Source organism: Periplaneta americana, chromosome 4, assembly GCF_040183065.1.
Source record: "Periplaneta americana isolate PAMFEO1 chromosome 4, P.americana_PAMFEO1_priV1, whole genome shotgun sequence".
Classification (NCBI taxonomy): domain Eukaryota; kingdom Metazoa; phylum Arthropoda; class Insecta; order Blattodea; family Blattidae; genus Periplaneta; species Periplaneta americana.
The window spans coordinates 132240259-132300492 of NC_091120.1; the positions used below are offsets into that span (position 1 = coordinate 132240259).

The 60234-nt window shown below is 35.2% G+C and overlaps 1 protein-coding gene across 1 annotated transcript; it reads right to left on the reverse strand.

Annotated features, from left to right (window-relative positions):
* Nucleotides 1-2030: 2030 nt before the first annotated feature.
* Nucleotides 2031-55892, reverse strand: LOC138698196 (flagellar attachment zone protein 1-like). The gene is made up of 2 exons (XM_069823973.1): nucleotides 55736-55892; nucleotides 2031-3571 (listed from the first exon to the last, which is right to left on the reverse strand). Exons 1-2 carry the CDS (start codon nucleotides 55784-55786, stop codon nucleotides 2621-2623), a joined length of 1002 nt encoding a protein of 333 aa, XP_069680074.1. The 5' UTR covers nucleotides 55787-55892; the 3' UTR covers nucleotides 2031-2620.
* Nucleotides 55893-60234: the final 4342 nt, after the last annotated feature.

A 60234-nucleotide genomic window follows, 5' to 3' on the forward strand; every position in this document is an offset into this window, starting at 1 on the left:
AACCAATTGCTTTCATAAATGTAAATACCAGTATTAGGCATTCACATTACTTTAAGTTTAATTTGATCAGTATGAGAAACATTTATTATCACTAAAAAGCAACCACCATCGCAAGCCTCCGCTGTGCCCGCGGCAGCGAAACACGAGCGCAGCGGGCTTCAGAGCTGCCTGAGATGACGTGACAGGGCATCGAGTTGACGACCACTGATCTACAGGATCAAAAAATTTCCATACAACATAGGGTCAAAACTTGATAGTTTTCCCAGAAAAAAAAAATATTTCTTCTCATTTCATTCGCGTTATACAGCTTATATCGTTAGTGTAATTACGAAAACAATTATATCAGTAGATATATTTAGCAAAGAGTTAATATTACTTTTTAAATACATACTTGTACATTCTATTACGTTTTCGTGAAATTAAATAAAATTGCATGCGTAAATTTGTTAATATTCTGGCGTGAGAGACGTGGCAACGTGTTGAGCAGGCAGTACTCTGCACAGACGTACCTACATGTCAGCTGAGTTCTCCCTGTCCATAGGTCTACTGCCGAGCGGATGGCAGTTCGGTACCGGGTATTCGATAAACAGCTTACAATGTCATTCACACATTCACAGGAATAGGTTGTCTTAATCGGCGAACTTTTGTCTAATATTAGAAACTAGGAGTCTCTTACCCCGTTTCGAAAATCACACAAACAGAAATTTCTTAAAAAATGGTAGGCCTACTGCTTTATGAAAGCGGAAGTGATTAAAATGTTGCATTTAAAAAAGTTCGTGTGATTTTGTGCAGTAAACCATTACTGTTTATTTTTTAGACATACAATTAAAAAAATGGACCAATATTGCCAATATTGTTAAATAAAATGGAAATTTAGCATAAAATTCCATTAACGAGATTGAAAGTTTGTATTTTCTGCTCGTTTTATGTAAACATTAGAACAGAACATCTGTTTTGTACCGGTATGTCTGTATCCGCTTGAGCTGTACTATGTACTTATAAACTCCCTCCTCCCCGTCCAGCAAAGCCTAATATTTTAAAGTTTAATAATTAGTTAAATATTGCAATTAGAAAACATTGTGAGGACATTTTTCTTCCCTATGACACGAACAATCACCAGTTAAAATAATGGCACTTATACCCCTTACACCCTGTATATTATAAAATTAGAACCTCACATTTGCCACTGGGTGGCTAAATTATTGTATGTCCATAATATATTTTTCATTGCATTTTAATATTGCACAAATTCCGGCCAAATGTTCATGTATACAAAAATATGTTCCTGAGAGATCCTGTATTCCAGAGAATATATGTGTATCATCAAAACCTCTTTACAGTTACATATGTAGTAATTTGCCCAAACCTGATATGAGAATTTACAAACTGCATACTGAATATATATTAATTTTCAACGTATGTGGATAAGTGTTAATCTTTTCATTTTATCAACAGATATTAAATCTACATGGTATTTTGTTGTTCATGACCTAATAACTACCCGTCATAGGCTTTTTCGTATTCACTTGACGGATGATGATCTCTGTCCAAATGGTAATCGTTCTGATATGATTGTGCATAGATTAGCAGAGTGTGCTATGGTACAGACTGTAGGAGAAAAGATGAAAGAATATTACACTACTTTAAACGTAGCATATTATCCTTGGTGAAATAAGTACTTATAAATAAGAAAAGATTTCAATATTTTTCCAAGGATAAGGAATAATGCGCTTTCTTGGATTTTTGCGCATTTTATTATTTTGTCTTACATTCGCATGGCGAGAAATAACTTTGGATTTTGTAGATTACTTACGGAAAGAAAAATGGAAAATAACGTTAAATGGAAAACTAAATAAAATTTTCGGATATTTTCTCAATTTTATAGAACTATTTGTCTGAAAGTTCAGGTTTTGTTATTTCAGGTACCATGCTTTTTTTAGTCCTAAATAATTTAAATTTTAAGGTTGTTCTTTTTTGTAAAAATGTATATTTTAAATACTTATTTTTGTGTTTATAATATGATATAATTGGCATCTTTCTTTTTGTGAAAAACAAAAAAACAGTACGTCATCGAAGTTTCCTTTAGTGTTACATGTTAAGTATATTACTTCTTGAGTTGACATATGACCATACATTGAGAGCTATGTAAATTCTAGTAAGTTTAATATTATTTATTTGTTTTTTATTTATTTACATTAGAACTTAATTAAATATTATGATGTAAATATTTTATTGTAGATCCAGAAGATTATATTATATTCTTTTTTGTAACAAGGATTGAATTAAAAAAGGCAAAAAAAAAATTAAAAAAAATAAATGTAGTCTTAAGATTCTAAATTTCAGGTAATTTTATATTAAAAAAAATTGTGTGTCCAGGCCTTCTTCAGACAATTAATATTGCAGATCGTTTGTGAAATTCTCTCTCGATCTCTCCTTTTACTGCTTTGTTTCCGTCACTTACATTGTGTTTGCTACTTTATTATTTTTGGGCGTCTTATTTTCGACGCTTAGTTTTATCTGATATTTCCGCTTCTTTTCTAGAAGTCAAATTCAATTTTTCCACATATCTCAACACTTATAGTTTCAATATCAATATTTACCAGTTTTTTTTAGTGTAGAATCAAGCTGTATATGATATAATCTTTCCTCTCTGTCTAACCGAATCCTGTATTACACGAGATGAATCTATGGCTTCCGACACTGCGGACTTGTACACTTGAGCCGCCTTGCTTGCAGCTTTGGACCGAGTTATTAGTTCTGTGAATTCTCCATTCTGGACTTGAGCAATGGTCTTCATATCCATGGCGGCCTGGTCGTAAACTTTAGCTACGACTATCTCATTCAGCGCCCTCACTCTCTTCTCTCTGCCCGTATTGTGCTCGTTGGTAGAACTGCTAATGAAGTCGTCGTATAATTTGAAAGCTTCCTTGGCCTTCAGCGCCAAATCATTCGCCTTCGTTTCGTACATTCTTGCCTTGTTCAGATGTTCACTGGCTTCTCTATCGTGTGCTTCCGAATCGGCTATTTCTTTCTCAGCCTTCTTCTGGGATTCAGTTCCATGTTTCCTTTGGATGACCGCTTCTTTCTGAATCTCTTCACTTCTTCTCAGAAGATTTGCAGCCCATGAGAAGTAATGTTTTGCTTCATTTTCATAACTCTGAGCTCTTGTTTGAGCTATGTGCGATCTGGATTTTGACATAGCATAATTCATGTATTCGTTTCTAGCTCTGTTAAGAAAATCCAGTTTTATGGTGTTGAGCTCCATGGCTTTCTCTCGTGATGATCTTGATTTTGAGAAGAATTCCGAAGCCTTTGTTTCATGTTGTTGTGCTTCTGTTTGGAGATCATCTGACGACTTCCTGTGGAACTTAGCCCTGCTAAGGAAGACCTCAGCTCGTCTGGAGAACTGATCGGCATAGTATTTGAACTTCTCAGCTTTCGCTGTCAGTATTTTATACAATATCTCGTTGTATTCCGCCTTGCCTTCGTACTCTTGGGCTACTGGGCTGTTAAGTGATGTCACAGACTTCTTTTCAGCCCCCGTCACCAGCTCTGGCAATCCCCATAGTACCTAAAACATTAAAAAAATTCATAATAGTTCATTTATTTAATATGTCCTAGAGGGAAAGAAGGTTTGAGGAAATTAATAACTTGTAAGATTAGATATAATAATTTATAACGTTTTTATTATATGTAGGCTTATATTCTACGTTAATATACAAGATTTTGACTGTAAGAATGGTGCTGATAGAAGACTGAACGGTAGTTCAGAGTTTCTGTGATTCAGTAGTTCGTTAACAATTTGAGATCATACACTTTCTTGGTGTCTGTGTTCAAAAGAAGATTTCATTTGTGTATTTGTCATAATTAGACATCGGATGTTTAGGAAAATGCCTATTTTATTTGAATGTTCATATTTAAAAACTTTTAGTAAATGTGCACGAATGATGGGAAATGAAGCATTCTGATAAAGTTTGATCTAGCCCTTTTTGCCTTGTTTGCCGTTTCTTGCTTTCATATCTACATATTTTGCCCTTTTCTTTATATGACTACTCACTCAAAATACTGCATTTATTTCTGCGTTGCAGTTCTTATAGTAGCCATAGATATGGGACACCCTGATGCAATGCAGTGTTGTTGTTTCGCTTACTCCGGAATCGACCAGCACTGCTACCTGACTCCAGTACTGACCTACTCCATTAATTCCTGGCTTAGTTGCCTCATGAGTCGTGACTTATTGGTGTCACCTGTGAGGTTCAAACCTGTCTTCGTACGGTTGACTGAACAACAACAAACAACAGTTATTAGTCGAATACATGAAGCTTTGGATTTCTATGCTGATAACCCGATTTCGAATCCCGGTGAGTCCAACTATAATTTGTGGTGGACAAAGACGGTGCTTGCTGGTAGGACTTTGCGGCTCTACCGACGTCTCATTATTGTTACATTAATCATCGTCACACTGATTTTGTCCAATAAACGTGACAGAGGTTTGTGCGTTAATCTCGAAAAGTTGCTTGTTCTTTATTGTAACACAAATTATGGACGTGAAGTTTGGATGAATAAGTACAAGTGAAACAAGTCCATAGAACAGAGAAACTACTTTTCCAGTGTACTTTGTTAAATTACTTATGGTCTTATGGATGTTTACTTTATGAATTGTGGGTGATTCAATATAATTTCAGTGCCTTTTTTTTGCCCCATTTTTGTTGTTTTGGAGCCTTTTCAGGCGCCTAAAATACCATTTTTAGTGGCTTAACTTCCGATGTCTAGTCATAATATAAACATGAATGGTGAAGAAGCTTTGGTCAACTAATAGCCTACCATGGCTTACAATTGAAATGAGGAAATTAGAATTTTTAAATAACAAAATCTGGTTTAATAAGATGTCTTTAAATGAAATATCGAAACCAAAATAAATTTCATATAAGGTAATTCCGGGAGAGATGCCCCACGGGGAGAGTCGCCCTACCCTCCTTTTCTCCTTATCTAAAAACCTCCTAGGAATCGACCTTGGGACCATTTGTTTAATTCGTATACCACCCTCGAAGGCAAGCAGTGCAAGCTTTGTGACGTTTTTTTGTGTGTGAAAAGTGAATAGGAAAAGGAAATTCTGTTTTTCGTAGGCTTCGTTATAATATTTATATTTTTTCAAAATTCGTAATTGGGATAATGGCTATGTATATGTTGCTTAATCCAATATATTTGACAAGTACATGCATTGTACTCCATTCTAAAAAAAATTAAGTAATTGTCCATTACGGTTACCCTTAAATACATAAGGCGTAATGGTCATGCTAAAGGGAGAGATGCCCCACCTGTTTGAGGGAGAGACGCCCCATGTACTTAAGAGTGATATTACGGTACATAACTAATTATTATTAGTGTCCTTCCTGAATTTATTGGAATTTTAATTGAATTATTATATTAGAATATAATTATTGTATATTAGAGGCCAATAATTTTAAAGGGTGACCAAAACTTGCTAGAGGATCACATATTTTCAAGAGGTGTCCAAAGTTGAAATCCATGAACATTTTAAGGAATACCGGTATTCTAAATTTGTTGCAGCGACATTTTCAATAGGTGCCCAAAGTTGAGGGCCTTCCAAATTTTAAGGGATGTCCAAAGTTGTGTTTGAAAGATATATTTCACGACCAAACGTTAGTCAATGCAATCCCAGAGATTTATTCGATCTTACTGTAACGTTTTTGGGAATTGGGAATTAATAAAGCATCGCATTGTTATAGAATTATTTAGAGAACAATCCACCGACTGAAACCTTGTGCAGTCTTCAAGAAACATCCAATGGCTGAAATTCTTCCTAGAGTGAAACCTTGAGTTACCTCTCAGGCAGTCAGAAGGATCATCCATCTCTCTGAAGAGGTCAAGGTATGTCGAGACAAGTAGTATTTTGACCTACTGGAAACAACTCTATGTGAAGGAAATTTGTAGGAAAGCCTCATAAAATAGAGGAAAGTGGCATCCAACTAAACAAATTTACAAGGAAAGGTGGTTGAGAAAAAGGGATCCAAAGATGTTCAAGTCCTAACTTCAAGCGAAAAAGGTTGAAATGATTATGTCATAACATGTTGCAATTCCGAGGGAACATTTCTTCCACCGGCAATGTTTGAGAGGAAAAATGGAAGTTTTTTGATGGATTTCTAGCAGAAACGGGGGTTTATATGAATCCAAAATCGTCCTATGTTCCATCAGAATTATTTATGAAGCGATTGAAGGAAAATTTTACTCCAAGAAAGAATCCTGGCAAGATTCTCTTAATTTTGGATGAACATTCAGCACATTTAGATAACATAAAATGCTAGAATGGGGATAATGAATCACAATTGTTTGCCTACCAACCTATGCAACTCAGGCACTTCAGTCTCTTCATCGCTAACATTTTAAGTCTCTCAAGCATTATTTCAAGAACAGAATCACAGCAATGGATAGCTTATAAAAAGCAAGCCTGACTATCCATCTAGAAAGCTGCGTTGGTAGTAATAGAGAGGTCATTTGGATTTCGAGCCAGAGGTTTCTATCCTTTCAATCCAGATGCAGTTCCTGAGCACCTCTTCAGTATTTATGATGCATCAATCAACAACACAGCTGTAAGAATTCCTTTCTGTGCCTCTTCAGGAAATCTCAAAGAAGAGAAAACTTTATCGGCTACAAGTTCTAATGATAACGGGATAAGAAGTTGTAATTTCGGCTCAAGTGCCACAATGGCAAATTCAGCGACAGCAACTCCTTTCAAATCCCTTCATGAAATAAACTATGTGCCAGCAATATTTTTTGCTGTGAAGAAAAGTAAGCGATCGATAGAACGCGTTACAGGTGGAGATAGAAATGGAAACACCATCTTTGAAAGCCTCCTAGTTCCAAAAAGCTCAAAGTCAAATTCTTCAAAATCTAGTAGATATAGAAGACACTTTTGGAGAAAATATGAAGAGAATGTCGCCAAATGAAATAAAGTAAATAGTTCCTACTTTGTTGAGTGCCTTGAACATTTTATCAAATGAAGGAAGTGTTTGATTGGATTCAGTGCCTTTCCTGCAAGAAGTTGCATAACATGTGGGCTAAGTGCCATATGTGTGGTCGCACTGAAAAATGAGCTGAGAAAATGAACTTATTGCAAAAATAAAATAAGCAACATTATTTAGAGTGTTATTTATCAAATTAATAGTTTAATTTTGGAATTACCACAACGGGGCATCTCTCCCCTATATGTGTGTATATTACAGTGATATCGTATCTGATTAATTTTTATTTTACCACTTATTGTGTGCGAATTATCGATTGTTTCATATTTTACATAAAACGTTAATGTATTTCACTTGCTATAACACATGAATAAAATATCTGCTTTGATTTGTTTAATTTTTAAACGATAAAAACTTTAAGTGCGGCAACTCTCCCGGAATTACCTTAGAGCTACTTACGTGTTCAAACAACTGTTGTATATAATAATTTTATCATTTTAATGACCGATTAAAAAAAATTCTGTTCTACGGCCTGTGTTGAAGTATCATATCTGAATGTCTGTAAAGTTGTTACAGATATCATTTTCAGGATTGTATGCTCTAGACGTGAGATGTTGCCTAACTTCTTGGATCTATTGTGACTAACAAAGAATACATTACCATGCATATAAAGTTGCCTCGTTTAATTATTAGGCAGCGGCATTCCTTTTAAGATTTGTAGGTCTTTATAGCATGCACCGATAATAAAATGAAAATGCGACGTTGTCACGTCTTGTTTGTTGCTGCTATATATTAATATAACATGGATGTGGGCTAGGCTTAATTGCTCAAAGCATGAGTTAATTTGAAGATTATTTATATTATTTAGATTATTTATTTTAAATTAATTATTTAAAGAACTGTAATATAATTAATTTTCACTGTGAACTAGAACAAGACACACTGCTAAAATTTGCAACTCTGGTTTATACACTCCGCGTGGAGTTATTGGAGCGGCCTTCAAAAGACTTGACGACGACAATGGACAGCGCGACATAATTAAAATTATTGAAACTACAAAGCTTCCGTCCTCTTTGACACCGCTAGCCTACTAATTGAACGTGGCTACTTTAGTAATCAGAGATTTAATAATTCCCATTGTTGTCTTACGTCTGTGCTAGTAACAGTAAAAGAAACACACATATGTTAATTGTTGCGAAAACGTAACACTAGGCAAATATGGGTTATATAGGAGACAGTTTATTAATTTTGTCTAAATGCACCACTGTAAAGGGGCAGTTTCTATTATGAAACATAATCAGACTTTCTATTAAAAAAAATAGGCTATAATATTCCAGCTGTAACTTCTATCGTAAATAAAGTTTCATAAAATTCTGATAGATAGGAGAGAAGTTATTAATTTTGTTTAAATGCACCTGTTATAAACGGGTAATTCTTCTTGTGTAAACATAATCATAGTTTGTACACAAAACATGTGTTACCTGTAAGGCATGTACAAAGTTTCATAACAATCTGTTGGACTGCAGAGAAGTTATTAATTTTGTCCAGCTAGTGATTTGCGTTCTGATTCAATGTGCGTTTGTTAAGCTTAGATAAAAATGTGTTAAATGTATTTTTAACCTGATATGAATTATTTTGCAGGCTTAAACACTCACAAGTGATTAAAAACTTCCTTATTCCATGATTCTTTTCTGCTGTTTAAGCCAAATATGGAACAGTTACCGTATGCCCCACCACTGAAAGAAAATTAATTACTGATAAATGCGCAAGAACGCGCAAACTTTAAAACAGGGATTCAACACTCTAAATGATGCTGTAGTAAATGGTAAAGGAATTGTTATAACCAGGGAACGGATTTATATGGACTAAAAATATATGAAATATGTAAATATATATGTAGTTATTTTTACCAAAATATGGAATTAAATATGGATTTTTACCAAAATATGGAATTAAATATGGACTTAAATTATAAAAAAATGACTATGTACGTTAAATATTGGTACATTTTAATCAAACTAAACAAAAAATATAATGGACGTACCTTATCTTCCAATGTAGTTTCAACAAAACACAATTTTTATTGTCTGTTACCATAACAATAGGTTACAAACATTTCTTTCAAGTGCTGAAAAGTGAATCTTCTTCTATTGTCTCTGAGGATAGATTTATACTGACTAAAAGAGCGTTCGACGTCACAAGAAGTAACTGGTACATAATTCAATTTCACAATGTCTGCTGGGGATAAGTCCAAGTTAATCTTCACTGTTGATTCACCACTCATCACAGCAACAACCTTTTGTAGTTCTTCATATCCAGGGTTTTTTGAAAGTACAGTGTCCACCTTAGCTCTTACTGCATCTGCAACTTTACCTCTACCACGATTCAGTTGTTCCACAGTACTATTTATAATTTCAAAACTTTCAGATAGTGAAAGGTGCCTATTTTGGAGACTTTTGAGCGTTTTTATGATGCATGAAAATGTATGCTGAATGTGAGCTAAGTCATTCTTCACACTTATGTCACAGGTAACTGTTTTCGCAGTATCAATTGAGACTGCATCTTCAGAGTCCAATGCAAGGAGAACATTGTTAATAGAGTCTATATGTTCGGCATAATATTCAACTGCTTCTAGCCATGTACCCCATCTAGTTAAAATTGGCTTTGGTGGCAATGGAATTTCAGGGTACATTTCTTTCAACACGTTAACTCTACTGGGAGCTTTGAGAAATACTTTTTTCACTGATGAAATCAACAAATCTACTTTAGGGAAATTGTCTCTGACCACTTCTGCCACACGATGAAATGCATGCGCCACACAAGTAAAATGAGTCAATTTAGGATATACAACAGATAATGCTTGTCCAGCTTTGACCATATAAGGGGCAGCATCGCTAATAAAGAATAACACATTATCGTACATAATACCCTTTGGCCACAGGATACCCATAGCTTCGTTGAACAGTTTAACTATAGTTTTGTTATTGCACTTTTCTAGAACATCACAATGTAAAAGAATTCGTTCAGAATATTGTTCACTTAACAAACCGATAACTACATTACCAACAAGTCTACCTTCTTTGTCGGGAGTCTCATCAATGGAAACCCAAATTGAACTATCTTTAATTTCATCTCTTATCTTCTGTATTGTCTCATCGTAGATGGATGGAGCATACGTCTTCCTAAGTGTTGACTCATCCGGGATTGTATGTTGAGTATATTTTTCAAGGAATTCCCTGAAGACCTTATTCTTTAGTTTGTAGAGAGGAATATCAGCAGAGATGAGAGAACGGCACAGGTCGATGTTAAACTCAGATCTTACATTCGATGTTGTTGGTTGTGTTAAAAACAATTGTCTCTGCTTGGAATTTAGTTGTTTGTTGGCCTGATGTTTACTAGTTGTAATGTGTTGTTGCACCAGGAACTTTTGTGTAGATGATACTGCACACTGACACAAATTACAAAATAATATTTTATTGTCAGTTGATAAACCATCTTCTTTAAATTCTGAAATGTAACTTGTTAGTTTTGATTTTAAATTGACTGAATGACGTACTTTTGGCATATTTACCGTCTTTATAGTATGATTTACAAAACTGAACCTATGTGTACTCTGACTGGCATTTAACTGTTGAGCTGCACAACTGAAGTCTGTTAAAAATTTTAAATTAAATTAATACAGTTTTGTAACTTACTTTCCCATTGTTGATAGGACTGCTAATTTTCAAATAACTCTGATGTTAAAGGGATTACTGAACATGTGTTTAAATCTCTATTGTTGAAATGTATTTTTAAAAGTTAATGGAATTTTGTTTTGTTTTATTGTTAAACCTAATATAATATGGACTGTTTTATATGAAATATGGAAAATATATGGAAATTAACGAAAATATGTACTAAACTCTAAAATATGGAAAAATATGGAAAATAAAAGTAGGATTTTTCAACCCTACACATTGTGAAACATAAAGATAATGCAAAATATAAATTATATTAGCTTTATAAGTAAATATGTATTTACATATAAATCCTTTCCCTGGTTATAACCGTACGTGACCGGATATACTAAAACTGACATTATATTTGGAGAACTTTAAAATTATATATATATATATATATATATATATATATATACATACATACATACATATATATATATATACATATATCATATATTTCAATTGTAATGTTTAAATCCTTCTGTAAGAAGAATAATACTTTACAAACTTGTAATTGAAGTTACATTAGTAAGATCGTACCTATCTGAACAGATTCCATGTCTCACAACACAACAAATCACTAACAATTGGCTCTTTTTCACCCACATAGCAAGCCTCTCTGTCTACGGCTGAACCGGAGCTAGAAGTATTTATAAGAACTCATTGTTCATAACCTTCTAAATATAGCCTGCCGCTGATAAAACACTAAAAGCTGTTTATCACAACGTTCTTCAAATGTTAAAGAACATGAATTCATATTCATTTATGCCTAATTAAACAAATCGAAATTTGATTTTTGTCCACCTAGATTGGGAAAATTGCACACTGTGCGGTGTACAAAATGCGACATTCTTCAGGTTTTGCTAAATTATTCATAATTTACATGTTATGAGTATTAATGTTCTAAAATGATATTCTCTAATTATGCCTGAATTTTACCGTGCCACAAACATAATTTCACATTTTAATAGAGCAAGTAAGTATTCTCCTGGTTTTTTTTTTCTTTACAATTTTAAATCTTGAAAAAAAAAAAAAACTATAAAGTGTATGTTCGGTAATGCAAACATAGCTGCTAAGTTGGCAGGAAATGAACAAAGAAATTCTATTTGAAATAAATTTAAACCTGGCAAATAATTGCATTGAGTCTTCAGATGTGTCAACCTGTAAATCCGCTTATTTCACCTGAAATTGTGGATTTGTTCTCATTATGTCCATGGTGGGGTGATTTACAAATAGCTTAAAATCGTGTCTTATTTCTAAAGTCGCGAAACCTATATTCTTAAAACTCTCTACTTAGACTTATCTATTTGAATGGCACACTTACAAGGAGAGGACACGCTCTATATATCACCGAATTAAATCAGATTTTGTGACATGAAAGTACAAGACACACTGTTTACAGTCATACCTGGTATGGGTGGATAATGACTCGTTTTGGAAATATTGGCTATTGTTTATGACATACTTCCGTTAGGTGCCTAATAGGGAAGCATTAGACTGTGTAAGGGCGTAGCTCATGTGGTTCTATGCTGAATTATCATCCAGGCAACCCGAGTTCGAATCCTAATGCCTTCTCATTTTTTAAAGCTTGATATTATTATTATTATTATTATTATTATTATTATTATTATTATTATTATTATTATTATTATTATTATTATTATTATTATTATTATTATTATTTTAATTCACTTTCAGTTGTCAGTTCCTATATTCAAAGCCATATTGAAATATGCGTGGCAGGGGCGGACGCAGGATTTTTTTTCGGGGAGGGATTTGAGGAGATAGTAAAAATGGAGTAAAGAAAAATAAGTTTATATACTCATAATTTATTTCCGAGTCACAAACATTTACAATTTGGTCCTACCCCAACCCAGGTCGATGACATTTAAGTGTGTTTAAATGCGACAGGCCTCATATCAGTCGATTTACTGGCATGTAAAAGAAGTCCTGAGGAAAAAAGTTCCGGCACACCGGCGACACTGATATAACCTCGGCAATTGCAAGCGTTGTTGAATAAACCATAATTTTTTTATTTTAACATTTGCAATGACTGCAATACAAAAACAATGACGGAATGACATTTACAGAAGAAGGCGACGAGGCCTCTTAGACATTTCATCAGTACTTCATGAGCTTTTACTGCTACATTTTTATGTATATACATCAAGGCCAGTCCATTTAGGCTGTAGTTACAGGCAACGTGCAGAAAAGTTTCAGCGCCTTGTGAGTGCAGGGAAAAATAATTTCATTGCACCTGTTCAAAGATGTTATAAAGACAGTAGGTATTAGGTGAAGATTTTTCTGATCAAGGAAATTTCTTCTCCACATCTTCATTTCATTGAAGAAAGACTCTGGTGATGCATCAACATCATTGGGCCCCTGATTTACTACAGCCTGAATAGCAGTTTCTAAATCTTCATCTGATGCTCGCACTATGTTTTTAGGCAGCAAAGTTTGTATGGACTTTAGGATTCCCTTATGATTTAAAAACCTGTCCTTGAGCTGACTAATGAAATAGTCTAAGAAGAGAAGGAAAATTACAAGCCTAAAATACTCTTCATGACTCTCTGTCTTGAAGTAAGAACTCTGTGTTTGTCTTCCTGCAGTTCTTGGAATTTAACATTTTAGCAAAGAGAATTTACGTGGAAAACTCTCTAATTCATATGTACATTCACAAATTAAAATTAATATTATTTTTGTTTCTTATTTCGTATTTTTCTCAAAATTTCGGGAGGGGATATATCCCCTTAATCCCCCCCCCCCTGCATCCGCCCCTGATGCGTGGTATGCTTCAAAATTGATAAACGGACGAGAAGTGTTTGTGAATGCGAAGGATATCTGTTTCGCAGCAGAAGTGCGGAAAAATGTGTGTGACTGTGGACAACCTTCTTTCATTTGCTGTGCATGGTGCAGGAAATATGTATGTTTTGTGTGTTTTTATAACATCATAATGAATCGGGTACAAAATGAAATGGAATAGCTGCTACAGAAATAGAACAGACGCCAGTGACACATCTTACCTTCCTACGTGAGCAGTATTTCACTGCCTATCCTTTACAATACAATGTTAGTTAATTAGTAATTTGTTTAAAACATGATGAAGCATTCAATACATTGAGAAATATGATATAGATATGTAAATAGATAACTGTGATCACAATATTAATCATTATTAAAAGAAAAAAAAATGTAGAACCAGTTTAGATTCGAACTCAGGTTGCCTGGATAACAACTTAGCATCCAACCATATGGGCTACGGTGTTACACAGGCTAATGCTTTCCTATTGAGCACCTAACGGAAGTATGTCACAAACAATAGCCAATATTTTCAAAACGAGGGGTCATTGGCCACCCATATCAGGTATGACTTTAAATAGTACGTCTTGTACTTTCATCTCACACAATCTTATTCCATTCGATGATATACAGAGCATGTCCTCTCCTTGTTAGACAAAGAAGTTTATGAAGTGCCATATAGTTTCGACATTACAAAATTGTAGAAATGTCTTTCCATTAAATTTGATTTCCACGCATCTATCACTAGTATCACGGGTCTCACGAAGTCATGCATATTTTATATTCTGATTATGTCATTGAATATGACAATTCAGACTGCAGTGTTTAAGTGTTCGCATTATATCAGGAATGCTAAATAACAAAACCAGTCTACTCTCTCCAGCTCAGGAATTTCGGTATCTTAAGCAAAATTCATATCTATTTTACTTTTAGATACTTAACAAATTATCGAAATTAGACACTACTGTGATCTATAACTGAATACTATAACTGTAGACGGTCTACACTAAATGAATTTGGAAAATTTTGTTTACGAGTTTAGTTGCTCAAATATAATAATTTTTATGTGATTATTAGGCCTACATTTTTACTACGTCATACTACTTTTGACAAATAAACCGGTATAAAAGGACGTATTTGAACCAATCATGGCTATTTATCGCTACAGTTTTATCTCTTCCCTATCATTTGTTCGTTTTTATCGCTTCACAAACTTTTTTTTTTTTATAATTCTGTAGCATTTGCTTTCTTGATTGCCAACATTTCAAAACTGAAAATTTTTTACGGTACTATAAAACATTTTTTGCGATCGTCATTTGGTTCTTGCATAGATATTCAAGTGAAAATGTCGGCTCCGTTGAAACGTTTTCGTGAAGCTAACATTATTTTTATTTATTTTTTTTATTTTAGTAGGTTATTTTACGGCGCTTTATCAACAGCTTAGGTTATTTAGCGTCTGAATGAGATGAAGGTGATAATGCCGGTGAAATGAGTCCGGGGTCCAGCACCGAAAGTTACCCAGCATTTGCTCATCTTGGGTTGAGGGAAAACCCTGGAAAAAACCTCAACCAGATAACTTGCCCCGACCGGGAATCGAACCCGGGCCACCTGGTTTCGCGGCCAGACGCGCTGTCCGTTACTTCACAGGTGTGGACGCTAACATTATTGAAATACAATTTTAATAAGTCAATTAATATCTATTTTATTGTATCTGAGTATTTCATTTCTTTTAATCTTTATATACTTTCTTCTGATATCACCTCCCTACAATTTATTTCTTTGTTTGCCAACATTTCAAACTGCACATTCTTTACGGTACTATAAAACATGCTTTGCAATCGTCATTTGTTTACTGTATAGATAGTTAACTGAAAATGGGGCTCCGTTGACACGTATTGGTGAAGTTAAATTTAGTGAAATAGAATTTTAGTAAGTCAATTAATATTTTATTGTATTAAAGTAATTTATTTCTTCTAATCTTTATGTACTTTTTTCTATTCGTGTAATAGTCAATTAAATCCCACTTGAGTTTTGACTTTCTCTAGATAAATCAACACCTCTAGTGAGAATACTGTTGATAAAAACTAAGTGTAATATGGCCCCAGAGTTGCATACAGCATATCACTCCTTGAGAAAGTATGCTTTTGAGGTTTTTTCCTTAAATTTTCATCTCTGTTGATCGAGTTCGAATCTGAACTGCTTACAGCAATAAAATTACTTATTTTAAATCTCATTAATTGATTAGTTATTAAATTACTGTTTAATATATTAATAATGTTATTCATCCTTCGAAGAGGTGGAAAAATTCAAATATCTTGGAGCAACAGTAACAAATATAAATGACACTCGGGAGAAAATTAAACGCAGACTAGGTTCTGACTGACTGACTGAGAGAGAATAAGGTTCTTAGAAAAATATTTGGGGCTAAGAGGGATGAAGTTACAGGAGAACGGAGAAAGTTACACAACGCAGAGCTGCACGCATTGTATACTTCACCTGACATAATTAGGAACATAAAATCCAGACGTTTGAGATGGGCAGGGCATGGAGCACGTATGGGCGAATCCAGAAGTGCATATAGAGTGTTAGTTGGGAGGCCGGAGGGAAAAAGACCTTTGGGGAGGCCGAGACGTAGATGGGAAGATAATATTAAAATGGATTTGAGGGAGGTGGGATATGATGGTAGAGACTGGATTAATCTTGCTCAGGATATGGACCAATGGTGGGCTTATGTGAGGGCGGCAATGAACCTCCGGGTTCCTTAAAAGCCAATAAGTAAGTAAGTATTCATTCTCTCGAAGTTTTAATATGAATGTATCCCGTAATTTAGAATATAATTACAAATTTCATTGCTAAGTTCATCTTCTGACAAGCAAACCTTCTGATAGGGGCTGATAAAAAAGTTATTTTTTTTTCTTCCACCATATTAATAACGTCAAAAGAAGTGCTTATACAAATTTGGGCACCCGACCGCAATTATGAAGCCGTCCAAAAAGTGATCTTCCCTTGGGCCGTTTATATAAAAAAAGTAGCCTACAATTGCATGAAAATATTTATTGGAACAGATACAGCAATTGTTGCGCTATTTGTCAACATATCTACCACTGGAACTGAGATATTTATCATACCATGGGATTAATTAATTTTTGTGTCGTAGAAGTCAGCCGCCTGAGATCGGAAGCAGCATTTGACTGCGTCTGCACCTCTCTCTGTCTATCCCAAGATGAAAAATTTCTCAATTCCGGTGGACAATATGTTGAAAAATAGCTCAACAATTGCTGTGTCTGTGCCAATAAATTTGTCAAGTGAAATTGTGTTTTTTTTCTGTTAACGGCCCCTGGCGAACTTATTTTTAAGGCCCTCGTAATTGCGGTCGAGAGGCCAAAATTTGTATAAGCACTTCTTTTGACATTATTGACATGGTGGAAGAAAAAATTTAACTTTTTTATCTGCCCCATCAGAACGTTTGCTTGTAAGTCTTAATTTTATCACCCATGTAATCATGATAATTCTTATATTCCTTCGTTTAGGCCTAATAAATCGCTGATTTATTATTCATTCGCTAATAAAGCAGTTTATACCGACATAAATTAACTCATTAATTACTACATTTAACCGCTATAAGAAAATTGAAAATTCTGTGACGCAGAAGTTGGCAAACGGTGTGTAGATTACGATGTATACTTGCACGTTTATGGATACAGTGTCTTTAATTAACTTGCGTGTAATACTCCTCTTGCTACTTCAAACGCGCGACCAATATATTGAATAATCTTCAAGTTGAGTAAGAATTCGTTTTACCGTGAAATTAAAATTCTCCTCGTGTGTCACAGAGCTTGGCAACGTAGGCAGCACGTATGAAAATTTTAAGCTGGTATGAAGTAAATAAGAAGCAATAATATGGATATAGCCCTGTGCCAGTAATGTAAACAACGAATTACTTGGTATCAATATACGAATAGGATTTATTATTATTATTATTATTATTATTATTATTATTATTATTATTATTATTATTATTATTCGTCGTATTCGCTCAGTGGCTAACGTATGCGCTTCCCATCTAATCGGTTCGTGCTTTTGTTCGTCGGCGAGACCGTTCCAAGGAATTTATCTCCCATCCAAGGAACTAGATGTTACGTGTCCCTCGTCACGTACTGGTTTGTGTTGTCTCAGCTATGTCTGTGCCGTACAGATAACATGACCAGGAAGGCTGTCAAGTGTTGGTGCACAGATGTAATTATATCCTTACCTACATGGCACTAAACTATGTCTTAAATAACCAACTATATACAGGCTCTTTCCGAGGTGGTGTTACAAACTTTCAGGGATGATGGCGAAAAGCACATGTATCAATTTGAGATAAGGAACCATGGTCCGAAAATAACTGAGTCGAAATTATAAGCAAAACTAGTTGTGTTGAAATAGAAATGTAATTTGGCACCACGTGCCCTCCTTCCCTTAACCTTTGGAACAGTCGTGGAAAGATGGTATGGGCCGGATGTCTCCTACGTGGGTACTTGTCCCAATACAATCTGTGAGCTTGTATACTGTTCCCATTGACTCATACGTATTCGAAAATCAGGTCTGCTTATTCCGCTCTCGTATACTCCTCCATTTCACTAGGACTGATCGACTGGACACTGCAACTTGTACACATACATTGCTGTCTACAGACGTGCATATCAGGACCGACCATGTCCGTTACACATTACGCTATCAGCATTGATTTAGTGTAGTTTCCTGTCCCCATCCCTCAGACAGCTCACTGAATGGAATACTGTAAGTAGACAACGTAAACAACGTCAGATGAATAGAGTATGTGTAAGATGTACAGATAAATACACATAAATAAGGTGTACAGAGGAATAAAATTATTTCATTACCACAGAACTATTTTTTCTTGTAATTTTCGACGTGGTCATTTCCGGACCAGGGTTCCTTATCTCAAATTGATACATGTGCCCTTCGCCATCATCCCTGAAAGTTTGTAACACCGTCTCGGAAACACTCAGTATATACAGGGTGTAAGGGGTATAAGTGCCGTCCTTTTCACAGTCATCGAGGACGGTCTACAGCAGTGGTCGTCAGCACTCGCTGAAATGTGCAATGGGTACGCGGTGCCGTCCCGTGTGCACTGTCGTGCAAACAGGGAGAGATAGAGAGCATACCCGCTAGCAGCTACGAGAGCACTATAGTGCACTGCGTTTTCCGCGGGTAAGAGAGGCTAGCCCCAGCGTGCTCTGTGCTGACGACCCCTGGTCAACAGAATCAAAAAATGTCCCTACAACATAGGGTCAAAACTTTATAGATTTCCCAGAAAAAATATTTCTTCTCTTATTTTATTCGCGTTATACTGCTTCTATCGTTAGCAAAATTACGAAAACAATTACATCAGTAGATATATCTAACAAAGAGTTAATATTAGTTTTAAAAATATGTGTGTTCTATTAAGTTTTCGTTAAGTTAAATGAAAAGACATGCTTAAATTTGTTAATATTCTGGCGTGACAGACGTGGCAACGTGTTGAGAGGCAGTACTCTGCACAGACGTAAGTACGAGTCAGCTGATTTCAAGCTGCCAAGCGGATGACAGTTCAGTAAAAATCCGTGGCGCTACAGCCCTGAAGGGCCAAGTCCGACCAGCCGGCTGCTGGCTTCACGTTCACATGCCGAAGCAGAGGTGGAGGTATCGTGTGGTTAGCACGATGATCCCCCAGCCGTTATAGCTGGTTTGCTGAAATGGATTTTCGCTACCTATCGTAGCTCCCCAAGTGCATCACGATGCTGGGTGGGCACCGGTCCCATACGCTGGCCGAAATTTCATGAGAAAATTTCTTCCCCCATGAGGACTCGAACGAGCGCGCATTCCGTAACGCCTTAGACCGCGACGCCACGGCGCGGGACTGACAATTCAGTACTGGGATTCAATAAACAACTTAAAATGTCATTCACAGTTTAGGAATATTGTATGTTATTAATTTATGGAGAAAGTCGTCGTAATTCAAGTGAGACTAGAAGGATGTACCGTCAACCTTTTCCTTAAAAGGAGGTTATCTAATCGGCGAACTTTTATAGCAGTTTCTCAACGATTTTAGAAACTAGGAGTCTCTTACTCCGTTTCGAAAATCACACAACCAGAAATTTGTTTAAAAATGATACTGCTTTACGGAAGCGGGAGAGATTAAAAATTTGTACATACATCTTGATTACAGAACAACAAAACAAAAGGCGCCAAGACCAGCAAAAACCAGTTCTGAAGAAGGCCATAACAGACCGAAACATGTTAACCAGGTACAATAGAATTTAACACGAGAAATACATATAGTACATATTCCGAAATTAAAATTTGCATTAGAAAAAATGATTTTGTGTAGAAAATCATTGTTTATTTTTAGACATACAATAAAAAATGCAGCAATATTGTTGCATAAAATGTAAATTTAACATAATGTTCTATTAATGAGATTGAAAGTTTGTATTTGCTGCTCGTTTTATGTAAACAACTGTATTATTATGGTCCGCTCCTGCATTAGAACAGAGCATCTGAACCGGTATGTCTGCACCCGTTTGAGCTGTACTGTGTACTTATAAATCCACCCCTCCCTATCCAGCAACGTTGCAAAACGTTACATACATACATACATACATACATACATACATACATACATACATACATACATACATACATACATACATACATACACACACACACACACATACATACATACATACATACATACATACATACATACATACATACATACATACATACATACATACATACATACATACATACATACAGAGTGTAACTGAAATATATGTCAAAACTTTAAGGGAGTATTTCTCTCATAGAGTGGATGAATAAATGTTATATAGAAATTTGGTCCGGAAACGCTTTATTTCCTTGCTACAGCCCTTTTTATATAACATTACTTACATTGATGGCGTATGCACATTATGAAATCAAAATAGCATACCACGTAGAAATATCGATGTTTGTGCCGGCATTGTTGGTGACGTTCTGGTGCAGGGCTGGGCACATTACGTGATTCTGAGAAATGAGCGCTGTGTGCTTTAAAGAGCTGTTCTTCCGACCACTGTGACGTATGCATACTGTACGTCATTCAGTGTCGGTGTAGTGGTGACTCTGCAATATGATGGCGAATTTTGAAGACGGAGCTTCCGCTCATACACTAAAGCTGCCCGCTTGTAATGTATCATGGGAGGAAGAGAGAGAGAGCAGTGGATTAGCAAAGTGTTTAATTTGTCATAAAACACTCCAACTAATTAAGAAGTTCAATATCCAGAAAACAACCACGTAGTTATTTTGGTTATTGAGCTTGAAATGGTTTTGTTCAATAGAATTTATTTATTTATTTAATTGACAGAAGTACGATTTTGTTACAATAGTTTATTCATGTAAAAGAAAAGTGTAAAAGAGTGTTTATTATTAATTTCCTTCCTTTCAGTCCTTTGTTACATATGTTTATATTATTAATACCGTAACATTATGTCTGATTGTAATCCTTTATGTTTATATTATTAATAGCCTATCGTTATGTACTGTGCGTATGGGTTATGTAAATAAGCCTAATGATTTGTGTGTGTGCATAGAGCGAAGTTCATTTCATTAAATTAATAAATGTTATAAAGTCTGTACTGTACAATGGATTGATGCAATATCCTTATAAACTATTATGTACTGACAGACTGAATGACTATGGCTCTTGTTATATTAATGTAGGGAAGGTAGCTGTAATGTGAGTCCGCCACTGCGTGAGCTTGCCTTGCGGAGCGACAGCTGCTCTGACCGGCTAAATGGAGCCGCTCTCATGCCCGGCCCTGTTCTGTTCATCTTCTTCCACCCAGGTCCAACGGAGAAAGATACAAAGACTTCTTAGAGTACACCTTACCTGTTCTGTTACACCATGTGCCGTTAGCAATACGACGAAACACGTACTTCATGTACGATGGAGCTTCTGTTCACTTCTGTGTCAATGTTCGTCGATTTCTAAATCAAAGGTTCATTGACAGACAGATAGGTACGACATGGAAATCAATATTGAAAAAAAAAAAAAACAAGTCATGGCATTTCGTAGGAAATACCCGATCGCAAGCAAAATTTGCTTTAACAACAAATTAATAGAAAGAGTAAATGAGTTTACGTATCTTGGCTATAATTTAACATTTCGATAGCTGAGAACCAGTCTGTTCTAAGTCCAACTTTCTATAAGAAAGAAGTCTGTGTTTCATTGTGCTCCAGTTCTTGTCTGCATATATGGATCGAACAAAATTTCTGATAGTCACTCAGCTTTTCCCTCATTAACGGAATATAACGTGTTTGATTACGTGTATTATACGCCGCTCTTCCACGCAACTAGAACACAACGCAACATGCTATAACGGTTTGCGACCACTCTCTTGACCTTCAAATCATGTGTGTAACCCTGTGTATTAGAGAGGGGGTTGCAGTTTCGGTACTGTGAGTTGTATGTTAGTGTGATGATGAATCGTGTGGGAGTGGTGTTTCGAAAAGTGTTGTATGGTATAGCAGTTTTGAACAATAACAAAAGTGATAAGACATTCAATTTAATTTGGATGCGTCTATAAGAATTATTATGTTTATGCACAGTTCTAATTCGAGTATTTGAGAGTATTTGCTTTTATTTTCACTATTTGAATTTCTAAAAATGAGATCTAATAATCCCGTTAATGTCATATAGGCCACATTCTAAAAAATCTAGTCGATTCAAAATACAGTGAACTACAGTCAGACGATATTGATGATCAATCTTTCGCTTTTAAACTATTTAAACTAATTCAGGATAAATATCAATATAGAGGTGCAGTTGTGATGTATCACTCATTAGACGTAGATAGTGCATCTGACAGTGAAAACAGTGATGTACTTGTGAATCCCGATGACACAGACGCACCTCCATCAAAAAGTGAGTATGAAATGTCATCTCCAGTTAAGGCACAGACAACCACTTTAACCGATGATATAATCAATAAATATCAAAAATTAATGATCACGTGGAAACACTGATCATCAGTTTTGCCAATTCAGCTGTTTTCCCGCTAAATCTAGCTTTTTTTGGATAACCATCTCGCGGGTAAAATTATATTATCCCGCTTAGCGGGAATACTAGCGATTTTTAATCTTTAAAGTTTCTGAAACTAAATTCATGTTAGCGTTATTGTTGTTTTTGCAAGTTTAATACCGGTCGATTCTAACAATTGGACAGTAGCGGCATTCTAATCAAACGTTAAAAATCGAACATCTGCTGCCGCCGTGCACTAGTACGTCACATGCTCAACAAAGACTGTAATGTATAGATTATAGACCACAGATCATACGGTCAGTGTTGCCAAGTCAGCGATTTTGTAGCTAAATCTGATGTTTTCAGGACTATGGTCAGCTACAGAATTTTACCGTCAGCGGCTAGCTATTTATTTGGCGTTTTTTTTATGATTCCGGCAAAGGGAGATGATATTTTAAAGTTTTCTTTCCTGTAAAAATGTTATAATTGTTTTTATACGTACTTGCGGACAACAATGTTAGTTAATCATAGACCAGAGTTTAGTATGGTATTATCACACTTTTTCATTGTACAAGTATAAAATATCAACGTTTTATGTTAACTCGATTTGGTGTAAATACGTCCATTTCCTGCCTCATCTATTGTTGTACAAATAAGGTATGCCGTATTCGTTAAACTCTTAATGTAATATATGCATTATTTTTGTAAATGAACTGATGTATTTAATCGTAAAGAATAGATATTATCATTCCAAATTATAGTTTATGTGACACAGACATAGGGTTAAAACATAAAACCAGACTCGTTATTGGCAGGCACGTCTCCAGCTCAGTGTGAAATCAGATTTCGAACCGACTGGTGTGATTGTGAATGTGATTATTTCCGAAGTGTCCAGTATATTCTTGATCTACTTTATTCACTTTTGAAGAAATATGCCGTGTAAAACTCCATACATAGAAAAGTTTAGAGATGTGTGGAAAAAAAACATGTGTTGAAAGATTGGGCGAAAGAAGTTACCGGTGATAGTTCGAAAGCTCCATGTAAATGGTGTAAGGTGATATTGAATGCAAAATATTCAGATTTAATTGGTCATGCTGATAGGGATAAACACAAAAGGAGTACCTAGCGGGGATTTTTTCTGTTGGTCGGCAACAGTTGCTGAGATAGAGTGGAATGGAAAAATGTTTCTAACACTACAAGCTTCTGGGCAGAGGTTAAGTGTTATTTCAGTTTCCAGAAGATTAGAAATATTCGATTTTTGTAAATTTTAAATCTCATTGTGGTTCATTCCATATTTTAGGTTGAAATTTTCAATAATGCATATGTGGTGACCATCCCTTTAAAGAGCTAGCTAAATTGACATTTTCTTTCCTTATACCATTGTTAGATTCAGAGCTTGAGAGGCTATTTAGCCAGATGAATCTTGTGAAAGATAAGCACAGGAACAGGATGGAATAATCCCGTGGTAAATGCAATTTTGATCATTCCAGCAGGACTGAAAAGACTTGAAAAATGTTGTTGCACTTACTGTATGTATTGCCCCAAAATGTACTTAAAGAAATAGGTAACTTAAGATAATAATAATAATAATAATAATAATAATAATAATAATAATAATAGTAGTAGTAGTAGTAGTAGTAGTAGTATTAGTAATAATAATAATTTAAAAACCGTATCTTATCAGAAGAATAGTTTCATAATAAACATGACACGAGTATGATTTCTTCTGTTAGGTACAATAGCTGCATATAAGTTGGATAATGAAAGAGAATCATCTCGTGAGTTGCAGGACTGTACAATACATCATCCCTCCTGTACGAGGATGAAGACGATTTTGCATAGAACATAGAGCCCCAAAGTAATACATATTTTCCATAATTTAGTGTATGTTCATATAAAATTCTCCAATTCCTAAAACGATACAGTTCATATTTCAAATTTGAAAGTGATGTGTTAAGAAAAATCTTGAGTTTTTTAACTACAATTTAGCGGTTTTTTAAGCTTGTGCAGCGGTAAATGGAATTATGAGTTGGCAACACTGCACACGGTTATAGACTGATTAAATTCAATTGCTTAAAGAATATGATTTGTGTAAGACGTGTACCGTGACAGTGTTAACTACTACTCGTTTTATAATTATACCGATACAATATCGTTAAATCTTTTTGTGTGATATTTATCCGTAGTTGAGATATGGGACCTCAATATCAGCAACGATTTCGTAAAGAGTGGTCACGTGAAGTGCAACTTAAAGACAAACACAATTGAATTCTGGAGTAAGTAGCCAGTTATAGGGACGCATCTGATATAAATCCTTTTCAAGAGTTGGTTGATCTTATCGTGTTTTCTTGATCTAATGCTGAAGTGGAGAGAATGTTTAGTATGATGAATTGATGAATGTCGTGAAGTCTACGAAAACGGATAGGAACAGAATTAATGAATGCAATTCTGACAATACGGGCAGGTCTGGGTCGTGTGAACAAGTGGAGGAAATATGTACCTTGGCTACGTACAGAAATGAAAGTGGTCACTCTAGGAATAACTTACTACACTGGGAACCTCACAGTTGTAGCATTACATTCCTACTTTATAGGATTCAGATGGAGATGATCCGGAGGAGCTTCCAATTTTAGTAAGTGATTTTTAAATTACATGTTTCTTATCAATATTAATTGCATGGATATAAAATTGAATGTCTTACATTGTGCCGAAATGAAAGCTTCATTGATCAGCTTCTGCGAAAGTTAAACTTGAGCACTATACCATTTATTATTATTATTATTATTATTATTATTATTATTATTATTATTATTATTGTTGTTGTTGTTGTTGTTGTTGTTGTTGTTGTTGTTGTTGTTGTTAACGTTACTTACGTGCCTGACACTATATTATGACCTTGCTAAAATACCTTGCAAATACCTGAAATTTATAGTATGGAGTACTGTAAATTAGATATAATTACTGGGAGAGCTATATGTCTACCCAACTCGCCCCAAATACATACCTTACTTATATAATAAAATCGATGTGCGTGAATGAAGAACACGGCCATATTTCGTGAATGTGACGTATTTGAGGGAGAAAATGGAGGGGTTCCAGTGTCGCCAACATTGCAACTACACACCTAGTCTAACCTAACCTAACCTCTCACGTAACAATACACACATAACCTAACCTGTCACATAATACATACCTAATCTAACCTGTCACATGTTACTACACACTTGTAGTAACATTCCTCAAGTTTAGTATCATTTCGTTTGCATATATTGCCATCCCTGCTGGATGCCGTGTCGGGTGCCATCTAGTGAAAGTAGATCGTGATGTCGGGGAGAAACTTTCATCATTACATTTAGTTCGTTCAGTTGTAAAATAACGAATGTGTTGCTGTAGTGATAATTCCATATATAACGTATAGTGCAATAAGAATTGAAATGTGTTGTGACTGTGATAGAAGTGTTCAAAATTGCTTTATAGCACCAAATTGGCAATGATAAAAAGTGTGCAACATTCGTTACATTGGCGGGTGGATACTCTACATTGACCTATGGTTAATATTATTATAAAATTTAATAATAATAAATACGCATTAAAATTTAGAGATTTCTGTTAGAAAATCGCGGATTTTCGAAAGCCATCTGGCGGGATTATATGGACAACTGTTGGCAACACTGCTGATCAGAAAATGAACTGACAAGCATATAATATTATTAACTGCAAAAAATTCAGATGCATCACTGGTTTTGTATATAAGGCAGTAGATTATTTTAAAAGGCCTCCTAAACATCATGTGTTGTCAACAATAAAAAAAAAAAAAAAATTATGGATGCATTTAAAACTTCGCGCTAGCGAGGCCTTTGGGTGCATGACTATAAACTAAAACAGTGGCCATTGATGTTCGCATGGTTCCTCACAAACATTTAGGCCTATTTATCGATTTAAGAAAAATCATCATATCACCGCACGTAAAATTACTAAATTTATTTCTCAAAAGAATTTGAAAATGAATCCGAACTCATTGGCAAATTCAATTGATTCGTAAAAGATGTTAATAAAATCATTGATGAAAAGCATTACAGTTCTGACAGTGTGTTTAACACAGACCAATCTCGTCTTGAATATGAAATTACTTCTGGCAGGACCCTTTCTCATCAAGTTGAAAAAAAACACGCTTGCAGTAGTGCAGTCCATAGCATCCACGACATATTCATATACTATCCAAGTTCATGTCCTCTGTTGGTGTGTTAGGTTCGCGATTGTTTATATGTTTTCAAGAACGAAGTGCGAATTTGGTCCTAGAGTAAAACAATTGATACAGAGGGGAAACCCCTTTTAATATTGTAGTAAGTGCTAGCTCATCAGGTAAACTCTGTAAACTGGCTGAAGAAAGTTTTCATTTCTGATGTAGGCCTACAGAAAGATACGTTACTACTTTCAGATTCTTCGAGTGGACAAACAGTATAAATAATTATATTTAAATGAGGAAATAATTCGCTTGCTGGATGGAAAAAACTATAAATATGGAAATATCCCACCCAAAACAACGCGGTTTATACAGTCATTAGATGTAGCCTATTTTCTTTTAGACAGTATAAGCTTGTGTTTCGTAGAGTAGAAGATTATTTCAGGTCCAAATTAATTACTCAGAAATCGGCAGAAAATTGACATGATAGAACCTTTACACTAAAAATGCGTTCTGTTGTGTATCATCAGTTCTGTTCACCCGAACTCCAAGACGTGCTGGTATATGCTTGGCAGAAATGTGGATATGTGCCGGGAAAGAACATAAACGATTTCAGTGTTCTCCAAACAATTCTGCGTACTGGAAATAGTGCTTGTGAAACACCTAGATGTGAGGAACCAGCTGTTGTGACATGTTTGTACTGCAAAAAGACACTTGCCCTGACCATTTTGTAACAGAGCCACATTATCACAGAGGATAATGATTCAGGTATGTGTAGATAGTAGTCTAAAGTTATACTACTGTATACGGGATTGATGTGTGTATATAAAAAACAACGTTTCTTAAAAGCGTAGTGGTTATTCCGATACTGTTTCTAGCAAGTATTATGTTTTCGAGTGGCGCTGCGTTGCTAGGCAGGTGGGCAGTCAGTACAGGGCAGTGTTAGTTGCGTGTAAGAGCGGCGTAAAAGATGTGGTAATTAAAAATGTAATATTTCTTTAATGAGGGAAAAGCTAGGTGAGTGACTATTACCATATTATTTACTGACTCAAACTTAGGAATTGTGATAATTTTTATTGAAATCGCAGTTCATAGGTAGAGAATGTTCCCTTGTGAGTATCCAGTTTTCAGTCAGACAGCCCTACTCATCCTTAAGGCTGGTTCACAATAAACCTGGAACGGAAACGAGAACGAGAACGGAAACGTTAAAATGTATTTAAATGTGAGTATTCACAATAGTTAATTGTGAATATTCACATTTAAATACATATATTTTAACATTATTTCCGTTCTCGTTCTCGTTTCCATTCCAGGTTTATTGCGAACCAGCCTTTAGACCAACCCTCTCGAGGGAAACTACGGAATAATGCTGATGTCTAACGTGAGGAAATGCGAGAACCCTGGGTCAACTTCGCAAGAAGTGTCATTATGTATTTTCCATATTGCTTTGGCTTATTGTCGTAGCAACAGGGCACAGCCTTGCCGAGTGCACTACTCTGTCGAACAGGTGGCACGCTTGTCGCGAGATGACAGGGTGTAAGATGAGGAGTGATGATGAGCGGGTAATGGGGATTAAAAAAAGTCGTATCGTGACCCTTGCAATTAGTACTATCCAGCATTAGTCTGGAGAGACTTGGAAAATCACGACTACTTAAATCAGGATAACTGGCCCCTGGGATCGAACCCCAGGGACATCGCTAATAAAATGTGAGAATGACAGCCATTACACAGTCATTCTCGATTCACTATGGATTTTCCCGTGATAAATTCTTAGCCTGATCGACTGCTTGAGAGCCGAATGTCTACACTCTACACCAGGGCTGGCAATTGGCTTCCCCGTACGAGCGTTTTAAGGCTGGTTCACAATAAACCGCGAACGAAAACGGCAACGAGAACAAGGACGGAAATAAAGTTAAAATAAATGTATTTCCGTTTTTGTTCTCGTTGCCGTTTCCGTTCCCGGTTTATTGTGAACCAGCCTTTACTCGTAAGGGCACATGAAAACAGGTTTATTTCCTCACGGGAAAGACTGATACCCCTCTGTGAATAGGAGAATAGGGAGTTCGTTTGGTACAGATAAGGGCTGAAGTACAGGGACATCATTTTATTTTTACTAACATTTCTAATATTAACCTGGCTATACCTTTGGATTAAGGGTTGAGAACCGGAAACACAGTTTGCTACTCCCTTCCACGACTGAAGTTCGATGATACTGGAGTAACATACAAACAAATCACTTTACTAGGTATAGGAGGGAAGAAAAGTAGTTCATTCATTTACGTAAACTAGGAAATATCGCAATTTTGAGTTTAATAATTTTCATTAGGTTTTTGTTTAATCAAAATACAGTACCTACTGTATTAACATTAAGTGTTTTTACTCACGGACTGAGCTATCCATTCGGACGTATTTATTATATATTGTATATTATACTATACTGTTTAGAGCACATTAGGGTACAATATAGAGAATGAAGTTGAATTGTAAAATAATCATAATATGGATATTTAAACACATTTTTGTAAATGGTGGCCGTTCATTTCGATACAGACTTTAGTTCTTTTGTGCATATTATCGCACTATAGACTATTGTACCTAATTCCAATTACCAGTTTCGGCCTTGGTACTATAACTCATGTTGAAATAATTCTGTACCTACTCTATAAAAGATTATCTTACGTACTGTATATTCAATCCTCACTTCTGCCCGGTCCGAAAAGATAAAATTACTCAGATAAGCTATCTACTGTCCGTCCAAGTGCTTATGTAGCAGGGTCGTAGAAAGGGGGGAAATCATGTAACAGTTAATTACTTAACGAGGCCCTTTTATTTAAGTTATTTTAAACAGTCGTATAATATTACGTAGACGTCCAATTCCTAACAGAAATTAATGTTTTGAGAAAAGAGTAAAGACAGCCCAGCCACTAGCCTTTAAAGAGGGGCGAGCAGTAGCGAGTGGGGGAAACCGGGATGCGACGTAGGCAAACAGGCGACAGTATCTGTGTGAAAATATGATTCAATATTGAAAGGTCTTTCGTCACTGGAAAACGCGAACATATTTCTGGAACGTACTATACCCACTAACTCAGTACTGTTTACTATGACCGCATACGCAGCCTTGGTTCTGTGTGGAGAACGGTTGAAAGTTTACTAGTAGAGGGGTGGGAGTGAAGTGCATAAAAAATTTCAGATACAATAAAATTTGAAGTAAAAATAAAATGATGTCCCTATATCTACTACATTTCTCCTTGGATGTCGCAAAGCAGAAACCTGGAACTGAGTTTAACAATTATTCCTTTTTTAAAGAATCATAGTAGGGAGATGGGCAGTGTCTTATTCGTAGAAACATGTCAGATGCAGAAAACATCATTTAAAGCGGCATTATAATTTGTTCCATAGTGAAAAATATAAAGTTATCGTTAGTGTGAAAGGATGAATTTACTCACTGTACTAAGTGAGGTCGTAAGGCTAAGTGATATTATTTCAATTTGTATTTAATGTGTTTAACAATCTAAAGTTCGATCCTGAAGCATAATAATGAGAACGAAAAGAATGAAGACAAATTAAAGCAATTGTGACGGATTGCACTTCGTTGGTTAAGAGCTTTAGAGGCTTGATGTATCAAAGTTCATTACACCATGCATTGAAAATATTATTAAAAGACAGCGGAAAAAAGAAATCTAAGACCTTTATAAATCTTTATGTATTCGTGTCTGTTGCGTTAATTATTTTCATTGCTAGGTATACGGTTAATGTTGTTTATAAAGTTTTAGATTTACAAACTGTGATGTTGTTCTCTTTGACAAGAAATTTAACGTAAAAGCTGTGATTTGTGTGCTATAATTTTACTACCACCACCACTACTATTATTCAAGCATAGTAAAGAGTATTATAACTTTAAACGAGTAGAATAAACATGTTTAGTTACTGTTAATTTAATTTATTTCTCTAATTACTGCTTATTTTATTAATTACGTACAGTTTATTTACTATCACACAAGCAGTGGTACTACTGATAAGCATGAACTTCCACCACCGCGGCGCTAATGTACAGCACAACTGCAGATCCCTCAGCGACTCAGCTGTGTTCCTGTACGGGCACGCTCCAGTTCTTATTGGCAAAGCGGGGAGTATTCCTTGCCAGCCCTGCTCTACACCTCTCAGAACAGTGTTTTCCACTCATCGTTGAAGGTATTGTTTGAATTAACAGTATAAAAGGATGTGAATACGCTTTTAAAATAAACACAATATATTGCAAGAAGAGCGGAAACTTGTATTTCAAGTATTTAGGCTCTAGCCTGCTACGCCTCAGGTAGTCTCGCCTGCATTTCCTTGGATGACCCAGTCTTTGTTTCTCCTTGGTTCGAAATCCATTATTTGCTTGGGAATGCGTTCTTCATTCATACATTCTGCATTTTCCAACAAGGAGCTTCTGTGTTCTTCCAATTTTCTTATGAAACAGTTAAACCCATTATTTTATAATAGCCTATTTGTATTTCTCTTCCTGTTCATTAAACCTTACCACGTCACCGCTCTCAAGAATCAAATTTTTGTGCCGCTTGCAATCTGGATATATCTCTTCATCATGGTTTATGCCTCACTTACGTAGGCCACATGAGTTGTTACCCCCAACATTCTATATTCTCGTACTTTGTCCCCATTAATATCACTTTCATAATCACAAGATATATCACATTCCACATTGAATCTATTCAATCGAAGTATTATTGATTATTTCGTTTATACGTCGTCATTCCATTTGCGACCAATGAAGTGTAATGAAATTTTGAGTTTCAACCAATCACTGTCATACATCGCTAATTTTTGCAGTTCGATTTATCTCTATCAATTTACCACTATTTGGTCGTTCTTTCGTTTAGTCAGTGTCGCCAACTGTTTCCCCGTAAATCAAGAACGTGAATCCATTGTACTAAAGAAACTGCGAAATCCTAATTCCACATCTACATCTTCATCTTCTAATTCCATGTCCATTGTATCTAAAGAAAATGACACACCATCATAACAAGTGTTCATTTAATTAATGTATTAGTAAGGTTATTATTTTGTAATTATATTATAAAATAAGGGACATTAAATCCAGACGTTTGAGATGGGAAGGTCATGTAGCACGTATGGGCGAATCCAGAAATGCATATAGAGTGTTAGTTGGGAGGCCGGAGGGAATAAGACCTTTGGGGAGGCCAAGATTAGATGGGAGGATAATATCAAAATGGATTTGAGGGAGGCAGGATATGATGGTAGGGACTGGATTAATCTTGTTCAGGATATGGACCGATGGCGGGCTTATGTGAGGGCGGCAATGAACCCCGGGTTTCTTAAAAGCCGTAAGTAAGTAAGTATTATAAAATATTTGAATTAAATTATGATTCCAGCAGATAATGAAAATATATTTCTGTTATAATAACAAGAGAAAAGAACAGTACATATAATAATTAAAATTGTTAAACGTGTATTTCGCTTTTCTCAATTGGCATTACTGAATAACACCCAATTTGTTTTTTGCAGTAATCGATATTCATCTTTTTCAACTTCACAAAGCCTGAATAGTTTAAGTATACATAAATATACAATTATTAACATTTTGTGAGCGAATTTTATGGATATATTATTTACATTTTTTATTTTATTTACGAAATAGTCCTAACAAAAGTCAGTCGAAGTCTGAGAGTACTATAGATCAGCGGTGACCAAAACTCGAGCTGCAGTGATTACATGCGACAGAGTCTATAGGCTAAAGTAAAGAGGCGGAGGAAGGGTACTTGGCATGAAAACTACAACCTGTGGTGGTTATTGTACTAACATCTTGATAAATCCCGCTGGATAAAAATCTCAAGCTTTGCTGTATCAGTAATGTCACTGCTGTCATCAACAGCCAGTGAATAATATACGATTTTTCTTGCATCTTTTTCTAACCTTCCTCTTGAATATAATCAGAAATTTTCTAAATTCTTCTCTCGATACTTGGTCGAGAAATTCGTAGTTTATCAAAATTAAAAACTTCTTATGGAGAAATTATTTAAGCTGTTTTAATCACTACTCTTTTGAGAAATTCTGTTCTATTATAAGGCATTAGAGCACGAGATATTTCAAACCCCATTAGGCAGCTGACTTCCTTACATTTATTTATCTCATCTTTCTCTTCCTGGCTATGATTTACAGTAAGACATGTCAATTCCTGGCGTTTAACAGTTCGTTGGCACATAATATTGAATCAGTTTTTCTACAGTATTATTATTAAATGAATATCTAATAAATAGTTACGCTCATCTAAAGATTAAGAAGATTAAAATTAAGTAAAACCTAATAATTTTATCCTTCTAGGAAAAAGATCTAAAAATGTCAATATTCATGCACGTATAGAAGAATTATAGAAACACATACTTTGTGGTCAATAATAATAATAATAATAATAATAATAATAATAATAATAATAATAATAGGCTAATACATTATTCAGCATGGCAGTTAATATTTCTATATACTCCTAACTGAATCGTTGAGGATAGTATACATATTACATTTTGTCCGACAGAACAACAAAAAAGTTCTCCTCATTCTTTACGAAGCCACCTCTTACTGCGCTTGTAGAGACAGAGTTTGTAGAGCGACATGATACCGCCACTGCTTGCCTTCAGTACGTGAATGAAACACACAGCAATGTACAGGAAACTCCTCGTACCTGTTTGAATGTCTGTGATTACACGATGTAATCACGACACTCGCTTTGGTCACTTCTGCTATAGACAAATGTCTTGCACCGACACAAGATATGCTTCCTTAAAAGCCATGAATTTGATGTTGATATGCAAATCAAGCTTTCAGGTATAACTCCCTGTAAAGTTGATTTGAATAATTTCGAGGGAAAAATTGTTCCGGGGCTGGGTATCGAACCCGGGACCTTGGATCGGTGTCTGGTAGAGATCCCGGGTAGCTCAGTTGGTAGAGCGTTGGTACGTTAAACGAAAGGTTCCGGATTCGATACCCAGCCCCGGAACAATTTTTCCCTCGAAATTATTCAAATCAACTATATTTAGAAGGTCATGAACCTTGAGTTCTTCCTAAAACTTCTCGCTCCGTTTCAGTCGTAGAGAGAGGCTTACTACGTGGGTGAAAGAGAGAGAATTGTTAGTGATTTATTTTGTTCTGAGACATGGAATTTGTTCATATAGGTACATTCTTACTAATGTAACTTCAATTACAAGCTTATACAGTATTTTCCTTCTTACAGTAAGGTTTAAATATTACAATTGAAAAACTTATGTTTTTAAAGTTCTCCAAATGTAATGTGGGTTTTAGTACAGCCGGTCACGTCCGGTTACAATTCTTTTACCATTTAATACAGCATCATTTAGAGGGTTGAATCCTTGTTTTAAAGTTTGTGCGTTCTTGCATACTTATCAGTAATTTTTTTATTTCAATGTTGGGGCGTACGTTAACTGTTCCATATTTGGCTTAACAGCAGAAAAGAATCATTGACTAAGGAACATTTTAATCACTGTGAGAGAGTTTTAGGCCTCCAATATTATTCACATGATATGGAATATCAGTTTAAAAATACATTGGACACATTTTTATCTAACCTTAACAAACGCACTGCGCATCAGAACGCAAATCGTTAGCTGGACAAAATTAATAATTTCTCTGCAGTCTAACGCATTGTTATGTAAATTTGTACATGACTTACAGGTGGCAAATATATTATTTGTGCACAAACTCTGATTATGTTTTCACAAGAAAAACTACCCCTTTATAGTGGGTGCATTTAGATAGAATTAATAACTTCTCTCCTATCTAAAACATTTTTATGATACATTGTACGGAAGTTGCAGGCAGCACATATTTTTTGTACACAAACTATATTTACAGTTCCATAAGTCGAACTACTCCTTTCAGGAATGCATTTAAACAAAATTAATAAATTCTATCTTATCTGACAGATTTTTATGAAACTTTACACAGTAGTTCAGGTGGAATATATTTTTCTGTCTACAAAGTTTGATTATGTTTTATAAGAGGAATTGCATCTTTATAGGGTTGCATTTAGACAAAATTAACAACTTCTCTCCTATATAATATATTTTTATGCAAGTTTCTACAACTATTAGGTTCACAGGTAGCATATAGATGTAATAATAATAATAATAATTTGTACACAAAAAAAAACATATGGTACCTGTAACTCCTGTACAAAGATTCATAAAATCTGTTATGTAGGAGAGAAGTTCCTCTTTTGGAACTGTAAGTATAATTTATACAGAAAAAAAAATTATCCTACCTGTAGCTTCCGTACAATTTTTCATAAAAATCTGTTAGATAGGAGCAAAGTTACTATTTTTGTCTAAAACCACCCCTATAAAGGGATAGGTGCTCTTGCACAATCGCAGTCAGAGTTTTTATATAAAGAATATGTGATATCTATAAGGTCTGCACAAAGTTTTATAAAAGTCCGTTGGAATGCAGAGAAGTTATTAATTTTGTCCAGCTAGATTTGCGTTATTGCACACTGTGCGATGGTGTGCCACGGAACACTAGTGTGTCGCGAATGGTGCGCTTGTATGCCGCGAGAGAATGAAAATGGTAAAGGCTATCCTAACGAAAATTGAAAAAAAAAATAAAAGTGAAAAGAGTAGTAAAAAAAGTGAGTCCGCGCTAGTCAACATACAGCGAACACGGCATAAGTCTACATTCAGTAAACACATTCCCTTTTATAATCTTAAAAATTCCCCCTGGTTGGCAACCACTGGTTTAGATTATATGAGTGTGTCGCGGGATTGTAAATTACAGCTTTAGTATGCCACATGTTGAAAAAGTGAAAAACGCTGCAGAACCTTCCAGACTTCATATTATATTGTTCTCTGTAGGGTATTCTCACTTTCAGACGACAGAATTTTAGTCCCGATACTGAACGTTATGTACAGTTATCCTTAAAAAGAATGAGACGATTCTTGGTCGTCGGAAGTTAAAGTTCTACAGCGCGGTTCACTCGATATCCCGTAACGATACATACCATGACAAATAGTACAAGAATTGTTACAAGGACCACAACAAGGACAAGGACCAGAATAAGGATCACGAAGAAGACTGCCATTTAAGACCAGGATTTCACAACATAGCTCGAGTCACAAAATATCATTGCTTCACTGTACCGAATGGCAAATGCCTGCTAAGGGATCTACATTCTGGACTGCTGCTGTCACTGTCTTGTCTCGGTAGCTCATACAGTAGCGTGTCGGTTCCAATGTATAACCGAAACGACTCGTGTTCGATCCCGGGTAAAACTTCTTTTTTATTGAGGTGTAATTAATTTGTTCAGAGATCCTCGACTGTCTAATTTGTCGAAAAATATGGAATAATTTATGCCCAATTTCTGGGTCTTACAAGTGGGCTGAACCTCGTCAAAAAAATAAATCTTACTTGGATGTTAAAAGTATTCTTCCTCAAACAAAAATCATAAGAAACAAAAAGAGACCTGTTAACTTAAAATCTTGTCCACATACCATCAGCTTCTATTGCAGCTCTAAGTCGATCCGGCATGGATGTCACGAGATTGTGGAATAAGTTCTGATCCCCGGCGAGATCTTCCCAGGTGTCAACAACTTGATCTCACAATTCGTCTCGATTTCGAGGGCGTCGGTGGGTATAGGTGGCTATTCTTCTCTTTTTCAGTTCCATCCATAAATTTTCGAGGACATTCAAATCAGGTGACTTCGGAGGCCAATTAATGATTTCGATCTCGGGTCTCCTTTGAAACCATCTTTGAATGCTTGCAGCATAGTGCACGAGATGGTTATCCTGCTGGAACAGAAATGTTCCTTCGGGAAAACGTTCTCGGGCGGAAGGAAGGAATATATTTTCCAGAATGTACTAGTAAGTTCCCGCATTAAACCGGTCACCGATTCGTTCTATAACGCCAGATCCATCGTAAGACATCCACCCCTAACACGATATGCTAAAGCGCCCCGATCTTTCACGTCGGTGCACATAGCGCTGGTCATGTCGGAGACCATCCTCACGATAGACACGGGCAGGACCTTTGTAATAACTCGAGATGGTTGTTTCGTCGGAAAAAATTACATTTCTCCAATCGAAATCCACTCGATTGGTAGCGAAGGCAAGACGGTCGACAGCTTGTGCTTCCCCCAATATTTCCATTTGCGCAGCCCTCCGGCTCCTAATACCGCGGTTCCTCAACCTGCTGATCACAGTCTGTGAAGAGCCGGGAATGTTAGATGCTGCGCTTATTTCGTTAGCAGTCAGAAAGGGGTCCTGTCGAACTGTCTCGAATAACAGAGCATCCTCTTCCAATGAAGAAATCCGCGGACGCCCAGGAATAGGGCAATTTTTGACCTCCCCTAAATTTTGGTAACGATGAACCCACCTCGCGGCTGTACTTCCAGGAACATCGACCAAACGGCCAGCAGATCTAGCCCCATATCCAGCCTCAACTAGAGCTATAACTCGCTGTCTCATGTCACGTCGGTTCGCCATTACGATGAGAAATGAGGGATGACGATAAAGCTTTAGTGTAGACAATGACTATTTAACGTGATATAGTATTATTGAAATAAGAGGCATCTTGCATAGTAAGAGTTAATAAATCAACCCTAAATTAAATATCTAAATAACAGGATATAACAGGAAGTCCAATTGTTGCGAAACTAATCAAATTAAATCTAATTACATTAAGTAAACAAACCCCAAATTATGACACCACATTGCTACAGCTAAATTGTAGGTTATTAACATGAGCATTGAATAGGTCCGTGGTTGTGCGTTGGACGACAAAACCAAACATCAAAAGTTCGAATATTGCCGAGGAATGTAACTTCTTGCTTTGTATAATGTAAATCAGACTTATAACTACAGTCATTCGTATTTCTTACATTATTTATTAATATTTATAGCCAACACTGAATTTGTAAAGAAAAGACTTCAGAAATCTCATATGGAATTTGTGATCTGTAGTGACATAAACATAGATTATCTCTCGGAACTTTTCCGTAAAAGTAAATTAAATTCACTCCTTGAAACTGGAAACCTTAATCGTAGTCATTTTCCCACAGAATACAAACTGAAGTAGCACAGCCATTGATAAATGTTTTGTACACAGAATTAGACTGAATTCCTATTCGACAGAACCTATAATCAATGGCTTGTCTGAACATGATAAACAATTCCTAAGTGTTTCCAATGTCACTGAACAATTTCAAAATATTAATTTAAAAACTAGTATCTAGTGATTATTTACATTTATATCTACAAAATGAATCTTGGAAAAACATATGATACTGGTACTACTGATATTAAGAGTAAATGTATTGAATTTTTCACTTAATTTCATAATCACTTCAGTGGATGTTCTCGACTCAATGTTGTGAAAAAATTCAAAAGTAAAAACATGTAGATAACGCAGGGACTTCAAAATCTCATGTATTAAAAAGAAGAATCTATATGTAATGAGTTGCAATGTAATGATCCTCATGTTCTTAAATATTGCAGTGTAATTTATCAAAAATTGTGAAAGAGGGAAATAGAATATATTTGAATAGAAAAGTACAAAATTCAGATAATGCAATTAAACCTATTCGGAATATTATTAAATTTAAAATTGTAGATATCCTAAGAAAGGAAATATTTTTTCATTAAGACCAATGATTATAAAGTAGAGGATTCCAAATCTATTGCAAATTCTTTTAACGTATTATAGTATATAGTACAGAAATATTATTGACAACTTAAACATTCAAGATTTTGCAAAAGATACTGCAATTGGTTACTTAACAGATGCATTTAATAATTAGTATTAATACATGTAATTAGTCAATAACTGCAACAGTGCTTTTTCATTCAATCATCTATACTAATAATATAATAAATCTGTAGCCGAAATTTTTCTGGTAATTTTCGATTTTCCAAAAATAATTGGTCCTAACATATACAATTAACCACCCTGAAACGGAAAATCGCTTTTTTGAAATTTTTGTTTGTATGTCTGTCTGTCTGTCTGTATGTTTGTTACTTTTACACGCGATAATGGCTGAACGGATTTCGATGAAAATTGGAATATAAATTAAGTTCGTTGTAACTTAGATTTTAGGCTATATGGCATTCAAAATACATTATTTAAAAGAGGGTTATAAGGGGGCCTGAATTAAATAAATCGAAATATCTCGCTTATTATTGATTTTTGTGACAAATGTTACATAACAAACGTTTCTTTAAAAATAATTTCCGATAAGTTTTATTCCTTGAAAAAGTTTGATAGGACTGATATTTAATGAGATAAATGAGTTTTAAAATTAAAATAACTGCCATCTAAGGCCGTGTAATGAATTAAAAAACAAATGACTTCGTCTATAAGGGGCCTTGGACAGCAACAATCGAAAGCTATGAAAGATAGCCTACAGATAATGTTTCTGTGTTTGTATGAAGTAATATCAGAAGCTAAATTAACCGATTTGTATAATTAATTATTAATTTACCATTGGAAAGTGTAGTTTCTCTAGATGGACATAATACTATAATGTTATTACAGTAACTTCTGAGTGAATCGAGGACAGGTAAGATTAAAATAGCTTCTTATGCACAGAAAACGTGATAGGCTATTCTGTACATTCGTTTCCTGTTTTTCCTAAAATAATTTTAATGACCAAATGAGTGGTCTCTGGATCAAAATGATCGCATTTTAATTATGCAAATACAATTTAAATTAAGTTACATAAACGATTTATCCTTATATCAAACACGAATGTTCCCTGGATCAAATGTCCTATTTTAATTATGTAATTACTTTATATTTATTTCTAACGGGTGCAGCGGAGCGCACGGGTACGGCTAGTAACATGAATAAAATTGAATTCATATTAAATGAAACACTATTGCAAACACGTAGATAAAATAGTTAAAATTAAATGAAGGGGTGAGAATGAAATAATCCAAAGCCACACTTTTAACAAAAATTGTTTTGTGCGAGTGCATTACTTACACATTACACATATGGGAAAGCTATTAATAAAATATTGTAATAATTACTCAAGAAATGACATAGCCTAAGGACTCTAAACCTTTGTAAAAGTTTGTCTATTATTATATATATTTTTAAATATTTCATTTTAATTGTTTGTTTTTAATATATATGCATTTACATTGTACAGTATATGTGTGTGTGTGTGTGTGTATAAATGCATTCATTAGATTAACGTTTATAATATTATAACTTGTAATTTTGTATTGTTTGCGATCATTAACACTTAATCTCAGGACTTTGTAAAACTCTATTTCAACGTTACTTAGCTATTTCAACGTTATTTAGAAAAAAAAATCGTTGTGTAGACTAAGAATCGAACTCGCACTCTTCTACACAACACGCAGAAGTCTTACCGTCAGAGCTATTGAAACGACACGAAAGCTTTCCTTTCTGTGCGGAGTGTCGATCTAGTCATGAAGGGTCATTGTCGATTTAACTACACGATTTATGTATATATTTATCTTTTATTTACGTAATATTATCATATTTTTGCAGTTTTTGAAGTGAATTTCGGAACGATGCTAGTAACAAACCAAATAGCCTGAATTTAAGTAACTCAATATTCGTTATCTTGTGTATCAGTGCTCTGGTCTCCGATCATGCGCAGTGTCTTACATCTGAGACTTAGGAATATTCAATCGTCTCATCCTTTTTCAGGGAAACTGTACAGCAGTGGCATAAAAAAACCGGACCGACCCTTGTAGCTGATTTGAGAGCCTTATTCACTCCAGAGCACGATAGACTGGTAACTACATGATATTTATTACATTATAGATCACAAAGTACATACAAGTAATCAATTGAACCCTTACATTACACACTTTGTATTTTTTTTTACACAAAGATAAAGTATTATTTAAATACAATTTCTACAATTTACATATTTAATAAACATTTTTTTTTGTTTTATATTGTACTTGCTTTTAGTTTTGTGCAAGACTCAACTCATTCTAAAGGGTGCGTCAGAAAGAACGGATGGATTTCAAACTATCGATACGCAACGAGGAGAGAGATATAGTGAGGGGGACCACGACTGTTGGGTCAGTCAGAGAATGCAGTTTCAGTTGAGAACATGGTGTTGGTCTGGTGTACAACGTGCTTTCATCGTAAAGACATTTTTCAAAATTTAAGAGTCTGTGATCGCCACTCAGGACTCATTTAGACATCAGACGTCACGCTAGGATTCCAACTCGGAATACAATTTTGCTGTGGGTGGCTTCATTTCTTACCACAGCTTCAACATTAAAGAAGAAATCACCTGGACGAACACGGAGCGCGTGTACACTTGCAAATATGGAGACGGACACTAGGTTGTCCGGCCACCTCAACGATCAGCCCGCAAACATGCTATTCCACTGAGATTGTCCGAGGCTACTTCTTTCTTTGGGACCATTTGAAGGCGTAAGTTTGTAAACATCGATCACATACACTGGACGAACTGAAGACGGCGATTCGTGAAGAAATCGTGGCAATTGCACCAGCTATGTCTGTGAAAGTGATGCCTGTATTGAAAGCCAAGGACATCATATGGATGATGTTGTTTTCCATAAATAAACTGCATGTATTGGTGAATATGTTAATAACAATAAATTTTTGATTTGCTGAATCCTTACAATTTTCTTGCCATGTGAAATCCATCCGTTCTCTGACGCACCCTGTAGTATGTAGTTACAATCAATATTAGTTCACCTTCCTATATATATATTTTTTTTCTTCTTTTTTCATTCAATTCTATTTCATTTATTCTTTCCATTCTAATTTTTTTACAGACTGGTAACTAAGACTTTCGTGGTTTGAATCCTGCCTGGGAAGAAAGCTTTTTTTTGTTCCTTATTCAAATTTATTCCCAATACTTTTCGATTGCAGCGATATTTTGCTACTTAATTAACTTATTATTCCCAGAACATGAATTTTTCCAGCAATCGAAATATGATATATGACACACATCAGAAGGGCTACCCGGAAAGTAACTTCCGCCAGGCAATTAAAAAAAAATATTCCTTACAGATATATTTCATTATACACAACTTGGAACTAGACCGTTCAACTATTTTTCAACATAGTCTTCAGCCAAATTCAGATATTTTCAGTAGCATTTTACAAGTTTTAGCATATACTTATCATAGAATTTTGCAATTTGTGATCTTGAGTCATACCTGAATGCTGGAAGGATCTCACTAACTTTTTAATGTCCGACAATACACTTCTGAGTTGACTCTTAGTATTTTGGTGTGTGTGGCTTCACTCTATCGACTGGTTTTTTGTATATACGTAATCTCCTTAATTAATATCGAAAAGTTGGCGATAGATTTGAATTGCTTTAAATTGTTTTACTAGGAAATATCTTCTTACTGACCCGTATCTCAGAGCTGATGGAATTTTCAATTGTAGCTTAGGTACCTACTGTACTCGCCAAACTTAGACGATCTCCCTCACACCACTTCTTAAAACCAGTTCTGATAACTCAACTCACTGCCGATGATTCATGGTGCGTCGCGTGCTTATTTGTAACGCTGCGTTGTCACGTCTTACTAAGCGAATAATGAGGTAATTGAATTACTTAAAAATAATATTTGTCAAGTTTAATCCACGTAAGAAAACTGCAGAGAGACGAAATTTTGCATATTTAACAGTGTTTTCACTACAAGTAGGCCTATATATATATATATATATATATATATATATACATACAGAGTAAAGTACAGTTACCCTTAAAAAGAATGAGACGATTCTTGGTTGTCGGAAGTTGAAGTTCTACAGCGCGGTTCACTCGATATCGACTATAACGATAAGTACCATGACAAATAGAACAAGAATTGTTACAAGGACCACAACAAGGACAAGGATCAGAATAAGGATCACGAAGAATACAGCCATTTAAGGCCACGATTTCACAACATAGCTCGGGTAACAAAATATCATTGCTTCTCTGTACCGAATGGCAAATGCCTGCTATCGTATCTACATTCTGGACTGCTGCTGTCACTGTCTTGTCTCGGTAGCTCATATAGTAGCGTGTCGGTTCCGCCATATAACCGTAACGTTTCGTGTTCGGTCCCAGGTAAAACTTTTTTTTATTGAGGTGTAATTAATTTGTTCAGAGTTCCTCGACTGTATAATTTGTCGAAAAATTTGGAATAATTTATGCCCAACTTTTGGGTCTACAAGTGGGCTGAACCTCGTCAAAAAATAAATAAATCTTACTTGGAAGTTAAAAGTATTCTTCCTGAAACAAAAATCATAAAAAACAAAAAGAGACCTGTTAATTTAAAATCTTGTCCACATACCATCATACATTTCTCCAATCGAAATCCACTCGATTGGTAGCGAAGGCAAGACGGTTGACAGCTTGTGCTTCCCCCAATATTTCCATTTGCGCAGCCCTCCGGCTCCTAATACCGCGGTTCCTCAACCTGCTGATCACAGTCTGTGAAGAACCGGGAAAGTTAGATGCTGCTCTTATTTCGTTAGCAATCCGAAAGGGATCCAGTCGAACTGTCTCGAATAAGAGAGCATCCTCTTCCAATGAAGAAATCCGCGGACGCCCAGGAATAGGGCGATTTTCAACCTCCCCTGAATCTTGGTAACGATAAACCCCTTCGCGGCTGTACTTCCAGGAACACCGACCAAACGGCCAGCAGATCTAGCCCCATATCCAGCTTCAACTAGAGCTATAACTCACTGTCTCATGTCACGTCGGTTCGCCATTACGATGAGAAATGAGGGATGACGATAATACTTTAGTGTAGACAATGACTATTTAACCTGATATAGAATTATTGAAATAAGGGGCATCTTGCACAATAACAGGATATAACAGGAAGTCCAATTATTGTTGCGAAACTAATCAAATTAAATCTAATTACATTAAGTAAACAAATCCCAAGTTATGACACCACGTTGCTACAGCTAAATTCTAGGTTATTAACATAAGCCTTAAATAGGTCCGTGCTTATGCGTTGGACGACAAAACCAAACATCGAAAGTTCGAATCTTGCCGAGGAATGTAACTTCTTCCTTTTTATAATGTAAATCAGACTTCTAACTACAATCATTCATATTTCTTACATTATTTATTAATATTTATAGCCAACATTGAATTTGTAAAGAAAAGACTTTAGAAATCTCATATGGAATTTGTGATCTGTAGTGACGGAACTTTTCCGGTAGAGTCGTTTTCCCACCAGCATACAAGCTGAAGTAGCACAGCCATTGATAAAAGTTTTGTACACAGAATTAGACTGAATTGCTATTCGACAGAACCTATAATCAATAGCTTGTCTGAACATGATAAAAACAAATCCTAAGTGTTTCCAATGTCACTGAACAATATTAATTTAAAAACTAAAAAAGGGTCGTAAATGCTGTATCTAGTGACTACTTACATTTATGTCTACAAAATGAATCTTGGAAAAAACGTATATGATACTGGTACTACTGATATTAAGAGTAAATGTATTGTATTTTTAACTTAATTTCAGAATCACTTCAGTGGATGTTCTCCACTCAATGTGAAAAAATTCAAAAGTAAAAACATGTAGATAACGCACGGACTACAAAATCTCATGTATTAAAAATAAGAATCATATGTAATGAGTTGCAATGTAATGATCCTCATGTTCTTAAATATTACAAGAAGTACAGTGTAATTTATCAAAAATAATGAAAGAGGGAAATAGAATACATTTGAATAGAAAAGTACAAAATTCAGATAATGCAATTACAGCTATTCGGAATATTATTAAAGTTAAACTTGTAGATATCCTAAGAAAGAAAATATTTTTTCATTAAAACCAGTGATTATAAAGTAGAGGATCCCAAATCTATTGCAAATTCTTTTAACGTCTTATAGTATATACATAGTACAGAAATATTATTGACAAATTAAACATTCAAGATTTTGCAAAAGATACTGCAATTTGTTACTTAACATATGCATTTAATAATTAATCTGAGGACTTTGTAAAACTCTATTTCAACATTATTTAGCAATTTCAAAGTTATTTAGACAAAAAAAATCGTTGTGTAGACTAGGAATCGAACTCGCACTCTTCTACACGACACGCAGAAGTCTTAGCGTCTGAGCTATTGAAACGACACGAAGGTTTTCCTTTCTGTGCGGAGTGTCGATCTAGTCATGAAGGTTCATTGTCGCTTTAACTACACGATTTATGTATATATTTACCTTTTATTTACGTAATATTATCATATTTTTTGCAGTTTTTGAAGTGAATTTCGGAACGATGCTAGTAACAAACCAAATAGCCTGAATTTAAGTAACTCAGTATTCGTTATCTTGTGTATCAGTGCTCTGGTCTCTGATCATGCGCAGTGTCTTGCATCTGAGACTTAGGAATACTCAATCGTCTCATCCTTTTCTAGGGAAACTGTACATAAAACAAGGAAACAATATTGCAACTGAACATTCACTCAGTGTCAGTAGGTTTTGTGTCCAAGTATACAATATTATACTCTTCAAGTCTAAATTTCCTAATCTATGATAGTAGTGGTATCGCCATGCAGTAATTTCTTGTGACTCCGATCTAGCATTTTTCCTCTGTAAAATCTTGTAAGAAAAACCCTAAATGAGCAAAAGTCTGTATGAAGTTATACTACTGTAAGGAATTCATAACCTGTCCCTCTTGTTTTGTCACGCATAACTTGAATAAGTTTGTCGTTCGTGGACGCCTCTCCTTTTTAGTACAATTCAAACATTGTTCGTCGCAGCAAATCCCTTGAAAGATCGCATATTTTATCGAATACTTGTTTCGATTCTGTCTTATGTTTCTACTTTGGCGTTTCACATTTTTCAGTGTATTTAATGTTAGAAATTTTATTCACAGTCGTTAATCAAACTCTGTAGGAATTTGAAGCGAGTTTATTTACATTCCTTGTTGGATAAACCCTATTTCCACTTAATGACTGAGTAAGAATCAAAATTAAATTTTATAGTATATCTATGTCTACTGTCTGTTTTCGCATCTGTGATCCTCTCCCTAATACGGGTTTTGTCCTTATCTTTGGGGGAGTTTGCTTCACAACCATCCTCCACTGCATCATTCGGGCACTCACTAGGTAACCAAGGCCTAAACATATTATTCATTTTATTTTACTTCACTGATTACATCACTGGAAGAAGTTAATTCTGTGTGAGGTAATATAAAACTGAGACAAGTGGAGTTCTACGATCCACTTGCTACTGCAAATATACACGAGATATGGCAGCGCTGTTATAAAGCATCGGACGCGGCAAACTGCATAACATATACGTACGTACATCGAGAGCACGTTGATACGACTTCTTTCCTCTGAAATGGGGATCGTCTAAATTTGACGAGTACAGTACAGTGAAGACATCATTTTTGTTCTCCCCATATCGAAACCACAATTATTCAGTTTGGCTTTTCATTCTCTTTGAGTTTTGCCTATATACATTGTGAAAGAGGACCGATGCAACAAAATTTAAGAGGTGACTCTACATGAATATTACACTTTTACTACGTCATACTACTTTTGACTAATAAAACTGTACGAAAGGACGTCTTTCAATCAATCACGGCTGCTTATCGCACAATTTTATCGCATCCTAGCATTTGTTTAATTTTATCGCGTCCCTAGCATTTGTTTATTTTTATCACTACCCTAGCATTTGTTTCTTCGTTTGCCAACATTTCAAACTGCACTGGTCTGGACGTCAAAAAACAGAAAATTACAAACCACTCTAGTCGATGCACAGCACTTTAAAAAATGACTCGCATTGGCATTCAAGAAGAAGAATTAATAAAGATCACTGGTCATAGCTATGCATCTTCCCTGGAACCCTATTTACAAATAAATGAAGAGCACCATTCGGAAATCCTAATAAGTTGAGGGCTACACCATGTACATCAACGAGTTCACTTCTTTTACGCACACGTCCAATATAACATCAACTGAACCACCAATCACTAAAACATTCAAATTTGAAAATTGTACTTTCAATAATTGTTTCTTTTAAATTATTCATGTTTATTTTTTATTTCATCATCGTTAATTAAAACGTTTCTTGTTTATTTCATCATCCCTAATTAAAACTTTTCAAACACTTGTGTCCACACCTGTGGAGTAACGGTCAGCGCGTCTGGCTGCGAAACCAGTTGGCCCGGGTTCAATTCCCGATCGGGGCAAGTTACCTGGTTGAGGATTTTTCCGGGGTTTTCCCTCAACCCAATACGAGCAAATGCTGGGTAACTTTCGGTGCTGGACCCCGGTCTCATTTCACCGGCATTACCACCTTCATGTCATTTAGACACTAAATAACCTAGATGTTGATACAGCGTCGTAAAATAACCCAATAAAATAAAAAAAATTCAAACACTTGTTTATATTATTTAGGTTATATTTGTTATAGCTTCTGCTATATGATATTATGGATAGTCACGTACCAGAGATTGTTTAATACCAAGATTTATTGAAAATCATCTGTCAAGTGACGTTGTTTATTGGGATCCGGATGATTGAAGTGGAATGCAAATGTTTTAATAAAAATGAAACTTAATCAACAAAGCCTTCTTGACTAGTAACCGTCCACAGAGTTCAATGCAGATTCCATAGTTGGCACAACTGATAACAAGAAAACAGCTAATCAAAATACACCACTGCCATCTAGCGTAATGTTGAGATGGTACAATAATACATTTGAAGACAGTTGTAACTTATTTTCGTAAGTCAATTAATATTTTATTGTATTGGAGTACTTCGTTACTTCTAATCTTTTATATACTTTCTTCTAATCGTGTAATAGTCAATTAAATCCCACTCGAGTTTTGATTTTCTCTAAATAAATCAAAACCTCTAGTGAGATTACTGTTAATAAATACTACAAAACATTTATTACATATTTTCTTCGATGAAGCACCGTTAAGCAGGAAGAAAAAAATAGTCTTTGCCCAATTTTTGTAGTGCTATATTGTGGTAACGGCCCCAAAGAAATGGCTGATTGCTGTACAAGCAGATAGATAAAAATAATCTGAATATAATTCACGAAAATATTTATAATAAACAGAATGAAGTAATAAATTTATTATTAAAACTGTATAATCAACCAATCAATCTGTTAGCGACTTGAGTTTTTTTTTTTTTTTTTTTTTTTTTTTTTTTGCAAATTAAACCGTTTAGCCATGAATTTAAATTCAATAATTGAGAATATCGTTAAAATAAATCTTGCACTGTAGCGCACTATCATGTGCATGTGACTCAGTTCAGCAGTGGGGGAGGGGACGGTAAGGGATAGGTCGCTGCGCTTGCTAGACTTATTGCAGTGGCCGTGATGTGAAATGTTTCATAGTAACATAACGATTCATTATAAAACCTCTTAGTTACTTTCATCACATCAGATACTGTATTTCTTTATGCCCAAGAATTTTTAGAACTTTCATGTAATCTGTAATTAGCATGTGTCTTTCTTTTTTACTATATACTGTATTTGCGATGTTTTTCTATTATTTGTTTCAAAGTGAAAATGTTTGCTGTACAATATCTTCACTGTCTAAAACCACTTTGCTCTATAATATCATTGAAGGCCCCAAACCCTCATTACTTGCAAATGGCTTTCAAGGAACCCGCAGATTCATTGCCGCCCTCACATAAGCCAGCCATCGGTCCCTAACCTGTGCAAGATTAATCCAGGTTCTAACATCATATCCCACCTCCCTCAAATTCATTTTTATATTATTCTCCCATCTACGTCTCGGCCTCCCCAAAGGTATTTTTCCCTCCAATCTCCCAACTAACACTCTACATACATTTCTGGATTCGCCTATACGTGCTGCATGCCCTGCCCATCTCAAACTTCTGAGTTTAATGTTCCTAATTATGTCAGGTGAAGAACAGAATGTGTGGAGCTCTGTGTTGTGTAACTTTCTCCATTCTCCTGTAACTTCATCCATTTTAGCCTCAAATATTTTCCTAAGAAACTTATACTCAAACACCCTTAATCTCTGTTCCTCTCTCAAAGTGAGAGTCCAAGTCTCACAACCATATAGAACAACTGATAATATAACTGTTTTATAAATTCTTTTAGATTTTTTGATAGCAGACTAGATAACAAAATCTTCTCAACCGAATAATAACAGGCATTTTCCGTATTTATTCTGCGTTTAATTTCCTCCCTAGTGTCATTTATATTTGTTACTGTTACTTCAAGATATTTGAATTTTTCCACTTCTTCGAAGGATAAATCTCCAATTTTTATATTTCCATTTCGTACAATATTCTGGTCAGAAATTAAATTAATTTTGGCCCACTAACCTATTGGAAAATAATCGACAGGAAATGGATGATGTAACTACAAAAATTCGAATAAATAAACTTGAAGATTGTGTTATTAATTAAGTAGTACTCCACAAGCCCGATGGGATGGAAGTTCGTACGCAGAAACTATGAAGTTAACTACGCCGCGTTTATTCACATCGTGTTGTTTACATCAACTCAGGGTAGTTCGGGAACTTGTACAGAGCACTGCAATGCTTGAATCAAAACACTGCTCGATATAGTTAGATGAATAAAACAAATAGAGTATAACACACATTTACGAAAGTGACATCTCATTATATTCTTTGTAGCAGATGGTGATAATTTTAAATAAAAAGGAATGGTGTAATTTAATTGTCACTAATTTTGTTGCAATGTACAACTGTGTACATTCGTAAATTGTCAAATATAAACATATGTCGATTGTCACTCAAACATATGGGCCCATTTTCCAGCTACCGCCTCAATTGTGACACTGAGAACTATCTAAATAGTTCGACAAGTTCCGCATCATAAGCTGAATCATAAAATATGGTAAGATGACATACTGCGAATGGATCCTAATAGAGTAAGTAAAAAGATTCTGCATTATACACCAGAAGGTTATATAGATGTTGGTCTTCATAGAACCAGATGGAGAGATTCTTTCTGAGCCGAAACAGGCCTTCGGGCGTCACGAAGATAAAGATAATGATGATAAAATATGTTCAATACGACCTCTTCCGATTTCCAGACATGTCTGGAGAAGGAAGTTCATGTTATTTACAACACGGTGTAGCATCTCGGCGGTGATTTAACGACACTTTTCTGGATCCGCGTTTGTAGATGTTGCTTGCAGGTCACAAATCTTCTCTTCGTCTACACTGGATTCCATTAATGCTCTCTCGTTCCTTAGTCTTACTCACAAAGAAACTATGGGTGATATGCATAGACATTTCGCTAGCCCATGTTACGAGCGAACTAAACTAGCCCCGGCTATCGACTGGTTACTTGTACAGGATTCATATCGCATCATATCGCTAACACTGGTTTATGAATATGAAAAACGTTAGTTTGCTGATCATCCACCGGAAGCCCGCGCTAAGAATATCTATGAATATGTCCCTACGTCTTCTACTCCACCTCTACCATCCACGTGCGGCTTGATTCGCTTGTATTGTGTATTCCGGCCTACATACTAGGATAGCAGAGAAGGAGCTGAAGTACTGAATGTAAGCACAATTTCAAAACGTGACGACATTAATGAAATAGATTATACAGGAACATCATTTTATTTTTACTTCAATTTTTATTGTACCTGAGTTTTTTAAAGTACTTCACTCCCACTCTTTCTACTAGTAGGCCCTAAACTGCCACCAGTCCTCCACACAAAACCAAGGTCGCTTATGCAGTTAAAGTGGTGTTACGTTCACAGTATACAGTAGTGAGTGAGTATGTATAGTACGTTCCAGAAATATGGTCGTATTTCCCAGTGAATAAAGTGCATTCATTATTAAATCATATTTTTGCACAGATACTGTGCCCGTTTGGTTACGTCGCACCCCGGTTTCTCCCACCCGTTTCTGCTGACCCCTCTGTAAAGGCTAGTGGCTGGACTGTCTTAGCCTCTTTCTGAAAACATTTCCTGTTAGCAATTGAACGTCTACGTAATATTATAAAGCGTTTAAAATAATTTAAATAAAATGACATCGTTAAGTAATTAACTTTCACATGATTTTAACCCTTTCTACGACTCTGCGACATAACCACTTGGACGGAGAGTAGATAGCATGTCTGGGTAAATTTATCTGTGCGGATCGGGCAGAAGTGAGGATTGAATTTATAGTACGTAAGGTACTCTGTTACAGAGTAAGTACAAAATTATTTCAACAGGCGCAGGATTATGGCCCACCATGTCGACTGGTTTGAGTGCTTTGCATTATATCTTTTGGGATTACTGTAAAACAGTTGTGTTTGCTAAACATCCTACAACAATAGACGAATTAAAGATTTATATTCAAGAAACAATACATTAAATTTCAGAAAATATGCTTAAAAACGTTTTCGATAATATGCACAAAATAAGTGAAGCCTGTATCGAAATGAACGTCCAACATTTTCAACAATCTGTTCCAAATATCCAGATTTTTATTATTTTTCAATTTGAATGGATCCTCCAAATTGTATGCTAATATGCTGTAGACAGTGTACTATACGTCCGCCTGGATAGTTCAGTTAGGGAGTGAAAACAGTTAATGTTAATACTGTACCGTATTTTTATTTAAAAAGTCCTACCGAAAATTATCAAACTCAAAATCGTAATACTTCCTAGTTTATGTAAATGGTTGCACTAATTTTCTTCCCTTCTATACCTCATAAAATGATTTGTTTGCATTTTATAATAGTGTCATCAAACTCCGGTCTTGGGAAAGGTAACAAACAGTCTATGTGGTCCTCAACCGTTAATTCAAACGTATAGCCATATTAGTATTAGAAACGTTAGTGAAAACAAAATGATGTCCCAGTACCTTTTCTTTATGATAGCTCTAGAAAGCAGAGTTAAGTGTATTTAAGTCCGGCGTCCTGGGAGCCCACTCTCTGGGTGCTCTACAGCATATCCACCGATCTGGGAAGTTTTCGATGATCCATTTCCACACATAATGTGTCATAACGTAATGTAATAATTTCATGTAATGAATTAATAAATAATTATAGTAATTGCCCACATCTATCACCTTCCACACAAGTGAAATATTTAGGAATTATTATAGATCAGCATTTAGGTTGGGATAAACTCATTGATTTTATGTGTACAAGTATAAGAAAGACAATTTATAAATTCATAATACTTTGAAATTTTTCACTAAAGAGGTATTGAAAATAATATTTTTAGCTTCAGTACAATCATTAATACAATTTAGTATAATAAATTGGGGTGGAGTAGCATCATCTGTACTTAATCCATTAATTTTATTACACAGAAATGAATAAAAATTTGTCTAACCAAAAATGTGGATTACCCAACAAATTTAATTTATACAAATTTTAAAGTATTAACTATTGGAGAAATTAATAAATATAGTTTACTAACTTACTACCACAGAAATCAAATAAAACATAAATCTAATCGACATGAATATCGTACTCGAAGACAAAAGTCTACTTTCCGATTAATTGAGCCCAAATGTCATACAAGTCCAGCTCTTAAACATGGTGCTAGTTTCGGCCCAAGACTTTATAATAAAATTACAAACCATTTTTCAAATTTGAAATATTTTATAATTGAAGCTTTTGAAAAAGAAATTTATAAAATTATTCGTGATATATAATATTAACAAATGTGTGTATTTTTTTACCTTTTATTTCTGTCGACTATATTTATGTTTTTATTGAATATCACTAGCTTCTGTCTGATTATCGATATATATATATATATATATATATATATATATATAGTACATGTGTTTTTTTCTCTCTTTTTGTCTTTCTTCTTTTTTTGCTCTTGTGTGTTATTTATTGGTTTGAATTAAGTTAATGTATTTAGTAAACTGTCCTTGAAAATGTTATGTTATATTATTGGCTAAGACCACACCGTACACGAGCCTGGCTCTTACGGTAGTGGCTAGAAACATTTCTGTTTTATAGACCAATTTTAATTTGCCTGGGGCTAGCGTCTCTTACCCGCGGAGAACACACTGCACTATGGTGCATTCGTAGCTGTTAGCGGGTATGCTCTCTACCTCTTCCTGCTGCAGACGGGGCACACGGGACGGCTACGCTTACCCTTTATCCATTTCAGCGAGTGCTGACGACCAATGGTCTAACTGATAAAATTCCAGCATCGTCTTACGCCACACCTGTGCGGAATTGGCTCGACAACTTCCTCTATCTGTGGGTGGGCTTCAGACGATCTAGAGACTGGGCTCCAGGTCGCTTGACCTAAATCCACTTGACTTTCTTTATGGGGTTGTCTTAAGAAAAAGGATTGAACTGGATTTAAAGAAGGTGGCACTATGACCCAGCACTGCGACCTTATTACGTATATTGCGCTAATTTTTCAAGCTAGGAACATTCGCAAACTCTCACCGGCTGACTACACTAAGTTTCGCTGCGAACTCAGGTTTCGAGCAAGAGCAAACAATCCCATTCGTCTCTAGGCCAGCCCTCTCTGTGCGTTGCCAGCCGGTGTTCGGGGAATGCTCTGGAATGACGACGGAATGCAGAAATGTTGACGGAATTATGTAAATGTCTAATATGGGAGAACGGGAAAACCCCGAGAAAAAATCCCAACGGCGACCTTGCCCGCCATAGGTGTCACTAAGGATTTTTCAATGAAAAATCTCAGGCCTGACCGGGACTCGAATCCGGATCTCCTGGGTGACAGGCTGAAGGTCTGACCACTCACTCACAGCACGGAATTATTCAACACATTACGCAATATTCTGTAACGACTACATCGAGTTGTTAGTATAATATTGGTCGCGTGTTGTCCTCGTGCAGTTGCACTTGCTTTTGATTCGTGTCTGCACTGAAAATGAGTACACATTCCAGTAGCCATTTCAAACAAGTTCAACGTATGCCCTCATAGTCCTGCTAGACACATATTAGGCTATTGCTTTACTGGATAACATATTTTTAGTAATAATCCTAGCAGATTGATGAGGGTGTGGCTGTTGGAATTTAATGTTAGGATTACGAAAATATATAAATTTTTCATTACTGTTGACATGATAAATCTGTAATCCATGGGATTGACGACTAATTGACAGCATTGCCATCTGTCGCTAAGCTTGCGCTAACGTCAATTCATGGGATATATTTTTAGTTCCAAACTACTATACTTTTGTCGAAGTTACTGGTGTAGCGAAATAGTTTGTCCATTGAGGAACCAGTTTAATTTATTACCACTTCCTGATGCGTTTCTTTAAAAAAAACCTCGCACGTGTTCTCAACACTCCTTTCGAAGCATCTGACCTCTGATTTGCAACATTTTTGGCCACATCAGCTACACTGAAGTACTGTTATCGAAGTGTCAGTATTCCCTTCTTTAAGATAAAAATAAGTATTCAAAGTGAACACTTCCACGAAAAAAAAATTAACTAATTAAATCTAGAAAATCATTAGTTACCTAAATATTTAATTGACGGGTTGACAGCAAAAACCGGACAAGTCCAAAGCATTAATTTTTCAGAAGACGAACAAAACTGTTCCTCACGTTTCCCATTCCATACAATAATCTGACATATTTTATACAGGTATGCCAACTTCGATAAAAAGTTTTACTATTTTCGTTTATATGGTTTCTTGGAAATAAAAAAAAAATCATTTTTGACATATTTACTTTTTGCAGATCATTTCATATGTACACACATTAATTACGAAAAAAAGTATATCAAATCATGTCTCATTAATATTGTCAACTGTATCAACATATTATGATTTTAAAATTTTCAGTCATATGACTTATCAGTCTTATTGCGAATTAACATTTGCTAAATCATGTTACTAAAATGAAAGTATAAACGTTTTCGCCTGTACGGCATCATCAGGTACATAAGTATTTAACGATATCTAACATAAGTACCATGTAGAATGTATTCACTTTTGTAATGAAATATTAATTTATATATATATTGTGTAACAGTAACAAGTAAAGTTATATGTAATGACATCTTGTAATTGACTTATCGGAAAACCAAAAACGAATTGTAAAATACTTTATAAGTGTTTTATTGATTTAAAAAATTTAACATTGGAATGATTTCCTGAACAAGAAAAACAATATTATGTTTATATTTTTCTCTTTATTTGTGCCCTTTGGTCTTTGAATTTTTGGCGCGCCAGCTATATCAAGTATCGAAAAATAATTCTTCTAATAACAACACAATAAATTATGCTCAATCAAAAATATTATTATTATTATTATTATTATTATTATTATTATTATTATTATTATTATTATTATTATTATATTGTAACATTTGCTGCCATCTCAACATTCTCCTCATTCTAATGACTTCCTTTTTTTGGACCTGGTTCATTTTGATGAGCATTCATTTCCAAAACGAAGTATTTAACCAATAACACAGAAAATAACAGATAATATGTCGATAAAACAAAAGAAGAAAACACTAATGCCATATTCATGATTTTTTCTAACAATAACCGGATAAGATTGTGACTTGTCCGTCTTTTGTTAGAAAGATGTTGGACTAATCCGCCTTTTGCAGAAACGCTACATTTTCAAATACTCATTTCAATGGCACAGATCTGGTTATTGTGGAAACTTGTTATGTCAATAGATACCGCTTGAAATGAAGAGAACAATAGGCCTGCTATGCTCAAAATTTGAATTTTTGGACTTGTTCGGTTTTTTGTTATCTTTTCTCCAATTGTTAACCGAAATAAATTAAAATGATTAAAACGGTATGATTTAAGTCAAAGCTCATTTTGATTTGTCGTATTTGCTTTTATCTTAGAACTTCTCGCCAGGCATTGAGCGTCTTTTTTTCCTTATATATTTGGCAGCTATTTATGTTTGTGGTTGTCTAAAATTTTACAACATATTGCCATATAAAGGAAAATAATGGTTTTTATTATATTTCTCTCACTTTTCTTGGTAGTGCGACAGCGATAAAATTGTTTATTTAGATAAGCTCTCTAAGGTCCCGCTATCCTAAATCTTACCTGAATGCAGAAGCACAGCAATAATATTGAGCAAGTCGGTGAATGTCCCATGGTCACAGAGCCGTCACGGAAATACTGTGCCAGCAGTTAGCGTTGTCTTAACTTTTGTGTCCTGTACGTGACTATTTGCCTCGAGCAGCGATCACCGACTCCGTAAAGGGAACTTGATGGGTCTGTTGTTACAGACACACACTGAATTATTCGCATATCTGAGACTGCCTTCAGATTCTTTCACAGTCGAAACAAATATTGATATATAGCAAGCGGTTTTCGTATGCTGTCGAGACTTCTGTTTTGATACTTTTTGGGCTTTCTCGACTTATACTTAACACAGAAGCAAATATTGTCACTTCTGTAATGTCATTTTGGCACAATAAGAAATAAAGGGACATCATTTTATTTTTACTTCAATTTTTATTGTACCTGAGTTATGGAATGTACTTCACTCCCACCCCTTCTACTAAGTTCCACACAGAACCAAGGCCGCATATGTAATCAAAGTCGTCTTACGATCAAAGTAAACAATTTTGAGTTGGTGAGTATAGTGCGTTCCAGAAATATGGTCGCGTTTTCCAGTGAAGAAAGAGCTTTCAATATTGAATCATATTTGCGCACAGATACTGTGCGTCCTTTTGCTTACGTCGCATCCCGGTTTCCCCCACGTGCTTTTGCTAGCCCCTCTGTAAAGGCTTGTAGGTCGGCTATCTTAGCTCTGTTCTGAAAACATTTTCTGTTAGCAATTGAACGTCTACGTAATATTATACGACTGTTTAAAATAACTTAAATAAAAGGACCTCGGTAAGTAATTAACTGTCACGTGATTTCCCCCTTTATACGATCCTGCGACATAACCACTTGAACGGACAGTAGATAGCATGTCTGAGTAATTTTATCTTTTCGGATCGGCCAGAAATGAAGATTGAATTTACAGTACGTAAGGTACTCTTTTATAGAGTAGGTACAGAATTATTTCAACATGAGTTACTGGTACGAAGGACGAAATTGGTATTAGGTACAATAGTCTACAGTGAGATAATATGCACAAAAGAACTGAAGCCTGTATTGAAATGGACGGCCACCATTTTAAAAAATGTGTTTAAATATCCATATTACGATTATTTTTTAATTTAAATTCACTCTTTATATTGCACGCTAATGTGCTGTAGACGTTATAATATACACTACATAATGAATACGTGCGCATAGATAGCTCAGTTCGTGAGTAAAAACACTTACTGTTAATACTATACTGTATTTTGATTAAATAAAAACCGAATGAAAATTATCAAACTCAAAATCGTGATATTTCCTAGTTTACGTAAATGGATGAACAACTCTTCTTCCTCCTTTGCCTAGTAAAGTGGTTTGCTTGTATTTTACGCCAGTATCATCAAATTGGAAGTGGGTAGCAAACATTGTTTCCGTTTCTCAACCGTTAATCCAAAGGTATAACCAGGTTATTATTAGAAATGTTAGTAAAAATAAAATAATTTCTGTTCTACAATGGTAAATTTAACGAACCGATAAAGATGCGCGCTTTAAGTCTTCCAGTGCAGGCCCACAATAATATATGAAAGTTTATCAATAGTCCCAGTTAATATGCTACTAACTCTAAGGCAAGTCTATATCTGTAATTGGCTGCTTGCCAACAGAGAACCAAGCTTCTATTCTTAACAGATTCTGTGATACATGCTACTGTCGAATCGTCTGTGACACAGTACTTTATTTTGCAATGCATTTTTAATTTCGTCACTCTTCCATCCATACCATTAGAGTTCGACTTCATTATGTCAGGTATACACGAACCATTCCGCTCTGTCCCAAGATGGGGCAGGTGAAGGGTAGTGCTTGCTTTTACTCTTCCTACTAACTTGATAGTTGTAAGTAAAATCGGGTGAAAATGTAATTTTTAAATTTATTTAATATAATATTTATAGTACGCTAGTAGGCCTGCATAAAATAAAAGTTTTTAACAAAAATATTAATGACACAATATATATTTCTATTATAACTGTCGTCAGGAGCTTCAATTAAGAATTTATTCATATCTTCCCTTCTAAATATCTTGATCTTTTTGGGTTTATGACCAACATTTTTCCCCTTCAAAAAGCTCAATTATTTAGTAAACTGCGGAATACCTATAGGCCTACCATCACTGAAATTTATCATGTTTTCACCATTGAATACTCAGCCTGCAGACTACTAGGTGACTTTAGCTTATTATTCCTATTTATAAAATAATTAACCAATGTTTTCTCATTAATACTTAATTTTTTATCATTTACCCATTATTTAAAAGAACTGTATGCCTTCTCATACCTTTCTCTAGATTTAACAGGCAAACATAACTCCAATCTTTTTCTGAGCGCGTCTTCAATTTCGTAATCTACTTCATCACCAAAGCTCGGATCTTGGGGACTTGTGTGTCGTGTGCTTGAGTAAGGTTACAGGCATAACGTACACAAAGCTCACGCTGCAAGTGCTCAGGGACAGTCGTTTGTACTAAGAAAGTGGTCACATCGAATGGCAAGAAGACGAAAGAATAAACTGTGTCACGTCGAAGCCAATGACATTAAGAGAATTACAGGTAAACGGTCTATTTGAGGAAATAGAAAATACGTGTTATTCGAATGGGTGTTATGTAAGTTTGAAAATGCATTTCTTAAATTTTAGGTACAGAATTTCGTGGAGGAATTCTGAGGAGATACATTATTTTCTTCTAATGCAGAGTTTATATCTTGTAAGTTGTACCACACATAAACTAGAGCTGGAAACGGGCATTCATTGAAAGACATTGCAGTCCTTTAAATTGATGGAGAATTTGTCCATAGCCATGGATCAAGTCGTAGAGGGACCTTCCCTAGTAGTGATACACTAATTGAAAACTATTTGCGAGAAAAATTTAGGATAAACTTATCTTTCTCAGATACGAGATCTGCTGAAAATCGAACAGGAAACAGTGACAGTGAAATATTCAGTATTTTATTTAGGCCCAAGACTTTATAATAAAATTTCAAACCATTTTCCAAATTTGAAATTTTTTAAAATTGAAACTTTTAAAAAAGAATTTTGTAAAATTATCCATGATATATAATAGTAACAAATGTACTTTTTTTACCTTTTATTTCTATCGACTATATTCATGTTTTTATCGAATATCACTGGCCTCTGTCGGATTGTCAATTTATATTAAATGTGTATTTTTCTCTCGTTTTCCCTTTCTTCTTTATTCTGTCCGCGTACACAGCAAGTTTCCAAAACCTATTCGAATGTGCATTGTTATATATAATATATATAATGTTATATTATTCACTAAGACCACACCGTACACGAGCCTGACTCTTACGGTAGTGGCTAGAAACATTTTTATTTTATAAATGCAATTTGTACTCACTAGGTTGCTAGTTAAAATAAATAAAATAAAAAAATTAAAGTTTGCTCCCGTCACTTCATGTGACGTGGAAATAAGTTTCCTTCGTTTCAAATCATGTTTAACTAACAGACGAAGAATTTATGGGTTCGAAAATCTTCGAATGCATGTAGTCATACACTGTAATGAAATGTACACAGCAGAACTGTAAATTTGATGTATTTTGCATGTTTATTTATATATATGCTATAAAATTAGATGTTTCAACCTATCATAATATTATCATTATGTTGTTCCAGCCAGGAACCACTTTTATAGCAGACCTGACAGTACCTCCGTGCTGGAAGCGGGAGTTTGTTGACATTGAAGTCCGGTCGCTTAGCCACGTTCAAAGACACAAGTCCCCAACTTCCGAGCTTTGTTCATCACCAAAACTGTTGTTCATATAATCCATAATATGTTTTCAATTTAAAACTTTCATGCAAAATATTCCTACAATATTTAGATTCGTATATTCCAATAGCTTTTTTTTCTATTTGAACATGCGTTCATATAAAAACAGTCGTATCCACCAAATAAAACAAAAGAATATAAAAAGATGGTCACCTAGAACAGCGCTTGACAAATGCTCAAACTTGCACGCGTGCAAATAGCCGTGCAACGGTGCATTGCACGGTACAACTAGGCAAAGAGTAGGCCTACTGCTGTGAGGTATCCAAATACATCTTCCGCTATTATTGCAGCAAGTCTAGGGAGCGGAGCCTGAGTCGAAAGGTTACGCAGTTTAGTGATCGATCTTTTTTGTTCTAACCTTCAGAATAGTGTTGTTTAGATAAATAAAAAAAACGTTTGTTATGTTTGGTTAGGTTACATTAGGTAAATAAAATCTTAGGTTGGCACAACATTTAAAGATAATTGTGTGGTATCGATCACTGAACGGAGCTTAACTTTGTTTACTTTAAGTTTTACTCAGCTTGTATATGTGAACGGTTTTTTTCTGTCCTCAAGTGTACAAAAACAAAAGTGCGGTCGAGTATTTCAGATGCTAATTTAAACCATATTCTCAGGGTTTCTGTCAGTCGTACTATTTCTCCTGATATAACTGGTATCATCGCAAAAAAAAAAAAAA

Excerpts from the sequence above, each read along its gene's own strand:
- LOC138698196 (XM_069823973.1), bottom strand. The coding sequence starts at position 55,786 with ATGGGACATTCACCGACTTGCTCAATATTATTGCTGTGCTTCTGCATT. Across the intron at positions 3,572-55,735 it reads TGCTGTGCTTCTGCATTCAG|GTACTATGGGGATTGCCAGA; the intron begins GTAAGATTTAGG and ends TTAATGTTTTAG.